The following is a 51,230-nucleotide window of genomic DNA, read 5'->3' on the forward strand; positions in this document are numbered from 1 at the left end:
GATTGTCGCCTTTCGTCCTGTTGTCCGTCCAATTGTTTGTCGCCTTTCGTCCTTCTGTCCGTCCAATTGTGTGTCGCCTTTCGTCCTTCTGTCCGTCCAATTGATTGTCGCCTTTCGTCCTGTTGTCCGTCCAATTGTTTGTCGCCTTTCGTCCTGTTGTCCGTCCAATTGTTTGTCGCCTTTCGTCCTGTTGTCCGTCCAATTGTTTGTCCCCTTTCGTCCTGTTGTCCGTCCAATTGATTGTCGCCTTTCGTCCTGTTGTCCGTTCAATTGTTTGTCGCTTTTCGTCCTTCTGTCCGTCCAACTGTCACTTTTGCCTTGGAACTACAGTATAATCTACTCGAAGAATTGTTTTCAACATATTGGGCGTGGGGTGATATGATCAAAAAAAAAAATTTAAAAAAAAGTTTGATTGTTAATTTTTCCCGTTTTATAAAATTGGAGTTGCATGGATGTATTCTCTATTTCCCCTTGTATTCTCGGATTGCCCTTGTTGCTCCTGTCAAATCGTGAAGATTTTCAAGAAGGACGCCAGACAGTATTTTGGGAAAATTGGTGATTTTCGGGGATTAGGTTTACAATGTTTAACATCCTATCAACAGCTATGATATCTATGGACAGTCTATCCTGTGTGCGAGATGCAAGTAGGCTACGCGCGAAATTGATGTCGACTTTATAGTGCTATCTCACTGAAACATATTGCTGAAGACACCCAGCAGGACACACCAACTGGTCATATTATACTGACGCGTTCGGTAGGGTTCTTTACTGTGCATGCTATATTTTTATTCAAAACGCCCGTTATCTACTGATTTTGTCAGCTAAAGTTTGTCTCCGATATTTCTCTGGAACTACTGGTGAGATTTTGAAAACTTTCTTGCTTTTGATTTTGAGTTATGCCACAATTTCAACGGTTTGTAGTCACTGCTATTTCTGAGAAACTTCTCAAGAGAAAGACTTCGTAGATATTTTTAGTAAGGCCATTTATGCACATCTTGAGTCGGATTGAACATTGAGTCTATTAAAGAATATAGCCAACAGCGGTCTGAAATGGTGATACATTTAATTTAGTGTTGAAGTCAATAGATGGAAACTTTTATTTACTTTCTTGTTGTATTGCTCCATCAATGACCAGTCATTTAAAGACAGAGTGTCTATTTAATGATGGTGATTACTTCACTAAACAACATACAGGAGGCTCATGACATGTCTTTTTTTGTGTCTAATGTTTTGCCAAAGGACATCGACACCTACAGGAATGGACAGATCATTACATCAGCTTTCATGGTATACACAAACTACTAATGATAGGGACGAAAACTCACCTATGATTAGCATGTCCAATCTCTGATGTATATGGATCTATATGTAAAAAGGAACTCGTCGGCGTGGCTTGTACTTAATGTTAAATACGGTCTCTGTCACTCAGCTGACCGGGTCAGTGTGACTTGTACATAATGTTAAATACGGCCTCTGTCACTCAGCTGACCGGGTCGGTGTGGGATGTACATAGTGTTAAATATGGTCTCTGTCACTCAGCTGACCGGGTCGGTGTGACTTGCACATACGATCTGTAGTGTTAAATATGGTCTCTGTCACTCAGCTGACAGTGCGGGTCGGTGTGACTTGTACATATTGTTAAATACGGTCTCTGTCACTCAGCTGATGGAGCGGGTCAGTGTGGCGTGTATATACGTGTACATAGTGTTATATACGGCCTCTGTCACTCAGCTGACAGGGCGGGTCGGTGTGACTTGTACATAGTGTTAAATACGGTCTCTGTCACTCAGCTGATGGAGTGGGTCAGTGTGACTTGTACATAGTGTTAGATACGGTCTCTGTCACTCAGCTGATGGAGTGGGTTGTCGGTGTGGCTTGTACTTAATGTTAAATACGGTCTCTGTCACTCAGCTGACGGAGTGGGTCGGTGTGACTTGTACATCGTGTTAAAAATGGTCTCTGTCACTCAGCTGACGGAGTGGGTCGGTGTGACTTGTACATCGTGTTAAACACGACCTCTGTCACTCAGCTGACGGAGTGGGTCGGTGTGACTTTTACATCGTGTTAAATACGGTCTCTGTCACTCAGCTGACGGAGCATGCTTCTCTGGCTCTGGAGGTAGAGCCGTGGCTTATCATGCCGGAGACCCGAGTTCGATTCCCGTGTGCACGATTTGTCTCACTTGGGACCTATATTTGTTCATGTTCAAATCATTGTATATCTAATATACATGTAACATTAAAAAATACATATAACGTCCTCACGTACGATGAAATCTACTCGACTAACATCATCCATACCTCTCAGGGTTTAACTATGGTATTAGTTATTATCTAGTGGAATTAAGAATTAACATATGCTGTCCATCGCAATATAGTGTAGGAAATGTATTGGTTATTTCACATCTCCCTCTGCCTTTTGTTAACGCCTTACTCAGCAATGCCTCGTTTTTGGCTTTAGTGCTTAGCGTTTGGCGAGGAATCATTAATTATACACTTAAACAAATAGAATGCTTTGTGATTTTAAGGCGTTATTCGAGCTAGAGGCACACTGTTGTCAATTCCCAACACACTCCGTCTATCTATCTCTAACATACATGTAGACTTCGTCCTTCTATATCTTAAATACATGTAGACTTCGTCCTCCGTATTACACATGTAGACCTTCAAACATTTTCAATAAGAGCTATAAATTTACAGCTGACACGACAATGTGTAAACATCAAACGTACTTACATAAGTAAAGGTCTGACACTGTTAAGGTCTGACACTCTAAAGGTCTGACACTGTTAAGGTCTGTTAAGGTCTGACACTGTTAAGGTCTGTTAAGGTCTGACACTGTAAAGGTCTGACACTGTAAAGGTCTGACACTGTAAAGGTCTGACACTGTGAAGGTCTGACACCGTTAAGGTCTGACACTGTTAAGGTCTGTTAAGGTATGACACTGTTAAGGTCTGTTAAGGTCTGACACTGTAAAGGTCTGACACTGTAAAGGTCTGACACTGTAAAGGTCTGACACTGTTAAGGTCTGACACTGTTAAGGTCTGACACTGTAAAGGTCTGACACTGTAAAGGTCTGACACTGTAAAGGTCTGACACTGTTAAGGTCTGACACTGTTAAGGTCTGACACTGTTAAGGTCTGTTAAGGTCTGACACTGTTAAGGTCTGACACTGTAAAGGTCTGACACTGTAAAGGTCTGACACTGTAAAGGTCTGACACTGTGAAGGTCTGACACTGTTAAGGTCTGACACTGTTAAGGTCTGTTAAGGTATGACACTGTAAATGTCTGACACTGTTAAGGTCTGACACTGTCAAGGTCTGACACTGTAAAGGTCTGACACTGTTAAGGTCTGACACTGTTAAGGTCTGACACTGTAAAGGTCTGACACTGTAAAGGTCTGACACTGTTAAGGTCTGACACTGTTAAGGTCTGACACTGTTCTGTAAAGGTATGACACTGTTAAGGTCTGACACTCTGACACTGTAAAGGTCTGACACTGTAAAGGTCTGACACTGTTAAGGTCGGACACTGTAAAGGTCTGACACTGTAAAGGTCTGACACTGTTAAGGTCTGACACTGTAAAGGTCTGACACTGTTAAGGTCGGACACTGTTGTCTGACACTGTTAATGTCTGACACTGTTAAGGTCTGACACTGTTGTCTGACACTGTAAAGGTCTGACACTGTAAAGGTCTGTCACTGTAAAAGTCTGACACTGTTAAGGTCGGACACTGTTAAGGTCTGACACTGTTAAGGTCTGACACTGTAAAGGTCTGTTAAGGTCTGACACTGTAAAGGTCTGACACTGTTAAGGTCTGTTAAGATCTGACACTGGTAATGTCTGACACTGTTAAGGTCTGACACTGTAAAGGTCTGACACTGTTAAGGTCTGACACTGTAAAGGTCTGACACTGTAAAAGGTCTGACACTGTAAAGGTCTGACACTGTTAAGGTCTGACACTGTTAAGGTCTGACACTGTAAAGGTCTGACACTGTAAAGGTCTGACACTGTTAAGGTCTGACACTGTTAAGGTCTGACACTGTTAAGGTCTGACACTGTAAAGGTCTGACACTGTTAAGGTCTGACACTGTTAAGGTCTGACACTGTAAAGGTCTGACACTGTAAAGGTCTGACACTGTAAAAGTCTGACACTGTTAAGGTCTGACACTGTAAAGGTCTGACACTGTTAAGGTCTGACACTGTAAAGGTCTGACACTGTTAAGGTCGGACACTGTTGTCTGACACTGTTAATGTCTGACACTGTTAAGGTCTGACACTGTAAAGGTCTGACACTGTTAAGGTCTGACACTGTTAAGGTCTGACACTGTTAAGGTCTGACACTGTTAAGGTCTGACACTGTTAAGGTCTGACACTGTAAAGGTCTGACACTGTTAAGGTCTGACTCTGTAAAGGTCTGACACTATTAAGGTCTGACACTGTAAAGGTCTGACACTGTAAAGTTCTGACACTGTTTAGGTCTGACCCTGTTAAGGTCTGACACTGTAAATGTCTGACACTGTAAAGGTCTGACACTGTAAAGGTCTGACACTGTTGAGGTCTGACACTGTAAAGGTCTGACACTGTTAAGGTCTGACACTGTAAAGGTCTGACACTGTTAAGGTCTGACAATGTTAAGGTCTGACACTGTTAAGGTCTGACACTGTAAAGGTCTGACACTGTTAATGTCTGACACTGTAAAGGTCTGACACTGTTAAGGTCTGACACTGTTAAGGTCTGACACTGTTAAGGTCTGACACTGTTAAGGTCTGACACTGTTGGCCGAATGTATCTCCCTGGAATCTTTAATTTGATATTATTTTCAATTTTATCCAAAGCCAGTAAAACAGATATACGTTTCGTGATAAAATGTTGGCTCAACTCGTCAAAAGTCTGTATGATGAAGACTGGTATTCATGTGATATTAGTGGAAAGTCACACGTTTTGGACATAAATCTGACGTTGAGTGATGCTGAGGAAATAACGATCATGCATCACTACACAGTGACTATAAACACGTGCTTGTTTTTATTCATAGACCATAAAAGATTCATAACATGATAATAATGACTTGCGGCATTACTACTGTAATATTCACAGATAAAAGTAATATTGATTGGCGACAGAAAGTTATGATAATAGAAATATTACTGCTGATACATTGATTATTGACTTTATATTGTTTAACCACATAAGCTATGGACATTCAAGGAATGTCTCATCCGTATGTGAAGTTATATGGACATTCAAGGAATGTCTCATCCGTATGTGAAGTTATATGGACATTCAAGGAATGTCTCATCCGTATGTGAAGTTATATGGACTTTCAAGGAATGTCTCATCCGTATGTGAAGTTATATGGACATTCAAGGAATGTCTCATCCGTATGTGAAGTTATATGGACATTCAAGGAATGTCTCATCCGTATGTGAAGTTATATTAAATGTGGAATGAAAAAAAAAACATTCAAAGTAAAAAACTGGTTACAAATCATATCTTGTAACACACACAAACATATATATATATACTGTATACCTGGTTATTTTCGCCCCCGTTTAATTTTCGCCATTTTCGCCCTTTGATGAATCGGAATCAAAACATACCCCTGTTCTTTTCAAGTGTGTTTTATTCTAAACCATATATATATCGCACGTAAATATTCAAAGACAATTGACACAGAAGTAGTGAATGATTCATGGAAGTAACATTATGACGTCACAGGTGTGCGGTGAATCAAAAGACGCTCTTTCTCCCTGAACTCAATCCTCTCATACTTTTTCATGAGTCTCAGTTTAAATCTTTTTTTTATTGATTTTGAGCTCGAATCCGACGTTCGTTGTTAGGTCGGTATTCTCTGTTGTTTTTAAAGTCCGATCATAAAACATAGTGTTGACATGTACCTAATACCCAAGTACCGATGGGGCGTGAAACAACACTCGATTTCCCTCACCACTCGTGACCTCGTGTATTACGGTATTTGTTTCTATCTCTTAAATTGACTTTGACATTTCAAGTTATCTGAAACACATTTATTTCTTGCCTGTTTTGATTTATTTGTGCTGTGGAACTAATTAAAAGCACAAATTATAACTAATTGGTGAATAATGTTATTTCGAGTTTTCCGTGCCAATCAATCTTTGACCCTCTTTGTTAGATGAATTTGATACGAGAGCTTTCTATTCCCAATTCATCTTATTAACCAACATTTTTCTCGTAATATGTACTAAACATTGTTATCTTATTAGAGTAGATGACATATGACCAATTATGATATAATCCAGTCATCAGTATAATTTAAACAAATGCCCCCTCCCTTGCGAAATCAACAACGTGTCATTACGTTATCGCACATGTTATCCTCGATGTTCGTTTCTCCTGTCTATCAACCATATTTGATTGATATGCCGTACCCTCAGTCAAACTTTGTTCTCCCGAACTCAAATAATTCGATTCCCCGATCGGACGTGATCGGTATGGGGCCACTTTCTGGACCACGTGGGTGGTTTTCCCCGGGTACTCCAGTTTCCTCCCACAGTAAGACTCCACGCGCGCTTCCATCCGGGACAAGCGTAATTAATATAAGTTGATATAACTTGTTTCGCAATTGTTGTAAAATAAATAAAGTATATATTCATGTTACTGATCTTCAGATTTTCGTATTGAATATTAAAAGAATAATCATTTTCATATTAAGCACACACAGGGAGTCGACTGGATCTCTTAACATATTATTTTATTTCACGTTAACCTTGTGGAGATATAATCCAATAGAAAATGTTGATCCAAGACTTCGCTAATATAGTCCTTGTATTGTAACATGTTTTAAACTCAAAACAGCCGTAAACGAGTCACATCCTCGTATACAGCGGTAAAACTGCCAAGGTGTGCACTTATCGTAAACCATTGCTATCTCTAACTCTGATAATTCATAGATCCTGTTTAACTCGAACAAAAAGTCCAGATACGAGAGTAAGATTTGTTTTGTTAATGGCTCGTTATTTAAGCATTGAACGGCTTTCAGTTGGCAGTTCATAAGCTGGTGAACTCGCAACTGAATTGGTAGGGTTATATAGTGGCAGTGCCATACAATGGTAAATATATGTACATGACCTTAAAAATAGCGACGTTGAGAAGCCACCATTACCAAATTGAATACCATGGACAGTCCTAGTTGAATAATGGCGACCTTATTCTTGGTCATTTCAGTGTGATGACACTACACAGGTGTGCATTTGTGCCCCCATCATCCGTACGGTCTAATATGACATTGGTTGTAAGGGTATAAACACTTAAGAATCATGACCAAATCTCATCGAATGTCATACTAGAGTCATCGAATGTCATACTAGAGTCATCGAATGTCATACTAGAGTCATCGAATGTCATACTAGAGACATCGAATGTCATACTAGAGTCATCGAATGTCATACTAGAGTCATCGAATGTCACACTAGATAATTCGGTATTGTTGCGTATTGACTTCCGACCTCGTCTTTTCCCTTCGTGGTTTTTTTGGTTCCATTGGTAAATAAAAAGTCCTTATTTAAGGATTGTACCTCATTTTGACTGCATATACGATAGTATGCCCGCAGTTGAAAACGAACATTTCCTATGGTTAGCACGTTAGCACTTCTTAAGGTATGTTCGTTGCCAACTGCGGACATACGACCGTATACGCAGTCAAAATGAGGTACAATCCTTATTTGTGTTCATCAAGCAAATCTTTTAAATAAAGTACGAAGAAAATAAAACTCAGGGGGTGTTGCGACGTTGGTAACTACGACAGCCGTGGTTGCTAAGGTAATATAGTTCCAGTGAATCTACGTAAAGACACCAGTATTGTTGACAATATTAAAAGAAACAACTCAACATTTTTATTTAATACCTTTTACGTTTTTAATTAATTGATATATTCACAATCCAACAATTCCGTCTCAGAACACTTGGGTTGTCAAGCAAAGCGTGTATTTACACAGATTTAGTAGTCACGTGGTCAAATGTTCTCTAGGAACTGTACGCTTCAGCCATTGGTTGTTAGCTGACTTCGTGGAGAGGTTAAATATGTACCCAATTTCCGCAATATTCAGTTTAGTTTTTGACAAAATACTCACTCCTCGTCGTTAGCCTTTTTGTGCAGAGATCATCGGGTAACAGGAGAAAACGGTAAGAGTGCCATGATCAGTCTTTTCAAAAGTAACTATACAAGGACGTTCTGCAATAAGCATGATGCATAGGAAACCGTGCGTCGCACTAGATATCATTGGTTCGTGACTTCGACATGACACCCCCCACCCCCCTCCCCCTCCCCCTCAATCATTGAAAATCCTCCCTCGTAATTTCATTGAAACCTCTGAAATTTTCCCTGCTTAAAAATCCTCTCACTTTCTCGCAAGCATACGAAATCCTCGCTGCTTCCTCCCAAACATGAAATCCTTCCTGTTTTTTCTCAACCATCTATGATCTTCACTGTTCCCTCAAAAAATCTGAAATTCCCCCGCGCTCTCTCACATACATAAAATGTTTCTGAAATCTGAGTCCTCTCAAATACCTGAAACCCTCCCTGCTTTATCCCAAACACCCGAGACCCGCCCAACTTTCTCCCAAACACCTGAAACCCGCCCAGCTTTCTCCCAAACACCTGAAAACCCGCCCAGCTTTCTCCCAAACACCCGAGACTCGCCCAACTTTCTCCCAAACACCTAAAACCCTCCCTGCTTTCTCCCAAACACCTGAAAACCCGCCCAGCTTTCTCCCAAACACCCGAGACCCGCCCTGCTTTCTCCCAAACACCTGAAACCCGCCCTGCTTTCTCCCAAACACCTGAAACCCACCCAGTTTTCTCCCAAACACCTGATACCCTCCCTGCTTTCTCCCAAACACCTGAAACCCACCCAGTTTTCTCCCAAACACCTGAAACCCGCCCAGCTTTCTCCCAAACACCTGAAACCCACCCAGTTTTCTCCCAAACACCCGAGACCCGACCAGCTTTCTCACAAACACCTGAAACCCGCCCAGCTTTCTCCCAAACACCTGAAACCCGCCCAGCTTTCTCCCAAACACCTGATACCCTCCCTGCTTTCTCCCAAACACCTGATACCCTCCCTGCTTTCTCCCAAACACCTGAAACCCGCCCAGCTTTCTCACAAACACCTGAAACCCGCCCAGCTTTCTCCCAAACACCTGATACCCTCCCTGCTTTCTCCCAAACACCTGATACCCTCCCTGCTTTCTCCCAAACACCTGAAACCCGCCCAGCTTTCTCCCAAACACCTGAGACCCGCCCAGCTTTCTCCCAAACACCTAAAACCCGCCCAGCTTTCTCCCAAACACCTGAATTGAACATGATACAACAGAATGATGTGGTGTCTCTATTGCTATATTATATGTATACCCGTGTATTGTAAAACAAGGAATACTTGAATTTACGACGTGGCGTTTTTTTTATTAGCATGGAAACCTTTAGGATAAGGAAGTGTTTATTTCAAGATCATAAATATTCATTTATAGCACAGAGAAATTACATACTAACATCTGATTACGTCACCATAGTCTTGTTTATGTTCCGTAGAAAAATACCTCCTATATTTACTGGTGATAAACACATTTACACGACGCGCTATAGAGGTTGGCCTTTATTTTGATGGCAGACTTTGTAGTAACAATACATTACAATCAGAGTGTGATATATGCTATCGTAAGTGTATATCCGGTACTGTGGCCTTGTCTTAAATTATTGGATAACAATGTTTATCAGGATTTATACGAATTCATTTTTCTTTCGTGGGACATTGATTTATAATTAAATTTATATGTTGACGCCATTGTCTATTTTTTTTCTGTTTCATGTACGGTAGGAGAGGGTACTGTTTTAAAAGGTTAAATAATACTCTTAATGAATTTCGCTTTGGTTGTTTATTGCTAAAGATGTAAAATAAAGTAGAAAGCAGATAATACGAGTATATAAAATATATTGTGTCGTTCACACGAAATGTGAGATTTCCACACTACACACCTGTACCCGAATCGATTCCGTCTTACATGTCTATCACTAGCCCTCCACCTCTGGGTTGCAAAATACGAAACGCACGTGGGACACAGTTGCCTGGTACTCACCGTAGGCCGGTGGTTTTTCTCCAGGTACTCCGGCTTTCCTCCACCTCCAAAACCTGGCACGTCCTTAAATGATCCTGGCTGTTAATAGGACGATAAACAAAACAATAAAAAAAAACCTAATGCAAATCTTACATGTTGATGGTGACGTATACGTATCTATCAGTGACGTCACAAGTGTGGTACATGCCGCCATATTATACAACAAGTGTGTATGATATTTCTGTATTTTGATATTGGTCATTGGCCTTGATTTCAAACGAACGTGCTTGATTTTCGTAGCTATAATTCTATACAACAATAATGTGAATTGATGGTCGGGAAATCACTGTATAATGGGGATTAAAGGTCGGACTACGATGGCATTTCGGACAACCGTACATTGTTTACATTATAAAATAATTTTGTGTAAACAAAAATATAAAAATTACAATAATTAATGTTTTTCTCACATTTTTTTTTTAAATCTTAGACTACAGGTCCCTGCGACCTGGGCTTTTCACATCCCACATCGATGACGTCATTTACTCGAGATTTAACCGTATTTGGTTAAACTAAACTGACCAGTTCTTGAATCGGAATAGTGACCCAACACACCAATACACCGATTCCCTCGTTTATGTTAGTTATAGAGGTGTATTGACACTTTATCTTAACCCCCGGTAAAAACCTCTCTGTCGTAAATCAAAATCTGAGTTGATGATCCTGACCAGAGGAACAAAGAAACAGGTAATCACGTAAAATCAGCATCGTTGTCTAAAATGTTAGCATCTAATGTAGACATACGGGCTTACAGAAGGCCTAGATATCAGAGCTCGGGCTTACAGAAGGCCTACAATTGTAGATATCAGAGCTCGGGCTTACAGAAGGCCTAGATATCAGAGCTCGGGCTTACAGAAGGCCTATATATCAGAGCTCGGGCTTACAGAAGGCCTAGATATCAGAGCTCGGGCTTACAGAAGGCCTAGATATCAGAGCTCGGGCTTACAGAAGGCCTAGATATCAGAGCTCGGGCTTACAGAAGGCCTAGATATCAGAGCTCGGGCTTACAGGAGGCCTAGATATCAGAGCTCGGGCTTACAGGAGGCCTAGATATCAGAGCTCGGGCTTACAGAAGGCCTAGATATCAGAGCTCGGGCTTACAGAAGGCCTAGATATCAGAGCTCGGGCTTACAGAAGGCCTAGATATCAGAGCTCGGGCTTACAGCAGGCCTAGATATCAGAGCTCGGGCTTACAGAAGGCCTAGATATCAGAGCTCGGGCTTACAGGAGGCCTAGATATCAGAGCTCGGGCTTACAGAAAGCCTAGATATCAGAGCTCGGGCTTACAGAAAGCCTTGATATCAGAGATCGGGCTTACAGAAGGCCTATATATCAGAGCTCGGGCTTACGAAAGGCCTAGATATCAGAGCTCGGGCTTACAGAAGGCCTAGATATCAGAGCTCGGGCTTACAGAAAGCCTAGATATCAGAGCTCGGGCTTACAGAAAGCCTAGATATCAGAGGTCGGGCTTACAGAAAGCCTAGATATCAGAGCTCGGGCTTACAGAAGGCCTAGATATCAGAGCTCGGGCTTACAGAAAGCCTAGATATCAGAGCTCGGGCTTACAGAAGGCCTAGATATAAGAGCTCGGGCTTACAGAAGGCCTAGATATCAGAGCTCGGGCTTACAGAAGGCCTAGATATCAGAGCTCGGGCTTACAGAAGGCCTAGATATCAGAGCTCGGGCTTACAGAAGGCCTAGATATCAGAACTCGGGCTTACAGAAGGCCTAGATATCAGAGCTTGAGGTTCATTCCGATGGAAAAGTCAATCTCATTTTCGACCTGGAAAATATCAATTGATCTCTTCTTTTCTTTATGAGAGGTTTGGAGATTACAATACAGACCAACAAAACAAAACAAAAAACTCACAAATACCGGATCAGATCATGTTTTGGCAGTTCGATTGCTTTTATGTAAGCCCGCGTATCCCTACCTACGTCCGCCAAAAGACAGAAGTCATGCTGCCAAAATATATAAACTAAGTGCATGATATTGTTGAAAATATTCACGGTAAGTCTGGGTTCAGTCATAGTCAACTACATTGTACCAGTATTTTACGGCAGCGTTGGACACTGCAAAAATAATATTTAGTTTGTACGTACAACGTAAACAAACATTTGTAAAGAAGCCATTGGGAGATAGTCCATAAGTAGGCGTGTCAGTTTACCTTCCATTGTTTTAACGTTATGTAGTCAAGAGTTTTAATGTAGAATATCTTAATAAATTATATCTTACATAGATGTATTTGCTGCCGCCTGTGATGTATTAATTTCATGGATTATCAAAACTCAAAATGAACCTTGTCTGATGAAACCATATGGAACCATTACAAACTTTCAAATTACCTAAATAGCGTTGTGTGTAAATAACAATATCTTTGGATGTGAAGAAGTATGTTCTGTATGTTTTAACGGTTTATGAAATTTTGTTACATGTGTTACAACAATAAAGGTGATTGACAGACTTGAGTAGAAAAATACGCGAAATGGGTTTATTCTATAACCTTTCCGTCTAGTCCTGTCCTTTACTTCCGGTCAGCTCTTTCCTTCTTCATTCTGTTGGATGACACTACTGTTATTTCTATATCCTTTTTTCCCTATGTGGCCGTTTACTTCCGGTCAGCTGTTCCCTTTTTTACCCTGTTGGATGACTATACCGTTATTTCTGTATCCTTTCTTCCCGGTGTGGTCTTTTGTTTCCGGTCAGATCTTTCCGTCTATGTCCTGTTGGATTGCACTACTGATATTTTCTAATTCCAAACACAGGCAATATTTCTTCACGTGAATTTCACGTGAATTTCACTTTTTGCCCTTTTCACGTGAAATTCACGTGAAAAATTTCATGTGAAATTCACGTGAAAAATTTCATGTGAAATTCACGTGAAGGAATATTGCCTGTGATTTCAAAATAAAAAATGATTTAAAAAAAAAATTTAGATTCGCTCTGATTGGTCAAAAAGCGATAAACTTATTTTTTCATTGCAAAATCTGACATTTTCACTGCAAAATCGCCACAGTGAAAATATAAGTTTTATCAGTTTGATGAATTTCTTTATTTCACTGACAATGCAACAAATCTAAATATTAAATGTTTCGATGGTCTGGTAGGGACACATATTTAAACATGTTGATATCTTCTTGAAACTTGAATGACGAGTTTTACCAAGACATCCATTCGTAGATCGACACATCCTGGCATTGCAATGACATACAAAAGAATGTACTTCATTATCAGCGGTGGACGACAAAACCAGAGCGGAAGCAATTCTGGGTTTTGGCAAGTTAAAGCAGGTAGTTGCAATTGGTTAAATAGAAGTTACATTTGCAAATATCTGCTTGTGCCTGCTAATAACCTGTTCTACAACACGATGTGGCTATCCAGAGGCTAGTTGATGGAGTTTAAATAGTACAGATATCACGTGATAGCCTTCCTTTATTTGGGTGTAATATAGGTATAGCCACTAATCACGTCAACGGTGTCAGCAACAATACCCAGAAACTGGGATTGTTTTGTTCAGTGAAAAGACCAAAATACATTGTAGATCTACCCCATGGCATCACTTGGAATCGGGAATCTTTCCTGCCTTTTCTCACTGCCCTGTCTCATCTTTCCTGCCTTTTCTCACTGCCCTGTCGGACCTTTCCTGCCTTTTCTCACTGCCCTGTCTCATCTTTCCTGCCTTTCCTCACTGCCCTGTCGGACCTTTCCTGCCTTTCCTCACTGCCCTGTCTCATCTTTCCTGCCTTTTCTCACTGCCCTGTCTCATCTTTCCTGCCTTTTCTCACTGCCCTGTCTCATCTTTCCTGCCTTTCCTCACTGCCCTGTCTCATCTTTCCTGCCTTTTCTCACTGCCCTGTCGGACCTTTCCTGCCTTTTCTCACTGCCCTGTCGGACCTTTCCTGCCTTTCTCACTGCCCTGTCTCATCTTTCCTGCCTTTTCTCACTGCCCTGTCTCATCTTTCCTGCCTTTTCTCACTGCCCTGTCGGACCTTTCCTGCCTTTCCTCACTGCCCTGTCTCATCTTTCCTGCCTTTCCTCACTGCCCTGTCTCATCTTTCCTGCGTTTTCTCACTGCCCTGTCTCATCTTTCCTGCGTTTTCTCACTGCCCTGTCTCATCTTTCCTGCGTTTTCTCACTGCCCTGTCTCATCTTTCCTGCCTTTCCTCACTGCCCTGTCTCATCTTTCCTGCCTTTTCTCACTGCCCTGTCTCATCTTTCCTGCCTTTTCTCACTGCCCTGTCTCATCTTTCCTGCCTTTTCTCACTGCCCTGTCGGACCTTTCCTGCCTTTCTCACTGCCCTGTCGGACCTTTCCTGCCTTTCTCACTGCCCTGTCGGACCTTTCCTGCCTTTCCTCACTGCCCTGTCGGACCTTTCCTGCCTTTCCTCACTGCCCTGTCGGACCTTTCCTGCCTTTCTCACTGCCCTGTCTCATCTTTCCTGCCTTTCCTCACCGCCCTGTCTCATCTTTCCTGCCTTTCCTCACGGCCCTGTCTGTCTGTGCTGTAGATATCTTCTTGACAACCGTATTGCACTTGCTGTATGGAGGAGGTTCATCCCTAACTACATCGCAATACTTTGGATATTTGTCCATATTTGTTCTGAGAACTTTAAAACATAACTAAAATCCGTGCTTACTCCGGATTGTAGCGGACGGATAGGCTACCATACTTAATCAAATAGGAATCAAATATTTCACCTCTGATGAGAACATTTTAGGCTCCTCACGAGAATATTTGACCGAGGTAACATGTCTATATTGAAGGTTCAGGTTAATACAAAACCATGCACATACACAATAATTATCACGCACAAAACAAAGAACATTCTACATTGTGGAGTAGGTCATATATCTGCATTTAAGTCCGTTATGGAACAAACAATCTACACTTCAGTCGTAAATCAATTAAAACTGCACTTCTACGGGAACAAAACGTTTTGTTTCAATTACACAATGCATATACAACATTTTTATGGCTATCTGAAATTGTGTTTATTTGACTTATTCGGTGGTGTACTTTGGTGATTCAACGATATTGACTGAAGATATTTATTTAAAGCTAAATAATGTATGTATGCTTTGTCGGTGTTGTTTAGCTATACTAAAACTGTGGAATTATAACCGAAACATGTTCGGATATTCCAAGCCAAAGCATCCTAACCCTTCTATCTCTCGTAATGCTTCGCTTTCGTTCAAAGTTAACACCTAATATTATGGATTTGTTTTGTTTGATTTTTTTGATCGTGCAGGTTAAAAGGAACAAATAATGTAATAATTTGTGGGAGTTCTTTTCATTGTTGATAAAATGAACACTTCTATTTGTTTCTTCTGTTCGAGGAGAATGTTCTGGCGAGCAGGTTTATCGTCTATGGCTGGTTTAGGGTTTGTGTTATGTCTATTTGTTTGACGTGATCGTGATCGCTCTTTTATTATACCTCATCTTTATAAGAATGTATGGGAGAAATGCTTTCACGTAACTTCATAAACTGATCGAAACAAGTCATATGTAGAAGGTTTTTTCCTCTGTCAAGCCCATGATGCTGTTATTTTTTCAAAACCATTTTTGCAAATCAAGATTGAAGATTATTTATATTATTTATGTTTTGAATGCCAATTAGATTTTAATGATATGGTTCGGGGGGGGGGGGGGGGGGGGATGGGCTGGGAGAAAGGGGGTTATTGTCACCGCCTGTGAAAAGAAAGAATGTATAAAAATCGACGTGTAGGCTTTCCCATTCCCATTGATATGATGGGGCGACTCCGAACTATTTTCGTAGTCTTTAATCTCTGATCACTGGAGTCTTCAAGGTTTCTTCCCATACTGGTATTCGCTGTTTTTATAGTCTTCTTTTAATCTCTGATCAGTGAAGAAGTCTTCAAGGATTTTCCCATACTGGTAGTCACCCTTACCGAATGACTATTTGGAAAATTAGTTATCGGTTGTAATTAAAGTCTCGCCTATCACGATGACACCTCGAACTGCGAGAATCTTTATTAAAGTCGTACACTTGAAAGTAGTTCTCGGCAAACCGAATTGTAGCACCATCGTACAGGTAACCTATGACGTCATGATTATCAAAATATCCAAGAACGATAGGACACTGGCGCTTATATTGTCATAAGATTTCCGTAACCTTAACAGGAGAGTATGTCACTCCACCAGGTCACGTGTTACTGGGCTAACCACTCCTTCGTGCTAGCTCATCTAAAGCAGCAGGCTTGGTCTCGATAAGGGAAGTGACGTCATTACCTCTCCCACAGTGTTCACGCAATACTAAATTACTGGTTTCTAAATTTCAATTAGACAAATTTCCAGAAACCATAAACAAACACAAACTGTGGTTTATATAGTTAACCAAAACATCTACTCCCTTCTCCTGGGGAAACACAAACCGTTTAGGTCCCACACATATCAACATAACGATATTTATACAAAGTAAAAAATCAGTTGTATTTTGTGGTACTAATTAATCGTCTCTATTAAAAATGTCTGGGTCTTTCCAATTAGGTTCTATTTCATTCATGCCTCATTTAAATTCAATCAAGGGACACCTTCGGTTAAGATGCACAGTAAAATTAAAGAAAATTAAACATTTTAATCATTCAGTTTTTTTAACAATCTCATTAATCAATGTTCTGTAGTTTGCAATTAAGCTTATTAGCATGTCAAATTAACCTACCATAGCTGTACTAATCCACTTACTGTGTTAATTAAAGTTTATGATATTAGCAAGTGTAGATGGAGGCAGTTAATCTGAAAATATTTTTGTTTTCACCGTTTCCGCCATGCTCCCTGTGATAGTCCCTGACATCTTTTTGTGATAGGAAGGAATGAAGTTTATCGCCGTCGTTTTAATAGATAAAGGTTTATGTTAAACTTGCACGGTTATATAAATAGTTTTGCATTGATTTTAACTAAACAAACCCGCCAGTGACGGAAACCCTGTCATAAATGGACGTCTGCATACGAACAGCGATACCGTTGACGTAAAAGCATAGTAAAAATCATAACTTACGAACGAATGAGGTCAACTGAATGTTTTGTACTACTTGACCAACACAAGCGTCGTGGCGATAATGGTTGTGGTATTAAGTCTCTATGCCTGGTAATCCCTGAAACAGGAATGAAGTATTGGGGATTTTGCTTGTTAAGTTCAACAGCTTATGGACGTTGAGGATTGCTACCAAATGTGCGAGATACTTGGTTCCGTTTGAGCTGTTTAAGGTCTTATCACCATCAATGGTCATTGAAGGACGGACTCCCCTGTAGGACGGACTCTCCTGTAGGACGGACTCCCCTGTAGGACGGACTCCCCTGTAGGACGGACTCCCCTGTGTGACGGACTCCCCTGTAGGACGGACTCCCCTTTAGGACGGACTCCCCTGTAGGACGGACTCCCCTGTAGGACGGACTCCCCCCTGTAGGACGGACTCCCCTGTAGGAGGGACTCCCCTGTAGGACGGACTCCCCTGTAGGACGGACTCCCCTGTAGGACGGACTCCCCTGTGGAGTCCTGAGACGGATCCCTGTGTGACGGACTCCTGTAGACGGATCCTTGTGACGATCCCTGTCAGGACGGACTCCCCTGTAGGACGGACTCCCCTGTGGACGGACTCCCCTGTAGGACGACCTCCTGTGGAGGACTCCCCTGTAGCGGACTCCTAGACGGACTCCCCTGTAGGACGGACTCCCTGTAGGACGGACTCCCCTGTAGGACGGACTCCCCTGTAGGACGGACTCCCATGTGTGACGGACTCCCCTGTGTGACGGACTCCCCTGTAGGACGGACTCCCCCCTTGTAGGACGGCCTCCCCCTGTAGACGGACTCCCCTGTCGGACGCGACTCCCCTGTAGGACTGGGACTCTCCTGTAGGACGGACTCCCCTGTAGTGACGGACTCCCCTGTGTGACGGCTCCCTAGGGACTTCCCCTTGTAGGGACGGACATCTCCCTGTAGGACGGACTCCCTGTAGGACTGAACATCCCCTGTAGGACGGACTCCCCTGTAGGACGGACTCCCCTGTAGGACGGACTCCCCTGTAGGACGGACTCCCCTGTGGGACGGACTCCCCTGTAGGACGGACTCCCCTGTAGGACGGACTCCCCTGTAGGACGGACTCCCCTGTAGGACGGACTCCCCTGTAGGACGGACTCCCCTGTGTGACGGACTCCCCTGTAGGACGGACTCCCCTGTAGGACGGACTCCCCTGTAGGACGGACTCCCCTGTAGGACGGACTCCCCTGTAGGACGGACTCCCCTGTAGGACGGACTCCCCTGTAGGACGGACTCCCCTGTAGGACGGACTCCCCTGTAGGACGGACTCCCCTGTAGGACGGACTCCCCTGTAGGACGGACTCCCCTGTAGGACGGACTCCCCTGTAGGACGGACTCCCCTGTAGGACGGACTCCCCTGTAGGACGGACTCCCTGTAGGACGGACTCCCCTGTAGGACGGACTCCCCTGTAGGACGGACTCCCCTGTAGGACGGACTCCCCTGTAGGACGGACTCCCCTGTAGGACGGACTCCCCTGTGTGACGGACTCCCCTGTAGGGTGGACTCCCCTGTAGGACGGACTCCCCTGTAGGACGGACTCCCCTGTAGGACGGACTCCCCTGTGTGACGGACTCCCCTGTAGGACGGACTCCCCTGTAGGACGGACTCCCCTGTAGGACGGACTCCCCTGTGTGACGGACTCCCCTGTAGGACGGACTCCCCTGTAGGACGGACTCCCCTGTAGGACGGACTCCCCTGTAGGACGGACTCTCCTGTAGGACGGACTCCCCTGTAGGACGGACTCCCTGTAGGACGGACTCTCCTGTAGGACGGACTCTCCTGTAGGACGGACTCCCCTGTAGGACGGACTCCCCTGTAGGACGGACTCCCCTGTAGGACGGACTCCCCTGTAGGACGGACTCCCCTGTAGGACGGACTCCCCTGTAGGACGGACTCCCTGTAGGACGGACTCCCCTGTAGGACGGACTCCCCTGTGTGACGGACTCCCCTGTAGGACGGACTCCCCTGTAGGACGGACTCTCCTGTAGGACGGACTCCCCTGTACCTGTAGGACGGACTCCCCTGTAGGACGGACTCCCCTGTAGGACGGACTCCCCTGTAGGACGGACTCCCCTGTAGGACGGACTCCCCTGTGTGACGGACTCCCCTGTAGGACGGACTCCCCTGTAGGACGGACTCCCCTGTGTGACGGACTCCCCTGTAGGACGGACTCTCCTGTGTGACGGACTCCCCGGTGTGACGGACTCCCCTGTAGGACGGACTCCCCTGTAGGACGGACTCTCCTGTAGGACGGACTCCCCTGTGTGACGGACTCCCCTGTAGGACGGACTCCCCTGTAGGACGGACTCCCCTGTAGGACGGACTCCCCTGTAGGACGGACTCCCCTGTAGGACGGACTCTCCTGTGTGACGGACTCCCCTGTAGGACGGACTCCCCTGTGTGACGGACTCCCCTGTGTGACGGACTGCCCTGTAGGACGGACTCCCCTGTAGGACGGACTCCCCTGTAGGACGGACTCCCCTGTAGGACGGACTCCCCTGTAGGACGGACTCTCCTGTGTACGAGATGTATGTATGTAGTGTATGTGTTTTGGGAGGCTGTGGTATATTAGTGTATAGACTCCTTCTGATAGCGTGGAACTGGTGCCGACTTTATAATGCTATCTTACTTAGGAAAACTCTCGGAGAAACCCAGCAGGACACCCCACCCGATTATTATACGGACAACAAGCAAACCAGTCTCCCTAATATCAAAATACAGTGTGTTATGCTGGAGTAGGAACTATCATTTTAGAGCCTTAGTTTCATCAATATTCCCCTAAATTAAAGAAATTAAAAACTTAAACTTTCCCAATACAGCATTATAGAGCGTAAGAAAGTTATTTGACTAAAGTGTTTTTCCTTGAATTCAATGCTTCGTTCCTCGGCTATAGGACAGGACTCCCTTCACAGTACCTCATATTTGGGCCTCGGCCATGGGACAGGACTCCTTTGACAGTACCTCATATTTGGGCATCGGCCATAGGACAGGACTCCCTTGACAGTACCTCATATTTGGGCCTCGGCCATACGACAGGACTCCCTTGACAGTACCTCATATTTGGGCCTCGGCCATAGGACAGGACTCCCTTGACAGTACCTCATATTTGGAAGACTTCATTCACAGTACCTCATATTTGGGCCTCGGCCATAGGACAAGACTCCCTTGACAGTACCTCATAGTTGGGCCTCGGCCATAGGACAGGACTCCCTTGACAGTACCTCATATTTGGACCTCGGCCATAGGACAGGACTCCCTTGACAGTACCTCATATTTGGACCTCGGCCATGGGACAGGACTCCCTTGACAGTACCTCATATTTGGACCTCGGCCATGGGACAGGACTCCATTGACAGTACCTCATATTTGGACCTCGGCCATGGGACAGGACTCCCTTGACAGTACCTTATATTTGGGCCTCGGCCATAGGACAGGACTCCCTTGACAGTACCTCATATTTAGTTTTAACTTTAGCGTTCGCACCTGTGAGGGAGGGCGTTCATCATGTGTTTGGCCGTTGCATACGCCATTGGTGCTTGTTTCCTTCTCCCTCCAGAACTCCAAGCAATGACAGGGGTTCTTAAAAACATGACTCATTTCTGCGTCAATAGAATGAACCTAGAGAGATGTCGGGCATATGACATGAAATTTAAATGAAATTATTCTAAGCTATTACTATTTACGTTAAAAGATGCAAACTCACCCTTAAATAAACGTTTTGTGTGGAGAGAATGGTAAACAATCGCTACCAACTTCCTACTGTTTTTGTCATACGTGCAGGACCAATGTATATTAAATTGATAGTTGTCTTTTCTCAATATTCAGTTTTGTAAAGACTATTTCACACATTGTCAGTATAATATGACCCGATAGCTTGTTGAACTACTGATCACTTGACATTTCTGCGTGGTGACATTATCAATGAGCCATCAAGTAGTCTCGATGATTTGAAATCAAAGCGTATCCTAGTGTGGTATTTCAGTGTGGCTGCACTATAAAAGCGTCAGTCAGTGGCCTCATTACTCGATCTGTAGACAAGACAAACAAACAAACAAGTAGATTACCGAATTTGGTTCAAATGAAATACTTGTTCAATATGTGTTTCCTTTAAACTTAAAGAAAATATTTTAATTTTAACCAACATACTTTATAGGGTATTAGAAACCTACTCTCAATTGTGTTAATTCGCATGAACATTTAAAAATGTGTTGATTATTTAAAGACCCTCACACGACTTTGAAAACAAAACATATAAATAGATAAATGATAAAAATAGATGAATATTAAATGAATAAATAAATATGTAAATGGAAAATCAAGATCAATGAAAGTCAATCATACAACAAGGAATACCTTTGTTTAGTATTCAGACAATGCAAACTTCGGGATACAAAACATTAGGTACCTCGCTCTTTTGTGAAGTGGCGTTGTCTAATGAATACGCGCAGAGAAAACGTAATCAGTGAAAACATATACAAATTTATTCCGCCAATTGTTTTGTTTTAAATTGAATTTATACATACGAAACAAATTGGATGTTTCCTCAGAGTAAGAGTACAGTAGTACGTTTACATCATGTACCTATATTCCTTATCAACCGTCGTGTGCACGTGAGCGAAAGGTAACTAATTCAACAAATAAACCCTACACTTAAAAACAGCTAACAGAGATGGAGACAACTCTCGTGAGTATCCCTGTATACCATCTATACCATCCTTATCTTATTTCTACACAGTCACCACAACCGGTAACTGTCAGGGACCCATTAAAGTCTTGTGTTGAAATAGCCTTTTACAAACGGTAGAAGGTTTTCCTAAACATTATATAAATAGTGCCCTTGTCTGAGGGGAATATGGAGGATTGTTTCCCCGAGGGAACATTATCTTCCCTCGCCTATCGGCTCGGGAAGATAATGTTCTCGAGGGGAAACAATCCTCCATATTCCCCTCAGACAAGGGCACTATTTATTTTATTATACCGAATAGATATCAATTTATCGATATCCTCCTCAAATATTGAGGCAAACCTCTTGGACGTCTGCTCCATGTTTACAAGTTGTCTGTGTCACTGTTGCGTTTGTAAGAATTGTCTCCCTTCTCAATGTTCGGGATTTTCCTTAAGAAACAATCGTGCGTTTTCGGGCGGAGAGGGGAACATTGCAATATCCCACGGCAATGCTGACCGCTGTTTCTGACACTGCATATTGTTTCAGGTCATGTGATTAGAAATTGACCAATAATAAGGCGAGAATCTTACATAAGGAATAATAAAAAGAAATAGTTTCATATCCGCCGAAAAGCATCTGGGGCCATAGTCATGACGCTTGATGTTTGTCCGTCTGTCTGTTTCTTTTTGGGACGACAATTGATGAATAAAAAGTGAAATAAATCTTAGATCTTGAAGGGGGGGGGGGGGGGGGGGGGGGTTCTGTATATTGATTAGGGGCATGGTTGACCAAGTGTCAGCATTCCTAAATTACCGAAGCATACCGAGATTATAACGAAAACATTAGACCAGGGTCGAAACTCTTTCTAAAAAGACCATGTTGTGTTTCGGGAAGCAACGGGCGATCATTTGATTATCTTGCAACACCATTCCACACACTACATCTTGGTGATTTCAATATCTCCACACGTTGTTAGTGATGTCAATATATACACACATTGTACATTGCCTTCAATATATTCAAACTTAGTTTTGAACATTTACAACTTAACTGACGATTAACTCGGAATCACTTTTGCTAAAATATATTTAGCTGCCTTTCTTTAATTCAAACTGATGATTATCTTAAGAAAAAAAGCTATATACAATTTTATCATTTGCTGCCATATCAAATTTTACCTTCCAAATTCTGCTCTGAACGATACTTTTTGTTTTTATGAGATCTTTCTGGAACATGAAGAAATGATAATTAACACCAATATTACTTAAATAACTGAAGAAGACGTCGATATCGGCCATATTATCATCTCTATAAGTTCTATGACGACAATAATGGCTACCATGACAATAATGGCTATCATGCCGTTCCATCGCTTGTTTAACATTATCTAAACTCGTAGTTTTACATATTCATTTATTGTCCAATACATTATACCCCCTTTGGCTCTAAAACGTTTTGTTTAAATACGATCTATGTGCAGCAATTTCCTGATGGAGTTGTCACTTATCTATCGAAAAAGTATTGGTACGGAGATGTTTATATAATTCGAAAAGTGCGTTGAAGCTCGTCATGGTTATTAAATGGCAAACCCCAGGAGAAATATCAACAGAATATACAAAATGTATATCTACAATGAGTTTTAATTTGTCAATAGGTTTCTGAAGCATCTGCAATTAATTATTGACGTATAATCGACCCGTTTTTATAAGCTCTGATACATTTTGGAACTATTGTTAATGAGTTTCAAATAGCAGGAGAAATGGTCTATACAAATTATACCCTTAAGAGTAACCTTTTATGACGGTGTCCTGGTAACAGGGCAATAAGGGGACAGGAGATTGTCCAGGCAGGTGAATACCCTATATTGGTGTCCTGGTTACAGGGTAATAAGGGGAGAGAAGATTGTCCAGGCAGATGAATACCCAATATTGGTATCCTGGTTACAGGGCAATAAGGGGACAGGAGATTGTTCAGACAGGTGAATACCCAATATTGGTGTCCTGGTTACAGGGCAATAAGAGGACAGGAGATTGTTCAGGCAGGTGAATACCCAATATTGGTGTCCTGGTTACAGGGCAATAAGGCGAGAGGAGATTGTCCAGGCAGGTGAATACCTAATATTGGTGTCCTGGTTACAGGGCAATAAGGAGAGAGAAGATTGTCCAGGCAGGTGAATACCCAATATTGGTATCCTGGTTACAGGGCAATAAGGAGAGAGAAGATTGTCCAGGCAGGTGAATACCCAATATTGGTATCCTGGTTACAGGGCAATAAGGGGAGAGAAGATTGTCCAGGCAGGTGAATACCCAATATTGGTATCCTGGTTACAGGGCAATAAGGGGAGAGAAGATTGTCCAGGCAGGTGAATACCCAATATTGGTGTCCTGGTTACAGGGCAATAAGGGGACAGGAAATTGTTCAGGCAGGTGAATACCCAATATTGGTATCCTGGTGCCTGGTTACAGGGCAATAAGGAGAGAGAAGATTGTTCAGGCAGGTGAATACCCAATATTGGTATCCTGGTTACAGGGCAATAAGGAGAGAGAAGATTGTCCAGGCAGGTGAATAACTAATATTGGTGTCCTGGTTACAGGGCAATAAGGGGACAGGATATTGTTCAGGCAGGTGAATACTCAATATTGGTATCCTGGTTACAGGGCAATAAGGGGACAGGAGATTGTCCAGGCAGGTGAATACCCAATATTGGTATCCTGGTTACAGGGCAATAAGGGGACAGGAGATTGTTCAGGCATGTTAATACCCAATATTGGTATCCTGGTAACAGGGCAATAAGGGGACAGGAGATTGTCCAGGCAGGTGAATACCCAATATTGGTATACTGGTTACAGGGCAATAAGGAGAGAGAATATTGTCCAGGCAGGTGAATAACCAATATTGGTATCCTGGTTACAGGGCAACAAGGGGACAGGAGATTGTTCAGGCAGGTAAATACCCAATATTGGTGTCCTGGTTACAGGGCAATAAGGGGACAGGAGATTGTCCAGGCAGGTGAATACCCAATATTGGTATCCTGGTTACAGGGCAATAAGGGGACAGGAGATTGTCCAGGCAGGTGAATACCTAATATTGGTATCCTGGTTACAGGGCAATAAGGAGAGAGGAGACTCATACACATTACACGTTTATAGGATTGGATCAAACTGATTATGTTTAATGAACCTGTTAAGTTCCCCATGATAGACAGTTTATTGACTGCATTTCGTACACGTCGTAACAATGTAAGCCATCCAATCTCATTGAGTGAGAATGGATATGCGATAAAAGATATATCATGTTGCAATATGGATTTTTTATTTCCTCGTTTGCGCATTTGATGACAAGCGATGACCTTTAGCAATGGTAGGCAATTGTGCAGATTGACCTAGTCTTCTGTCTGTATTGTATATAGTTACGACAAGGTTGACGGAAAACAACATTACACGACGTTTTAAAATTACATATGGTAGGTTATATAATACATCCGATGTCGGACACGAAATATGACAGCTCTTTTTCAAGATATCGTTTTTTAACACATGTGGTGTTAACACAAGTACTTAGGTGAGGCTAAATCAACCACAATTGACCTTCTGATTAGTTGACCTTCTGACCAATTCTCTTCTGACCAATTGATCTTCTGACCAATTGAGAACTATATCTACTTTTTTTTCCTTTTTGCATTGTGTCTCTAGAGACAATTACATGATTTCGCGCGATAGAGTTAAACGTTTTATGGCCCGGATCCTAAACAAGACAATATCGAATGGCCGGTACAGACGATAATAGTCAAATTTACTTGGGGACATGAAAATAAATCGGCGTAGTTATTGTTACATAAAGGACCTACGGTTGTTTTTAACTCCATACACGCAGTATTAAAGTACTTAGACTTCGCACGGAATTTATTGTCTCGTTAATACAAGGGGAGAGTCAATCGTTAATTCAAAGCTTTCGCAACTATTTGTACGAAAAAGGCAACTTTGGATGGTGACCAAGCTATCATTTACCGAGTCTGAGTCCATGGATGTAATAGTTCACCAATCGCTTATTTAAAGTAATTTCTGTACCAGCATCCATGTATTCAGGAATTTGTCTCAGGGGTAAGTTCGCGAAATCATGTATTCGTGAATATGTCTGCTGAGGTAAGTTCGCGAAATATAAGTGGTTTATATGGTGATATATAAGTACATATCGCGTCACAAAGTTGCAAGATAACGTAGTCACATATCACTTGGGCCAACAAGAAAATGAATTATATTCGTTTATAACTTCTTCAAAATTTCTGTACTGCTTGACTGCCAGAGAAAGCTAACGAAAATTTAAAAAATGAAGCTCTTTTAAAGAAATTAAAGTGTGTGGTTGTGACATTACATGAAAGCAATTCGATTTCTAGAAAACATTTATCAGAATATCAAGTGTAACGCAGTGTAACTCACGATACTTGATTAATGAACATTCATTTCACTGACATCGGATATTGTTTCTCAGTTCGATTTATTTTATCAAACACCCCCACTACCAAAGATGCATAATTCATTCTGAGCGTAAAGTTTGAAAACAAATTACAGTTATTGTGCACCTGCAATTTCAATTTGTTCATGTAATTTTGCTGCCAGTTCTGTCTGAAGGTGAAAGTGCGATACAATAAAGGGCATATTTATGCAGGGTGAATATGCTTCTCGAAAAGAACGCGTCTTCGACCCAAGCAGGATTTGGTTTGGTTTGTTTTTGTTTAACGTCATATTAACAGCCAGGGTCATTTAAGGACGTGCCAGGTTTTGGAGGTGGAGGAAAGCCGGAGTACCCGGAGAAAAACCACCGGCCTACGGTCAGTACCTGGCAAGTGCCCCACGTAGGTTTCGAACTCGCAACCCAGAGGTGGAGGGCTAGTGTTAAAGTGTCGGGGCACCTTAACCACTCGGCCACCGCGGCCCCTAAACCCACCCAAGCAGGAGCAAGGTGGGGAGGGGGGTATACATACTGTGTCTCGGTATATGTCGTTATAGGCATTTCTTTTCGTTTTGTTATGACTATCAACAGCAAAGGTAATTAAAGACGGTTCCTTATTTGTGTGAAGCAGGTGCGCGACTTATTAGATTAAAGTCAGGAGACCCCTATATGTATTCAATTAATGACGAGTGTAGACTTGGAGATAAACCATAAGGCCAGCTCTCTCTCCATCCCCAGCCCCAAACCCCTCCCCAGCAAAACTTTTCTGTGATTTGTTTTCCGTTGTTGGTATCTCCTTGACACGTGACTTCTTACATGACCCTGGCTGATGCAAAGACGTTCAACCTTGTACAAGAAATACGTCTTCTTGAATAAGAGAGAATATTGTTATTTGAACGATGAGTAAACCATATCTTCCAACATCCTATGTTTATATGTCGTAAAATGCATTCATTATAATAAATATACTGTGCTCGTTAGGAAATATATGTCACCATTGATTTCAGAAACCAAATTATTTTTGATGAACAGCTCTAGTGGTTATGAACTTAGAATTTGCGAGTACGCAAGTACAAATTAAACTCCAAATAGAATAGTTTTCCGAAAATGGAATACTAGATGTTGATCTGTTCTGTCTTTTCTTAGAAGAATTTATTTCTACACACCCCGTGCACTGAAACCTATCAAACATATCGCATTTGTTTCTATAGTAACAGTCTTTTGTTTCTATAGTAACAGTCTTTTGAGGCTATTTTTTTGAAAAGAAAAGTAAGATATTCAGAGAGAAAAGCATAGATCAGTTTTGAATAATTAATGGAGTACGTTTGTATTATATCAAAAAGCAAACGCATTGGGGTGAAATGAAGCTGATTGCTAACTTCTTTAAACAGTTGAAATTCCTCACTGGTGGTTCTGCGTCATGTTCCGCTGGATTCGATACTGGTACCACTACAAGGTACAAAAGACCTTTCCCAGATGTGAGCAAAAATCACTCCACGCCAACATTTAACGATTACTTTGCCGTAAACTGCATAGATTGCATTAGTAATTCATTAGAAGTAGTTTTTTCGCCATGGGATTCAAACTTGTATACCTGCTGTTTATCACTATTGGAGTGTATAAAACAGCGCATTGCACTTTCACTGTATACAGGAATACATCCAGGAGTGCACTACCCATCGGCTTCAAACCTGCATTAGTATCTTTACGTAAATGTAACGTGATGTTTGACATAATAGGTTTACATATTTCATAATGAATTGAAACAGTGAGTAAAACGTCACCAGGAAAGGTATTATAATGAAACATGCCTTAAATTGCCCAATATCATGTTATGTTAATTGCTTTGATTGACTCGTTGTCAGTGTGAACGAGCGTGGTGTGGTGCCGTCGTCAACAGGTTACCGCATATATCAAACCCTTTCACCAACATAGTTGGATTGTGTTATTATGTAATGCCATTCCGGATTCCGGAACCCGGCACCTTTTCCTTTCTGTATTGATTGATATATGTTGTTGCGTTTCCGGTTCTCTCCGAAGTAAAACTGTTTGACATACAGTTTGTGTGTAAAGTGACTATTTTGTGATTAATCGTCATACACTACTAGCATTTATTGATTTTCTGACTAATGACCATTTTAAATTCTTACCTATTACTACGCAGATATTTAGTAATAATGTTCAATTTCATCGCGTCATTAAACCGAAACGTCATACTCGAACGTGCTACCTTGGTTTAGTTCTATATTGTTTGGTCTCCCATGAGTGTTTTTGGAGGTTCGTGTCTGGTTTCTTGTGATAACGTGGAACTGATGTCGAATGTATAGTGATTCCTTACTAAAAGTTACTTCCGACGATAACCAACACAACTGGACATTCCACCCACTCAAATTATGCTGACAACGGACGAAATAGTCTTCCTTCTCCTAAATTTTGAGTATTTAACAAGAATTGCAATAACAATTCTTAGAGACAATGGTTTGTCAAAACCTAAAGCCTTCATGACATGGGCCAATATATATTACCATTAGGCAATATCATTTACCATCTAAACAAAATGAGATTTGTTCCTCAGAAAAAAATCTCAAGGTTTTCTTCGTAATCATGATTGTGTCCACGATGGATACATACATGCCAATCAAATTTATACATCTTCAACACATTGCTATTTCTAAGCCATTTCGTGAAATAATTTCCCCGGAGCCGTGTTACCATGGAATCGATAGATTGAAAAGCGCAACAAGGAAGCAATATTGCCAAGTCTACAACAAACATATTCGATATTTAAGATATGAAATAGAAATTTGAAAAAAAAAGATATATCCATTTTATACATTCTTTAGTTTTGAAAGCTGAGCCTTCACTTTTGAGGATGCGTATTTGTTGTAACTTCATAAGGAAGAAAAAAATGGTTAGACAGAAAAGAAAAAAGAAAAGAAAAGATCACGGACGAATTCTAGAAGGATCGAACAGCTGTATGGTGTAACTAACATCACTGACGAGTCCTAGAAGGAAAGGCCAGCTGTATGATGTCCCTTACTACACTGACAAGCCCTAAAAGAACGGAACAGCTGTATCATGTCCTTAACATCAGTGATGATTTCTAGAAGGGTATAATAGCTGTATGATGTCTCTTACATCATTGACGAGTCTTATAAGGACGGAACAGCTGTACATGTATGATGCCCCTAACATCACTGACAAGTCCTAGAAGAACCGAACAGCTGTATGATGTCACTAACATCACTGACGGCTTCTAGAAGGACCGAACAGCTGTATGATGTCACTAACATCACTGACAAGTCCTAGAAGGACCAAACAGCTGTATGATGTCACTAACATCACTGACGGCTTCTAGAAGGACCGAACAGCTGTATGATGTCACTAACATCACTGACGGCTTCTAGAAGGACCGAACAGCTGTATGATGTCACTAACATCACTGACGGCTTCTAGAAGGACCGAACAGCTGTATGATGTCACTAACATCACTGACGAGTCATAGAAGGACAAAACAGCTGTATGATGCCCCTAACATCACTGACGAGGCCTAGAAGGACCGAACAGCTCTATGATGCCCCTAACATCACTGACAAGTCCTAGATGGACCGAACAGCTGTATGATGTCACTAACATCACTGACAAGTCCTAGAAGGACCAAACAACTGTATGATGTCACCAACATCACTGACGAGTTTTATAAGGACGAAACAGCTGTATGATGTCACTTACATCACTGACGACTTCTAGAAGGACAAAACAGCTGTATGATGTCACTAACACACTGACAAGTCCTAGAAGGACCGAACAGCTGTATGATGCCCCTAACATCACTGACAAGTCCTAGAAGGACCGAACAGCTGTATGATGTCACTAACATCACTGACGAATCATAGAAGGACGAAACAGCTATATCATGTCCCTTGCATCACTGACAAGTCCTAGAAGGACCGAACAGCTGTATGATGTCACTAATATCACTGACGACATCTATAAGGACCGTATGGGGTAGTATCAGTTAATTGTACTCTGTTGTATTTAACGCTCTATTCGTTTTGACAGGTGCGTGTATCTATTGTCTTTGATAACCCTTTGATGTCCCATGAAAGTATTTCGGTTATATATGGACGGCACCATATGAAATGAGGTCAGCTTAAACAGTAATATCACTAAAATGCTGCCGACACACTGACATGACATCTCGCCCGGTCCATTTATGACAGTTATGTAATACGGAAATTGATGTTACCCAGTACGAGTTTTATTTCCATGCACACATTCTCTGTCTTAACTCACTGATCCAGCTCGCAAACAAATATCTTGGGGATAATAGAATAATACATATTGTAGATAGTGTATCCGTGATAATTATTCAATGGTTGCTTGACTTATTTGGCCAATGATATGTCAAGGTCACTGAGTCTGTGACACATTTGTTTACAGTTTACACTCATGCTTAATATGATCACTTATTTCCATTTTACAATAACAGTCCACTAAACCAATACAAATTGTCTGTATCCACGATCGTTCAGATAAGGTGAAATTGAGAGGTACGTGGAGAATCATACATTAGCAAGTTACAATCAAGACTTGGGGGTGTAGCTGGTCACAAACAAGACATGGGAAAGTAGCCGGTCACAAACAAGACTTGGGGATGTAGCCGGTCACAAACAAGACTTGGGGATGTAGCCAGTCACAAACAAGACTTGTGGATGTAGCTAGTCACAGACAAGACTTGGGGATGTAGCTGGTCACAAACAAGACATGGGAAAGTAGCCGGTCACAAACAAGACTTGGGGATGTAGCCGGTCACAAACAAGAGTTGGGGATGTAGCCGGTCACAAACAAGACTTGGGGATGTAGCTAGTCACAAACAAGACTTGGGGATGTAGCTGGTCACAAACAAGACTTGGGGATGTAGCTAGTCACAGACAAGACTTGGCGATGTAGCTGGTCACAAACAAAACTTGGGGATGTAGCTAGTCACAAACAAGACTTGGGGATGTAGCTAGTCACAAACAAGACTTGGGGATGTAGCTAGTCACAAACAAGACTTGGGGATGTAGCTAGTCACAAACAAGACTTGGCGATGTAGCTAGTCACAAACAAGACTTGGGGATGTAGCCGGTCACAAACAAGACTTGGGGATGTAGCCGGTCACAAACAAGACTTGGGGATGTAGCTATTCACAAACAAGACTTGGGGATGTAGCTGGTCACAAACAAGACTTGGGGATGTAGCTGGTCACAAACAAGACTTGGGGATGTAGCTAGTCACAAACAAGATTTGGGGATGTAGCTAGTCACAAACAAGACTTGGGGATGTAGCTAGTCACAAACAAGACGTGAGGATGTAGCTTGTCACAAACAAGACTTGGGGATGTAGCTGGTCACAAACAAGACGTGAGGATGTAGCTTGTCACAAACAAGACTTGGGGATGTAGCTGGTCACAAACAAGACTTGGGGATGTAGCTGGTCACAAACAAGACGTGAGGATGTAGCTTGTCACAAACAAGACTTGGGGATGTAGCTGGTCACAAACAAGACTAGGGGATGTAGCTAGTCACAAACAAGACTTGGGGATGTAGCCGGTCACAAACAAGACTTGGGGATGTAGCCGGTCACAAACAAGACTTGGGGATGTAGCCGGTCACAAACAAGACTTGGGGATGTAGCTAGTCACAAACAAGACTTGGGGATGTAGCTAGTCACAAACAAGACTTCGGGATGTAGCTAGTCACAAACAAGACTTTGGGATGAAGCTGGTCACAAACAAGACTTGGGGATGTAGCTGGTCACAAACAAGACTTGGGGATGTAGCTGGTCACAAACAAGACTTGGGGATGTAGCTAGTCACAAACAAGACTTGGGAATGTTGCTGGTCACAAACAAGACTTGGGGATGTAACTGTCACAAACAAGACTTGGGGATATAGCTAGTCACAAACAAGACTTGAGGATGTAGCTAGTCACAAACAAGACTTGGGGATGTAGCTAGTCACAAACAAGACTTGGGGATGTAGCTGGTCACAAACAAGACTTGGGGGTGTAGCTGGTCACAAACAAGACTTGGGGATGTAGCTAGTCACAAACAAGACTTGGGGATGTAGCCGGTCACAAACAAGACTTGGGGGTGTAGCTGGTCACAAACAAGACTTGGGGATGTAGCTAGTCACAAACAAGACTTGGGGATGTAGCTGGTCACAAACAAGACTTGGGGGTGTAGCTGGTCACAAACAAGACTTGGGGATGTAGCTGGTCACAAACAAGACTTGGGGATGTAGCTGGTCACAAACAAGACTTGGGGGTGTAGCTAGTCACAAACAAGACTTGGGGATGTAGCCGGTCACAAACAAGACTTGGGGGTGTAGCTGGTCACAAACAAGACTTGAGGATGTAGCTAGTCACAAACAAGACTTGGGGATGTAGCTGGTCACAAACAAGACTTGGGGGTGTAGCTGGTCACAAACAAGACTTGGGGATGTAGCTGGTCACAAACAAGACTTGGGGATGTAGCTGGTCACAAACAAGACTTGGGGATGTAGCTAGTCACAGACAAGACTTGGGGATGTAGCTAGTCACAAACAAGACTTGGGGATGTAGCTGGTCACAAACAAGATTTGGGGATGTAGCTGGTCACAAACAAGATTTGGATATAGATATCTATAATTCCCGTGTTATGTCATTGATGGTATTACGTTGTAACTAGTTTGGGTTATAATTTTGTTATAGTTCCATATTTAGTTTGACGATACTACATTTTTAGATTATAGCTGTTGGACAAGCCATACCGGTGCAATATCCTGTAATGATCTAAAAATTAACAAGCGCAATTTGATTATCTATATCAGGTCCATTGTAAATTGGACGTGTGCTTGGATATTGAGTCGACACAAGCAACAAGCAAAGCTTGATAACGATTTGATTGGCAATTATGACATAATCAAAACTTAATAATAACATATAATAAGTTTATTTTACAGGAAAGCAGCATTGCTCATCATCTAGCAGCTGATAAACATATATAACAAACCGGTTTCACTGACAGTTATGAGATTAAATTAAGCGGGCAATTATCATGATAAAATTACTCATTTACAAAAAAAAAATAATATTAAATTTAATTAATGTGTGAAATCTTTAACATGAATGTTAAACGTCTTGTCATTTGTTAAAGTCCTGACGACACAGTTTCATTAATAAACTTTAGACATCGCAAATGCATTGTCGATACAACCTTGTCAAGTGTATTATGAACTGAGGACTCCCGAAAGATCAAAAGATATATATACAACCGTCATTGAAGGGATTTAGTCCTCGGACAACCGTCATTGAAGGGATTTAGTCCTCGGACAACCGTCATTGAAGGGTTTTTAGTCCTCGGACAACCGTCATTGAAGGGTTTTTAGTCCTCGGACAACCGTCATTGAAGGGTTTTTAGTCCTCGGACAACCGTCATTGAAGGGATTTAGTCCTCGGACAACGGTCATTGAAGGGTTTTTAGTCCTCGGACAACCGTCATTGAAGGGTTTTTAGTCCTCGGACAACCGTCATTGAAGGGATTTAGTCCTCGGACAACCGTCATTGAAGGGTTTTTAGTCCTCGGACAACCGTCATTGAAGGGTTTTTAGTCCTCGGACAACAGTGTTGACCTAGTTATTGGTCCTCAGACAGCCATATTGAACTAGTAATTGGTCCTCGGACAGCCATATTGAACTAGTAATTGGTCCTTGGACAGCCATATTGAACTAGTAATTGGTCCTCGGACAGCCATATTGACCTAGTTATTGGTCCTCTGACAGCCATATTGAACTAGTAATTGGTCCTCGGACAGCCATATTGAACTAGTAATTGGTCCTTGGACAGCGATATTGAACTAGTAATTGGTCCTCGGAGCGCCATATTGAACTAGTAATTGGTCCTCGTACAGCTGACCTAGTTATTGGTCCTCAGACAGCTGTGTTAACCTAGTTATTGGTCCCCGGACAGCTGTATTGACCTAGTTATTAGTCCTCGGACAGTTGTATTGACCTAGTTATTGGTCCTCGGACAGCCGTATTGACCTAGTAATTGGTCCTCGGACAGCTGTATTGACCTCGTTATTGGTCCCCGGACAGCTGTATTGACCTAGTTATTGGTCCTCGGACAGCCATATTGACCTAGTAATTGGTCCTCGGACAGCTGTGTTGACCTAGTTATTGGTCCTCGGACAGCCATATTGACCTAGTAATTGGTCCCCGGACAGCTGTGTTGACCTAGTTATTGGTCCTCGGACAGCTGTATTGACCTAGTAATTGGTCCTCGGACAGCTGTGTTGACCTAGTTATTGGTCCTCGGACAGCTGTATTGACCTAGTAATTGGTCCCCGGACAGCTGTATTGACCTAGTTATTGGTCCCCGGACAGCTGTGTTGACCTAGTTATTGGTCTTTGGACAGCTGTGTTGACCTAGTTATTGGTCCTCGGACAGCTGTGTTGACCTAATTATTGGTTCACGGACAGCTGTATTGACCTAGTTATTGGTCCTCGGACAGCTGTATTGACCTAGTAATTGGTCCCCGGACAGCTGTATTGACCTAGTTATTGGTCCACGGACAGCTGTGTTGACCTAGTTATTGGTCTTTGGACAGCTGTGTTGACCTAGTTATTGGTCCTCGGACAGCTGTGTTGACCTAATTATTGGTTCTCGGACAGCTGTATTGACCTACTTATTGGTCCCCGGACAGCTGTGTCGACCTCGTTATTGGTCCTCGGACAGCTGTGTTGACCTAGTTATTGGTCTTTGGACAGCTGTGTTGACCTAGTTATTGGTCCTCGGACAGCTGTATTGACCTAGTTATTGGTCCTCGGACAGCTGACCTAGTAATTGGTCCTCGGACACCTGTGTTGACCTACAGATGTACAATGTAGTTATTGGTCCTCGGACAGCTGTATTGACCTAGTTATTGGTCTTTGGACAGCTGTATTGACCTAGTTATTGATCCTCGGACAGCTGTGTTGACCTAGTTATTGGTCCTCGGACAGCTGTATTGACCTAGTAATTGGTCCTCGGACAGCTGTATTGACCTAGTTATTGGTCCCCGGACAGCTGTGTTGACCTAAATATAGTTATTGGTCCTCTGACAGCTGTGTTGACCTAGTTATTGGTCCTCGGACAGCTGTATTGACCTAGTTATTGGTCCTCGGATAGCTGACCTAGTAATTGGTCCTCGGACAGCTGTATTCACCTAGTTTTCGGTGCTCGGACAGCTGTGTTGACCTAGTTATTAGTCCTCGGACAGCTATGTTGACCTAGTTATTGGTCCTCGGACAGCTGTGTTGATATAATGATTTAACGATTTGAATAACATAAAAAGATAATTCTAAAAAAAGATACGGCCAACACTGAATACTCTTACCATCCACAGTTTATGAATTCAAAAACAAATCGTGTCCTCGTTAATTACAATTAATTTCTGTTTGATTATCTGTGTGTGTCTCGTCCATGATGTCTGTGTGATCGTCTGTATCTAACTGTTCCATCACTATGACATCTGTGGTTGTGTCTACTAAATCCCTACAAAATATCTATGTTGATTATAAAATCCTCAATTTGGTCTGGTGTCCAACATTCTAAAAACCAAGACATCGTTTGGCAGACTATTCATTATATTTTTATCAAAGTTTTGATTAGCGTTCGCGTCGGCGATACCGATTTGTAAGCCATCGTTGTTTTGACAACTGATAATTGAACGTTACCGTATAAATCTATGATAGCGAAGAAGAAATCCGAACAGCATGGTGTGCTCGCGTGTGGTGTTATATCACAAAACATAACCAGTACTATTATTGGACGGCTTTTGCAGTATTGGTCGGCTCGAGTTCATATTACGAAATCATCGCATAGACAGATTCATCTTTATTACTGGCTTACATGTATATTTATTCAAGAAACAATATCATTGTAAATATATATGGAGGTCCTTGCTGACAGAAACTGAAATTCGACCTAGTGCAGACAGATGTTTTGTTACAATGAGAGCAAATCGCCGACAGGAAGTTGTCCTCGCATTTCAGCAATTGCCACGTATCATATCGGTGACATTTTACCAAAGATAGATACTAAGACAAAAGTGAATCACATATACAGACGTCTCCGTCAAAAACACTCTTTTTTATATAAATAGATGAATTATTATTCACAAGCTGATGGAAGTTTCTTCTACTTTGAATGTTACTGCGGTTTTTGTATCTTGAAAAGTCAATTATTATCAGTACGATACAAATGATGTGACGGAAACGGTCATCAATATCTCCTTACTTACGATTTTGACGGTGAAAACAAAACAATGAAAGGAGTTGTATCATTGAAAACTTGACATAATTGTTTTTCGCGTGTATATCGTACATTGTAGGTCCTCTGACTTTATTACGTAAATACACCAGTTTTTCTTAACACAATTAAAAGAAACCACTCAACATTTTTGTTTAATGCGTTTTACGTTTTTAATGAATTGATATTCACAACCCATACTTTCCGTCTCAGATTAACTATGGTTGTCAAGCACAGCGTGTATTGACACAGAATTAGTAGTGACGTGGCCAAATGTTGTATAGAAGCTATACACTTCAGCCAGTTGTTAATATGCACTCATTTCCTCAATATTTAGTTTAGTCTTTGACACTTGAAGTTAGCTAAGTGTACAGAGATCATTGGTTAACAGAAGAACACGCTAAAATGCGTTGATCTGTCCTTTCAAAATGGCGTCGTCTAGTTAACCTTCCGTAAAGTCACAAAGGGACAACGTCATCCTTATGTTCCCGCGCTTATTAATCTACGCTAATTCATGCGCAGTCAGAATTTACTAATATATATGTATATAGTCGAGTTTTGTCAATATATTGTCGGTGCAAATAAATGCATTGTCATGGTATATAGATATATTGTCGTGGTATATCAATATATATAATCATTTGGAGTGACCAGCGGAAACGAATAACTGTTAAAATGATAACTACAATTCGTTCAGCTATTTGATAGGTTTGTAACAGAGCGCATGATTAATTAAATCTATGGATCGAACCCGGGACTTCTGGCTGACTAGTCTTACGCTCAACCGATCGAGCTAAAGAGAAGTACTAGGGTTACATATTTGGTAGGCTAAATATGATTAAAGAGTATTCACTTTTGTATAAATTTACACTCCGGCGTCCGAAAAAAAATTGTTTATGTTATGATGAGATCAACATACAGTAACACGCTGGCCGTAATATATTCCGTTCGGATATTGGAGAATTTGACTTGTAACATCACAATTGTTATTTTGTTCCATGTTCAATAAATGTCGAATCATGATCATTTGTGTGATTTTTTCACTTTTCTGCTATTTACATCAATCTCATTGGTCAGTCTAAGTAGCGTTAGACACCGGACCTGTTGTTTACATCAATCTCATTGGTCAGTCTAAATAGCATTAGACACCAGACCTGCTGTTTACGTCAATCTCATTGGTCAGTCTAAATAGCATTAGACACCAGACTGCTATTTACATCAATCTCATTGGTCAGTCTAAGTCTGGCGTTAGACACCAGACCTGTTGTTTACATCAATCTCATTGGTCAGTCTAAGTAGCATTCACACATCATACCACGTTAGATCGTTAAGTTTAATCCATAGTCGATACTTGACGTAAATGTTCTGCTGCTATTGTATCATGATATATCTGAATGTCGATCGACATTGTATCATGGCGGGAACTCTTCAACATATTTGGCCATAAAATAAATGGAATAAACTATATATTGGTACATGTCTCTGTCATGTAGATGATGGAAATCTCACAACATTACAGACTCAGTCATAAAAAAGACCAGTTGAAAGGTTTTGGTACTCGATAAAACGTTCGATCAGTTAACTTTGGTAAGACCGGCTCCTTAATGGGCAGATGACCCGTGATATTAGCGGGGAGGACAAGGTCAAAATACTGAAAACGTTACATTAAGGGTGGAGTGACCTAGATTTACGGATCTTTTAAAATGGACTTTCGCTAGTACATGACTTAAGTATGTGTATGTATTATTTATAACGGGAGTGTCAGCAGTATACAGTGACATAAAAGGGTGATAAAAAAGCCCAATCTCCACGTCAGTATATCAAGCCTAAAGCAATTTAGCTCATGCAATTGTGTGGGAAATAACTGATATGATATAGTTTGGCAAAACAATTCACATATAAGGAGCAAGCTACTCGGAACTAAGTTTTAATATTCAGTTATATTCCTTTCCGTGTTACCTTACTTGTTGTGTAACAACCTGTATTCCAAAGCATGCTGGTCGTAAGGAGTTCACTTGAAGAGGGCACCTGCTGAAGTGACGTTCGGGACTCTCTTGCACTCTGCGTCTATTATCAAATGTAGAGCGAAACATGTCCTTTTCTTAGATTCTAAAACATCCCCTAAACTGACGTCATCGGGGGGAACAATATGCAACCTGTAGATAAGAAAACTACAATGAGGTGCTCTTATGATATGAGCATTATATCAAGGTAGAGACGTTTTACGTTAACGCAGTTTACATACATCAAATGATGAGAGTGTTCAGACGGATGTGAAGATATCATATTTCTCATTATTTAAATGATATAAAAGGAAAACGTGTATTGAATTAATGACAAGGGAATTATTTGTAAATCATAATGAAATATTCTGTCGAATCAATTCTACAAAGTCCTGATTTATTAATCCCTCGCGATTCCATTCCATATTTACGCCTATTGTGCTTTCATTATTAGATGTTATGATAGAAGACACCGGGGAACCAAAAGTACGTTCACTGACGCGAAGAAAGAATAATATAAAAGTCATGAAATCGGATATAATGTTTTACTGTAATGGAAAATGCAAGTAACGTAGTGTAAGTATCATTTCATCTCGTATATTTAAGCGAGTTGTTTTTTAACGCTCTCGAGACACGATGTCAATTTGTCATTAAAGAAGGAAATTGCAACATAGAATAAGTCTCACATTTCAATGAAAAAATGATAGCTGATTATTCGTAGATAACTTGTGAGTATCGCATCACAATCACACAAGTACAGAATCATCGGTATCATATACAAGGAAATACCTGTACTATCGTACTAAATGTCGTAAGGGAGGGTGATAATTGTGGGGAAACCTGCCGGACCCTGGCTTATTTCTTTGGTGTATTTTGTTTTCAATTCAATTTATTTATTCCAAATGCAACACAGCATATAGGATAACACAATATTCATATATATGTATACATATTGCAACTTGAATGACAAGATGGCGGAGGGCACAACACAGGCAATATACTTACGACACATAATAATGAATAACATAATGATTTTGAAAACTTGTAACTGATGCATAACAATTCTGCATTTACATATTGCATGCCTATGACGTCATGACAGGATGACGACATAATTTAAACATGTACTATTCAATATAAGTAACATACTTTCTAAATATACACAAGAACACTATACTGTATATGAAAACTGTAATCTTAATTTCCAAAACACATTTAATTTAATTACTTACGAGGAGAGTTTTTCTTTCTGCAGTGGCATGTAACAAAAATTTACCCAATCTATTCAAAGTTTTAACGCTTTTACTGGAAAATAATTCTATCAGTTTATAAACACGTGGACGAGAATAATAATACTTTTTGATGTATCTTTTTCTTAATTCAGAATATGCAGGACAAAGAAGCACAAAAAGTACTTCGTCCTCGACGTCATTTCTAAAAACGACGCCACCGCAAAGCTGCACTAAACCTACTCTCGGGTCACCAACTTTGATCCGCTCGGTTTTTAGAACTGGTGCTTTCTCCATTGTATGTTCTCGTTCGATAGCCCTCGGTTTTTAGAACTGGTGCTTTCTCCATTGTATGTTCTCGTTCGATAGCCCTCGGTTTTTAGAACTGGTGCTTTCTCCATTGTATGTTCTCGTTCGATAGCCCTCGGTTTATAGAACTGGTACTTTCTCCATTGTATGTTTTCGTTCGATAGCCCTCGGTTTTTAGAACTGGTACTTTCTCCATTGTATGTTTTCGTTCGATAGCCCTCGGTTTATAGAACTGGTACTTTCTCCATTGTATGTTCTCGTTCGATAGCCCTCGGTTTTTAGAACTGGTACTTTCTCCATTGTATGTTTTCGTTCGATAGCCCTCGGTTTATAGAACTGGTACTTTCTCCATTGTATGTTCTCGTTCGATAGCCCTCGGTTTATAGAACTGGTGCTTTCTCCATTGTATGTTTTCGTTCGATAGCCCTCGGTTTTTAGAACTGGTACTTTCTCCATTGTATGTTCTCGTTCGATAGCCCTCGGTTTTTAGAACTGGTACTTTCTCCATTGTATGTTCTCGTTCGATAGACCTCGGGTTTTAGAACTGGTACTTTTCTCCATTGTACGTTCTCGTAATGATTTCGTTCGATAGCCCTCGGTTTTTAGAACTGGTACTTTCCCAATTGTACGTTCTCGTAATTATTTATTTCGATAGACCTTGGTTTATCGGCATTGTTTACATAGGTTACGTGTCAATATTGTTTTAGCAACTATCACAAAATGTGATTTGTTTTTGTACGATGCAAATGTGTGAAAATAATCTATAATTTGAATAATGAATGCTAATAAACGGATGTTTGTGTTTATCAGAAATCATGCACGGCGCAGTTTAAAATCAATACGATTTCAAAGAACTTTTAATGATGTCGTTTATATATGATGAATTTCACATAATTAAAACATTGTTAAATACCTCATCCTTGCACTATATAACATGCATTTTAAACAGGAAGATTGCTTAGAATATAAAAACATGTCTGAACAATTTAAGGTATATTTGCATATCAATTTTCGTTCGCGAGATACACTTTTTGCTCTATAGGTTGAAACAAGGCGAGCATGGCCTTGCGTTCGCCCATCTGTCAGTCAGACAACGAATGTTTACTAGTTATCAAATATAACCAATACAATATTAATGATAGCCGCCGATAATAGTCGGTGATACAGGTAAATGATAAACGACCTATGTTTAGTAGAGCATTGGTTCATAGCTAAAACATTGAGCCCATGTGATGTTCATGATGAAGGAACTGTCCTCCGCAGTATGCTTCAGTGAAGTAGCATTATAAATTCGACACCAGTTTTGCGCTGTCACAAATTAAGAGACAAATGCCATTATACTGCAGCCTCCCAAAACACACATCTACATCTTGCACACAGATCGAAGGCCGCCCCTAAATGACCATACAGTTGTACCAGTAAGAAGCGATCCGCCATGACCTGTCTGTGGTTAATTGTTTGAGGATTATAATAATGATGAGGAAAACGGCTTCAGGTTGATTGGTTAATTTAGGCTGTATTAGAAAGTTAAAATGGCGCTATTTAATTGCCTTCACATGTATATCAACGACAAATACTCTGTGCTTAATCAACTTTTAAAATCATTCGTTTTCTATTCTTAGTTATATGGGGAATTGACTGAGACCCGTTTGAGTTACAAAATTAACCCGCAGAACATACTTATTTTAGTTAGCTTTGGCATAAGCGGGATGATCACTGCCATATTTGTTTCTTTGGCAACCTCATAAAACACTCCTTCGGGGCGTGATGCGAAAACATCCGAGTAGCGCAAAATTTGATTATTGATAAGTAATTGACCTTCGGTAATCAGATCGACATTACCATCAGGGCCCCGTTAGACCTGACTATCAGGCATGGAGTATGATTTTAATTAGATTGTCATGTGAATATAATGGCGATAGGAAACAATGTAATTATATCATTTTTGCTTTTCGAGGATATCTTCTACAAAAACATTACCGCTTCGTGCTGTAATAATTAGCAAGACATTAGCTGATTGTTTACTGGGAGATAAAGGTATCAGAATCACCCAGTATAGCAATGTCACTACACACGGCAACGAATCCTGAAATTAGCCCTCCTTACGCGCGTGTCACCTAAAAATACGACACCGCTGAATTTTCTGCTTTACAAATAAACAAACCCCATTAGTCGTGGCGAGAAAGGGTGCTAGTGTCGTTTTTTTACGAGGAACTTTGGTCATAGCGTAAACATGAATTGTCTTTAAATGTTTCTTTTTATATCCCGTGATTTGTCTTCCCTCTCTTACTAATGGATTCCGTCCAACCGCGAACGATTTTAACCATGCTATAACATACACTCTTGTCCATCAAATTTCCTGTTCTGGACACTAGGTCAATAAATGACCGGTACACACAAACCTAGTATAGTTGACTCTAGAATTAAGGCTAAATTGAGGACCTTGCGTGATTGAGTGGACGAAAATTGCTTGTCAGTATAACCTCGATGCCAAAACGAGGTTTTGTATGATTGGAACGGTCGCGAAAATATTGCTTTAATTAAGAATGCTCGACACATTTAAGTAGCCCTTGCGAAACGTTTAAAGATAGTTCCGTTGACGAATCGTAATGGGTCAGCGGTATTACTTCGTGTGACCTATATAGCCTACAACTATTGGCAACGGATTTAGGACCTAACATTCAAGGAAGTTATATTGAATAGCTGTTAATGTGTGTGTAGAATGAACCCGATATGGAATCATCTCGGATGGTTAGGTCAATACCTACATTGACATATATAGGTACAATCGGAGAACTAGATGGGGAAGCGAGCTGTCTGTTTTCAAACAAGGAAACTCTAAATACTGAGAACGGGAATAAAAATATTAAGGAACAAGTATATACGTGTACCTTCAATACTAAGTTGTTTTCGCGAAATAACAGTTAATAATATAATTGGCCATCATGACTCTCCGATTAAAACTTGAAATTTGACATGCATTACCAGTGCCCATGCTAAGGTATTCTGTGTTTTAATTTTCAAAATTACATTGGTAGTTATCCTCGATTATACAAGCGTGTGCCGGAGTTTCTTCTGCCCATACTCATTACTCAATTAGGCCCTACTTGTAAATGACTTCATCTGTCGATGGGCCGTAAAAGACGCTACTCTATAAGAACATTGTTTTCCAAGTAGAAATCATAGTTTTATTAACGATACATCAAATAATGGATATTTTTACAAAAATGTTTCACAAATATTGAATTATAGAAAACTAGGTCAAATCCGAATTGATAAAAATGCGTCTGTTCGTCTCCTTGTCTACATTTGAGGTACCCTGTATATTGGGGCATTTTCTTTATTTCCCTCATTGGGCTGAGTTGTCAATATATGTATTCTGAAATGAATTTCATATAGCGAAATGGCTAATGGTGGTAAATGGTCTCGTTGAGTGCGTCCTAAATACAACTATTTACGTCCACTTTACGTCTTTTCTGTCGGTAGACCGCCTAGATAGTTTATACCAATGGCGACATTTTGTTAAATAGTGGCTGATACTTTAGACGAAAAAGCCCCATAATTATCTGGACATCCATTACTGAATCTGATAACCGAACGATAGGTCAGCAAAGCCAGTCGATTCCTCATGAATATTCCAACTGAACTTAAACCCAGTCGTAATACGGATTAAATGCTTTCGGCCTTGATATTCAGTGTCCACTGGTCAACATCGCGATGTAAATCCAAGGCAGTTCTCCATTTTGTTACTTTATTTTCGATTCAGACTTTTTATACATCTTCGAGAAATCCTTACCTAATTATGAAAATCAGATTAAAAAAATAATCATCTGTAGCAAGATTATCATATATCTGTACACTAGTCACTCACACGAATGAAACGAATTTAAATTAAGTTTTGAATTGTTTCAAGTTAAAAGAAAAACGATTAAAATGTGGTGTCTAGGAATGACGGGTCACAGACGAACGTTTATTACCTAGTGTATAAACCAATATTTATCTCGACCGGGACAGGAGATGGAGGGGGAGAGATTTATCTCGACTGGGGACAGGAGACGGAGGGGAGATATTTATCTCGACTGGGGACAGGAGATGGAGTGGAGATATTTATCTCGACTGGGGACAGGAGACGGAGTGGAGATATTTATCTCGACTGGGGACAGGAGACGGAGGGAGATATTTATCTCGACTGGGGACAGAGATGGAGGGGAGATATTTATCTCGACTGGGGACAGGAGACGGAGGGGAGATATTTATCTCGACCGGGACAGGAGACGGAGTGGAGATATTTATCTCGACTGGGGACAGGAGATGGAGGGGAGATATTTATCTCGACCGAGACAGGTGATGGAGGGGAGATATTTATCTCGACTGGGGACAGAGATGGAGGGGAGATATTTATCTCGACTGGGGACAGGAGATGGAGGGGAGATATTTATCTCGACTGGGGACAGGAGATGGAGTGGAGATATTTATCTCAGCTGGGGACAGGAGACGGAAGATTTATCTCGTTTTTATGAGGGGGACGGAGAGGGGGAATTATCTCGGGCCGGGGACAGGGGACAGGGGACAGGGGAACCAATAATCGTCATGGGCGAACGCTCAACTAAAGATTAAAATTGAGGCAGAGTCAATGGTCAATTTAATATTATAATGAAATTGTCCAGAAAATATAAGACGATCCAGCTTCAGATGAGATCGGATTTTCAGCCTCACCCTTACTATTTATAGAAAACCTTCAACAAATTGAGTGGCATTGATCTGACGTCTTCAACGGAAAAGATCTATTTAAAAGATGTGAAAGGGGGGGAAATGTAAGAAATGGCAAATATTCGTTCTGTAAATGATTAGACTTTCATAGTTTAAACCACACTTATTTCAATCTAAGAGATCTCTTGTTATCGGCGAAAATACTCGAGGACGGAATGTATGGTATTGTTTTACGGCCTATCGACGATCTGAGTCATTTAGGGCTAAAGGCGCACAGGTAATCAAGTTACCGTGATGGCAGATACTCCAGAATGTAATATCCTCATATAAAAGATAAGGTACCCTACAGGGGGTTTAATTGTCTTGAGAGGTAAAGAATACATTTATTTACTCTTGTCAGTTTCCATATCAGACGCAACATGAATGGTTAAACTTGCTGGAGTTTTATATTATCTAATGTGACCAAATCACGGACGTATGACAGATTGAGTTCTAGTGACCCAATCTCACTTATGACGTAAGTCTGACCAGTTTGGACCTCCTTCCCTCGTCCATCTTTGCGCTGGATGACAGACAGAGGTCAGGCGTTTCATTATAATGGTGATTGATAAGAATTGGTCAGCGAGTTCATGGGCGAGACAAACCCCCTTTAGATGTGTCATATTAATCAGGCCACTTACCGCAACAACACAAAGACGGCAAGAAAGGTCACTCTAATGGATTAACAAATATCACTTCATCACGGGCCCTACAAGCCAAATTTCCCGTTTTCGCGAATTAACTATTTGTAACTTATGTTTGGAGCCTTCGCATGCCATTATCCCTTCTCGATCTACAGTCATTAGCACCATGATAAATGCGGTGATTGATCGTATAAGGTGAAAATTAACTCTCTGTGGAGTCTATTCGTGTTCATACACCGGAAGTGGCCCTTTTTATCCTGCGAACCGGACCGATGGGATTTTATGGCTTATCTCTTTTCAGTTATCTATATCAAGTGAATTAATGCGAATTCATTAATTACATTATTGGCGAGAACACATGAATGGTGTATGTGGTTATTCAGATTAAAATCTCGCAAACAAAATCAAAACAAGAAAAGTATCATGTCGGTCAATATCGATGAATTTCTAAACCGTAACTCAGACGCATCATAAAAAATAAGTGATAGCTTTCAGAGATAATGTTATGTTAAAAAGGGATTCAGTAAACTAAATAGGATAATCGGATGTACATAGAATATCAATAGGTACAGCTATTGTTCGTCCGTCTCGATAAAAAAAACTGTTAATCAAATACCCACTGACACGACCACCGCAACCGGGAAGGTCGTTTCGTTTAAATACTGAAAGGGCATAAATTGTATAAGGTAAAAAATAATGTTCTTCTAAGACAATATAAAAACACTATTTCACAACAATTGCGAAACAAGTTTAATCACCTTATGTCAATCACGCATGTTGGCCCGAATTGAAGCGCGTGAGGGGTCTTACTATGGGAGGAAACTGGAGGACCATGAGAAAACTGACATGGTCGGGAAGAAGACCCCGCAATTTGTCTCATCCGTTGGGGAAATGAACCACGGCTGTCCAGGTGAATTCAGGTGTGTTACCATTGTATCACCCAAACGTGTTTTTGTACGTACGCCTTTACCTAAGATTTCTATTGTCTGTCGTACAATGCGTATTTGCATTTAATTTAATTTTTGCATGATGTCAAGAGTGATTTAAGTAATGACTGATTGCTACTATCTCCATCATGTAAGAATAAATAGGACGATATCAGAGTGAAGGTTCACCAATACCAAGCGGGGTGGTGTGTTTGATGTTCAGCCGACAAGGATGCCTTATGTAGAATGAGGGGTCCCTGGCGGATTGCGGGTTTTATATCTCTCCTCGTGAAACGAACAGGTAAAAAAAATCATTGATGTAGCTTTGTCGGGCGTCCTTTCCCTTCATATTACTCCAGTATACATTAGTCCGATGATACTCCCGACCGAGTTGTGGTCAGATCAATATCTAGGTTACAGTTACTATAAATAGAATATCACATAAGGAAGGCTTGTGTATTAATGGTTCAACTTCGACAAGTTAATTCCGTCCTTAAAATAGATATAATGTCATATGCGATAGGGCCTCGACAGAAATCCACGTGGGTTTAGTTTTGTGCTGTTTGGCGTGCTGTTAATGGCTACGGTCATTGAAGGTCTGTTTCCCCTACCTGAGAGCTACATGCTTGTTGTAGATTTCGAAACCACATATCTAAGATACTAATTCAACTCGTATCAGTCTTATGGGACCTAGCAGCCTTGTTAACAACCAATCAGTATAGACGAAAGTTAGGTTTGTTTTGTTTGTTTGTTTTCTTTATGGTATAATGGTTAGGACAATTGAGATATGGTTAAATTCAAGTATATCCGAATGTGTACAATTGGTAAGGCGAACTTAAAAACTGCCATCGGAAAAGTATAAATTAATTTTGATATCATACGGTTTGGTTTTTACGAGTGTAATGTTAATGTTGATAAGGTTTGAACAGTTCTCAAATATAAAGTTCCGGAATTCGTCTGCAACTGTATCACACCAGTGGAAAATATTGTTTGTTCAAGCGGCAAACATTGGAAGCTTTAGAAGTCGGAGGAGCTAATAAGGATGTATGGTAGACTGCACAAAAGTTGCAGATTACTAGATTTTATATTGATAACTTAGCAACACTTCCAAGTTTAATGATTAGAGGGAACTTGTTCGGAATTACTGCCCACCATTCATCTGCAAACTCTAATTAATAGTCGTTAAAATCACCACAATCTATATACATTCTTCGTCAGATTCTGAAACCACTCGAATAGAATGGGAAGGTTATTGATCCTATACTGATGAAGAAATATGTGAAGTTTTGGAATTAGATAAAGTATATAGAGTCAATGGTAGATTTTCATTAGACAGAGGTTAATGTTATATGTACAAACATTTATCTGTACGAAATAAGTCCTTGAATGGAGGAAATTTAGCGAAGAGAAATAGGCCTACTATGTAGTTACATAATTTCACGGAGCTAGAATTCCACGGTTGTAAAAGTCAGAACTATTTCATGGCTTTTAAATTTCGCAACACCCCTTTTTTCAAAATTTTGCAGCAAACATGAAAACACATCAGATAGCAAAGTTGTAAAAATTGTGTACATGTTTACGAGCTATATTTGATGAAAGTGAATATGGCCAAATTAAATTTCTCGCAAATTTTTCATGCAATAACAAAAATCAGCTGATAGTTTTAATACATTGATCACAGTATAAAGTTAATCCACTGCATGTTATTGAAAATTGTTAATGACTTCCAAGGATAGCCACTTTCCGTCAAGCTGCATATCTTTATCATTAATTATATTTTCACACTTTCTGATTGGCCAAAATAGTGATACGTGATACTCCATATTGACCTGGTTAAATCTAAAATAAGTTAGTTATAAATCGCTTCTTATTGGCATTGTTTGACAGTATCAAATAGCTTGTACGCGATTGAAATAGAATAGACCATAACTCTGGATTTTTTTAAAGTTAACAAATTATTAAAGACATTAGTATAAGTGTACTGATTGTATTTTGATGCATAAGTTTACTGTCTGTGGCGTTAAAACGACATCATGAAATATTTACAAATGTTTCACAAATCAGTTTGTATCATTACATGTAAAAAGTGTTATGCTGTGTCACAATAGTCATTTTATGATAACAAATATTATTGCCTTTTGATTTCGGTTTATGCATGGTTAAATTGACCTGAGAAAAATATCGACCGAGGACGAAACAACTTCGGAAATCGTCCTCGGTCGATATGAGGTGAAAGGTTATAACTATATCATAGTGTTGGCCTCAGCTGTTTGGTATAGCAACGACTGTTTGTTCTGTAGTCAGTGAAGTGTGATGGGCTGAGGTCTTCGGCAGTATGCTTCAGAGAGGCAGCACTATATTCAGAGAGGTATCACTGTATTCAGAGAGGTATCACTATATTGAGAGAGGTATCACTATATTGAGAGAGGTATCACTATATTGAGAGAGGTATCACTATATTCAGAGAGGTATCACTATATTCAGAGAGGTATCACTGTATTCACAGAGGTAACACTGTATTCAGAGAGGTATCACTGTATTTAGAGAGGTATCACTATATTGAGAGAGGTATCACTATATTTAGAGCGGTATCACTATATTCAGAGAGGTATCACTGTATTCAGAGAGATAACACTATATTCAGAGAGGTATCACTGTATTCAGAGAGATATCACTATATTTAGAGAGGTATCACTATATTCAGAGAGGTATCACTATATTCACAGAGGTAACACTGTATTCAGAGAGGTATCACTGTATTCAGAGAGGTAGCACTATATTCAGAGAGGTAACACTGTATTCAGAGAGGTATCACTGTATTCAGAGAGGTATCACTGTATTCAGAGAGGTAACACTGTATTCAGAGAGGTATCACTATATTCAGAGATTTATCACTATATTCAGAGAGATATCACTGTATTCAGAGAGGTAGCGCTGTATTCGGAGAGGTATCACTATATTCAGAGAGGTATCACTGTATTCAGAGAGATATCACTATATTCAGAGAGGTATTACTGTATTCAGAGAGGTATCACTATATTCAGAGAGGTAGCACTATATTCAGAGAGGTAGTACTGTATTCAGAGAGGTATCACTGTATTCAGAGAGGTATCACTATATTCAAAGAGGTAACACTATATTCAGAGAGGTATCACTGTATTCAGAGAGATACCACTATATTCAGAGAGGTATCACTGTATTCAGAGAGATATCACTATATCCAGAGAGGTCACACTATATTCAGAGAGGTCACACTATATTCAGAGAGGTATCACTATATTCAGAGCGGTATCACTGTATTCAGAGAGATATCACTGTATTCAGAGAGATATCACTATATTCAGAGAGGTATCAATATATTCAGAGAGGTATCACTGTATCCAGAGAGGTATCACTGTATCCAGAGAGGTCACACTGTATTCAGAGAGGTAACATTATATTCAGAGAGGTATCACTGTATTCAGAGAGATATCACTATATTCAGAGAGGTATCACTATATTCAGAGAGGTATCACTATATTCAGAGAGGTATCACTGTATTCAGAGAGATATCACTATATTCAGAGAGGTATCACTATATTCAGAGAGGTAACACTGTATTCAGAGAGATATCACTATATCCAGAGAGGTCACACTATATTCAGAGAGGTCACACTATATTCAGAGAGGTATCACTATATTCAGAGAGGTATCACTGTATTCAGAGAGGTAGCACTGTATTCAGAGAGGTATCACTGTATTCAGAGAGATATCACTGTATTCAGAGAGATATCACTGTATTCAGAGAGGTATCACTATATTGAGAGCGGTATCACTGTATTCAGAGCGGTATCACTGTATTCAGAGAGGTATCACTGTATTCAGAGAGGTATCACTGTATTCAGAGAGGTATCACTGTATTCAGAGAGGTCACACTATATTGAGAGCGGTATCACTGTATTCAGAGAGATATCACTATATTCAGAGAGGTATCACTGTATTCAGAGAGGTATCACTGTATTCAGAGAGGTATCACTGTATTCAGAGAGGTATCACTGTACTCAGATGTGAAACACTGTATTCAGAGAGGTAGCACTGTATTCAGAGAGGTAGCACTGTATTCAGAGAGGTATCACTGTATTCAGAGAGGTATCACTATATTGAGAGAGGTATCACTATATTGAGAGAGGTATCACTATATTGAGAGAGGTATCACTATATTCAGAGAGGTATCACTATATTCAGAGAGGTATCACTATATTCAGAGAGGTATCACTGTATTCACAGAGGTAACACTGTATTCAGAGAGGTATCACTGTATTTAGAGAGGTATCACTATATTGAGAGAGGTATCACTATATTTAGAGCGGTATCACTATATTCAGAGAGGTATCACTGTATTCAGAGAGATAACACTATATTCAGAGAGGTATCACTGTATTCAGAGAGATATCACTATATTTAGAGAGGTATCACTATATTCAGAGAGGTATCACTATATTCACAGAGGTAACACTGTATTCAGAGAGGTATCACTGTATTCAGAGAGGTATCACTGTATTCAGAGCGGTATCACTATATTGAGAGAGGTATCACTATATTGAGAGAGGTATCAATATATTGAGAGAGGTATCACTATATTCAGAGAGGTATCACTATATTCAGAGAGGTATCACTATATTCAGAGAGGTATCACTGTATTCACAGAGGTAACACTGTATTCAGAGAGGTATCACTGTATTTAGAGAGGTATCA

At 40.8% G+C, this 51,230-nt stretch overlaps 1 protein-coding gene across 1 annotated transcript; it reads right to left on the minus strand.

Annotated features, from left to right (window-relative positions):
- Positions 1-8,564: 8,564 nt before the first annotated feature.
- On the minus strand, positions 8,565-40,165 carry LOC117345420 (feeding circuit activating peptides-like). Its single transcript, XM_033908494.1, has 2 exons — positions 40,112-40,165; positions 8,565-9,299 (listed from the first exon to the last, which is right to left on the minus strand). The coding sequence occupies exons 1-2, from the start codon at positions 40,163-40,165 to the stop codon at positions 8,565-8,567; spliced, it is 789 nt and encodes a 262-aa protein (XP_033764385.1).
- Between the last annotated feature and the right edge of the window lie 11,065 nt (positions 40,166-51,230).

Source organism: Pecten maximus, chromosome 16 (genome assembly GCF_902652985.1).
Source record: "Pecten maximus chromosome 16, xPecMax1.1, whole genome shotgun sequence".
In the NCBI taxonomy this organism is placed as follows: Eukaryota; Metazoa; Mollusca; class Bivalvia; order Pectinida; family Pectinidae; genus Pecten; species Pecten maximus.

Excerpts from the sequence above, each read along its gene's own strand:
- LOC117345420 (XM_033908494.1), bottom strand. The coding sequence starts at position 40,165 with ATGGAGAAAGCACCAGTTCTAAAAACCGAGCGGATCAAAGTTGGTGAC. Across the intron at positions 9,300-40,111 it reads TCAAAGTTGGTGACCCGAGA|GTGTTTGGGAGAAAGCTGGG; the intron begins GTAGGTTTAGTG and ends GGCGGGTTTTAG.